This window comes from Chanos chanos, chromosome 15 (genome assembly GCF_902362185.1).
Source record: "Chanos chanos chromosome 15, fChaCha1.1, whole genome shotgun sequence".
Lineage (NCBI taxonomy): Eukaryota > Metazoa > Chordata > Actinopteri > Gonorynchiformes > Chanidae > Chanos > Chanos chanos.
In genome coordinates this window covers 7558595-7628282 of record NC_044509.1, presented here as the reverse complement: position 1 = coordinate 7628282, position 69688 = coordinate 7558595, and the positions used below count along the sequence as shown (strand labels likewise).

The window sequence follows — 69688 nt, the reverse complement described above, 5'->3', positions numbered from 1 at the left end:
ACACCCCAAAATCTGTTCCACCACCCACTTCCACTTAGCATAAGAGTAAACTGTCTTGTCTGAAGAGAAGTTTCAATCTCAAAATGGCTGAAAACAGCTAACAGAAGAGCTGAATATCAATCCATTTCAAACCGGAAATAGAGACTACAAAGAAAATCTGCATTATCAAGTGAACTGATAAATCACATAGAGATCAACAAAAAAATGAAAGAAAGACATAAGCAGATCTTTCAGCACAAGAGGTAATAAGATAACAAAGAACTGACTGTACCACTCGTCAGTACATGGTTGCTGAAGTGAGGAACCTCTGTCATTGTTATAAAGAGAGTAAATCATTTCAAACCATACTCTCTAAGCCCATTCTACAATGCAGTGCATTTAAGTGCATAAGGGTGGATCCAATGGGACCTCTGTCAAAGTCCACCCTGAGGTTTGAGTATATTCTGGTCATTTTCAACTGAGCAAGCAGATATGAAGAAGTGATTCTTTTCCAGGAGGGTACCTTCAAAGACATTCCCAAAGAGCTTGTCTTCCTGGTCTTTTGAATAAGTACTCTCTTTGTTTCTGAGACTATGGGTGTGTCTAAGCTCCTAAAAATCCTCCATCTGAAGACTTCTGTCTTGCCACATTCTTACTGTCATCCACAAATAGATGATCTCATTGAGGATTTTATTTAGACACTGCACGACTCTCGTGACCTCCACTGTTTTTGGTATGTGGGAATTCATACAGTTATGCACAGGAGCTTCACCTTTTGAACTGATGTTCAGCAGAGGACTCTAAGGATTGCGGAGCATCAGAACAGGAACTTGGGGGCAGCAGTCATCACTTCAACATGGCCTTATTGAGCATATCCCAGAGAAGATGGTCTGAATCCATCCATGTTGCAGGAACCATGAGTTGTAGTTGCATGGGTGTAAGGACATTTGCCTCGTGCTGACTGCAAATTTCTTTTTACCTGGCAGGGTCTTTATGTGGTTCATGAGAAGGTAAGGCTGGCTGACCAAAAAATCCACCAATCAGGGAGAAGCAACTGAGAGGAAGTCTAACTCATCACTCTATTCAAGAAATGATCAAACCAGTCCTGAGCCAACTTCCAGAAACAATGAGACATTGGGCAAGCAACTCTATCCACAGCAACAGCAACAGGTGTGGGAATTAGTAAATCAACTTAAAAAGTCATTGCTCAGCCAAGACTGTGTAGAGTCCCAAAAGCCCTCCAGAAAGTGACGGAGGCAAAGGTGGAGTGGATGAAACAACTAGAGGTTATTGAAGATTTGCGCAGCCCCCAATCCAGCCCTATGGTCACTCTCCCAAAACCAGACGGTATCCTCTAGTTAGGTGACAATTTCAGAGAACTCAGTTAGGTGTCTATGTTTGACAGCTACCCCATGGCTCAAGAGGATCAGCTGTCAGAAAGACTAGGCACCTGCCAAAAACCGTAGAAGCCAACAGACAATCACAGGAATGATTTAGGAGTCTGAAGAGCATGGAGCCATTTCCTGTCAAACACTTTTTACAAACATTCGGGAACACACCCTGGCACAAGAACTCAGAGACTGTCTGTGCAGCAGTTCAGGGAGGGCTTCATCTTTGTACCCTGGCACCCCTCTCTGAATCTAAAGTGGTCCTTGTAACCACCACTCCGATTCCTCCTCTGCTTCCATTAATGGATAGAACCACACTACCATGAGACAGACCCTCAATATACCAACCCTCTACCCTTTTCACTCCTTCACCTGTAAAATAAAACAGTCCATGGATGGGTTTTACATGTAAACCTGTTTTTTTCTGTTATGTTACCTAGACTTTCCCCAACACCACACACCAATTTAAATTAATATTATTAATTGAAATTCAGAATATTCAGAGACTCTTTGTAATCAAAACTGTCATAAAGGAAAATGAGTCAAGTACTAATATCCCCAAAGAATGTTTTATGAAAATGCTGACTGATACCTTTACATCCATGACATACTTGTTCACAGTCACTGCAATGCTGCAGTGAGAAAATGAACAACATGGCACCTAGAAAAATTGGCTCCAGTCTTGGTGGTATCTCATTTTACTGTACTGGATAAGAAAAGAGCTGTTCAGCTTCCAGGTGACAACAGTAATCTATCTCTGGATTCTGCAGTTGGTTTAAGGCTATTTACTTCTTTCTTACTTTTCTAAGATTCTGGTGATCTTGCTTATCAAGAAATCAGCTCTGAAAATGTATCCATTTTCCAATGTCATCATGCCTGGAATGCAGCAAGACTTCTGGAGCCCTTTGAAAAGAATGGCAAGGCGATGGGAAAATACGTACTCGAAAAGAATAAGACATCCATAAAATCAACCATTCTGCCTTCACGCAATCCAAAGCGGATCAGAGCACTGTCCGTGTGGATTCATGATGTTTTCTCTGTAAACATATTATTTTAATAGTTTTCTTCCATCTCTAAACAAGAATACATATAAGTAGGATCGCTTGGATGCAGAGAAGAGCTATCTTTTATAAACACATAACTTATTTTATTCAAATGAGCAGTACATTCTGTCAGGATACTATCATTCTGATGAATGTGAACCTCCGTGATTCATACTCAGTTCTAATGTAGAATTTTAATGCGTGGTCTCTTGTGCTTTTTTTTATATGCACAGTAAGTGTACTTTGAATAATGGTAATCTGCCAGAAAACATCAAATATAACATTTAAATAGTATAGACAAAGAGTAGAATACTGCCTGGATAACTGTTTTGCATGGTAATTCAGTCACTACATTCCAACAATTGTTAGTTCTACTGCTGTTTTAAAATTAGGCTACTCAGTGGTACGACACCGTTATGCCTCCTTTTCTTGGAAGTCCTATGAAAGGGACAAAAAAAACTATGTAAAAGTGATCTACAAGCTCCAAAGCCCTGACATTGGCGTTACCATCGATGGCGTCACAATCCCCCTGAAGTTATTTTTAGTGGTTACTCTTTGCGATGTAGATATAGTACGGGATGGGGGACCGCAGCGGATAAATAACACACCTCCTCGTCATAAGTAATCCAGGTGTTTCTTAAAAAAAAAAAAAAACCCGACATATCTTCTCTCAGAATTTTACAGTAAAATCATGTATTTCAACGACAATATCTTTCATTTTTCATATCTACTACATAATGCGAAGACCTGAACTCAACAGGTTACGTTATTCGTAGTGTTGGAAGTTAATGCAGCCCAAATGTTGTCTGCTGTACAGGCCAAAAAGAACAATAAAGGTTAATTTGGTCCGTTTAGTTTTATGTTCCCACAACGACAGGTTTTTAACAATAGAGTGGAGCGAGTTACGAACGAAAGAAGTGCTTTGACCATTTAAAACTGGGAAACCGATATACCATGGATTCTGTGAAATCTATCGAAATATTCTACTTGTTAAAATAATATCCAATCAAATTTTACGTGGTCTTGTGTGAACCCTCTGCTTCTGATAATACTGTAAAACTATTGGGTCTTCGAAATGATTAATATTAAATTAACCGCATAATTGCATAAACTGGTCGAATCACAGTCCTGAACCAATAGGATGGCCTACTCATATAACATTGTCTTTAATATTCATGAGTACCTCCCCACCACGCCATAGAGCGGTCCATCTGTGTTTGTGTTGGCCCTGTCTCATTGGGCGGATAGATCCGTTGTCTTTTGCCTAGCACAAACTCGTCAAGACGTATCAGATAAGGCATTATTTGCGACTGTAAATCATTTCAGCATGTCATCTTTATATAAACCCTTTTCTGTGTCAGACGGACCTTGCAAAGATGCTATTTTGAAACGAGGATGCTTGTCGCAACAGCATCCCACCATTGCGTTGACCTCGATTCCGTCGTCTTGTTTTGGTGTTCGGGCTGGCGGGGTTTCAACGAACTGTTACCCACTTGTTCCCAGTGAAACAAGGAGAAATACTAGAAATTTAGCCGCGGCAGCAATAGGAGGGAGAAAGGTCACTCATCCTGGGAAGGCTATTCTCGCAGGTAAGGTTTAATGAACTTCAGATGACACGTGCGATTTTTGCCTTGAAATCCGAATTTGGTTATTTCCTGTTGGCTGCAGAACTAGGTCATATTAGATATGTAGTGTTAGATAAACTACGCTAACAAATTTGTGTCCCAGTCTCTATTAAGTGTTCGACCCTAAATTTTACCAGAGTGATCTAGAGCTTCTTTGGTTTTTACTACAACGATGCCATCACAGCATCTACTGCAGACCAGCTGTTTCTTTTGAACTAGCTTGCTAGCTAATCAGCTGTAGTTGTCACAGACGTGCCTGAGATGCTCCCACTGTTAACTGGATAACATTAATTGGACCAGTTAGTAAATGCTGCCAACGTTTAGGGCATTTCTCCCTCAAACCCGTTGTAAGCCCAAATGTATTACGTTACATACATAACAAATACGATTGAATTGTAACTATACCACTGACTGTCATTCATTCAATCCCAGACATACTTGACGAGAAACGATACTGCAGTCATGCGATAATGACCTTAGCTTGGTTACAACAGCCATTTTCCTTACGGAATTGCAGTGTTCATCATTTCTGTGACGATCGCCATTTCACAGGTGGCATTGCAGGAGGCATTGAGATCTGCATCACCTTTCCAACGGAATATGTGAAAACACAGCTTCAGCTAGATGAAAGGGCCAACCCTCCTCGATACAGAGGGATAGGTAAACGCCACAAAAAAAAAAAACCCGGAGGGGGGGGGGGGGGCTTTGCATATCAGCTTGAATGGATGACTCGTCTGTTACTGAGTGTATGTTTGCAACGTAATGATTTCTCTGTGTAGGAGACTGTGTGAAGTTGACTGTGCAGGATCATGGGTTGAGGGGACTCTACAGAGGTCTCAGTTCCCTTCTATATGGCTCCATTCCCAAGTCTGCAGTTAGGTAAATGTTCAGTATTATGGATGTCCTTAGTATATTTTCTATTGATTGCGCTTGGCTCAGTGTTTTTCCCCCCCATCTCTGATCTTTAACCCAGGTTTGGCACATTTGAAGTTCTTAGCAACCCAATGCGGGATGTGAATGGTCGCCTTGACAACACCCGCAGCTTGCTGTGCGGGCTAGGAGCAGGAATAGCTGAGGCAGTTCTTGTGGTGTGTCCAATGGAAACTGTCAAGGTTGGTCTGGAATACACCAGTTATTTGTAACCAGTTACAACTTCTCAATATGTCTCGAAACAAGAGGGGATTTATGTGATGAAAGTACTTATGTTAAAAGTTCACTGAAATTTGCCAGAACACTGTTAATGTAACACTATGAGTGTAAGAAAAGTTGAGACCTTGTCTTTTTTTTTTCATTTTCCTCTCAGGTGAAATTTATTCATGACCAGTGTTCACTCCAGCCAAAATACCGAGGCTTCTTTCATGGTGTGCGTGAAATCATTAGAGATCAAGGTAAAGAGTGAATATTCTTATAATTGTCTGAAAGATGTGTGTGCGCCTTCAGAAGGTCCAAAGGCCAACTAACCGAATATTCATTTGCCATCATCTAGCAACTTAAGGTCATATGTTGTACCATTTTAACAGCTTTGGTGAAAATATTGCAGTGATTATTTTTATCACTGTATCCACAGAACATACTAATCATGCCAAGTAATTCAATCTAACGGTTTATCAGGGTACATTCCAATTACTGTGGTAAATAAAACGCGTTACATATGATGAGAGGTCATGAGTTCAGCTTATATACAGTTGGAAACATAGAGGTTTTTTAATGTGTGTCTTGTGACTGTAGGTTTTCGGGGAACATACCAGGGTCTGACAGCAACAGTGCTGAAGCAGGGAACCAATCAGGCCATACGTTTCTACGTCATGAACTTATTGCGAAATTGGTATAAAGGTGAGAAGAGAGTTCTTTTTTTATGTGGATGTATCTGACCCATCTTGGGGATGGGGAGGGGTTCAGGGGTTAAAAAACAATTTTGTTAAAGCTTCCATTTGGGTTTTGGACCATCTGGCTTCAGGTATGACCCCTAGATGTCATATGTCTCCTAGGTGATGACCCTAGAAAGGACATGCACCCATTGGTTACAGCACTGTTTGGGGCGACTGCTGGTGCTGCCAGTGTATTTGGGAACACTCCACTGGATGTGGTTAAGACCAGGATGCAGGTCAGTTCTGTTCTATCGTTTTTTGGGGGGAAAAAAATCAGTGTCACTTGATAATGTTGTACACTATCACTTTTCCATGTTGCGGATGAGACCACTAAAATGACTTGTGCGTCACCTCTCACTTTAAACGAACAGGGACTGGAAGCACACCGTTACAGGAGTACAATGGACTGCGCTTTTCAGATACTGAAGAACGAAGGTCCTCTGGCGTAAGTATCCTCTCACTGCTATTATCCAGTTCATTATCTTATACGTCCCTTTTTCTGTCTTCTGACTGTGTTTACCCACCCTACAGGTTCTATAAGGGCACAGTACCACGGCTTGGGAGAGTGTGTTTGGACGTAGCCATCGTCTTTGTCATCTATGAGGAGGTGGTGAAGCTGCTAAACAATGTGTGGAGGACTGACTAAACAAGGTTAAGTGGACTAAAAGAAGGAGGAAAGAAGGAGAGGAGATTACCCAGACACAGTTGGCCACGTCACTCTAGTAAAGACATTCCAGGTGTAACCCTGACCACTGACTTGGAGGGGAATGGATTAGGCACACCATCTGTGTCTGGGTAGTCAAAACGTCACTGAGAGATAGCGAGGAAAGCACGGTTTTCATTTGTTCACACACACACAGTGTTGCTGATGTTGGTCTTATGTACAGTGAAGTGTAATCAAGCTGCACTTTGCCCTGCACGTCTGTAAAACCATACAAGTGTCTTGTCATTCACCTTGCTCTTACTTACTCGGCAAGTCATTCATCTATACGATAAAAAGTACCTGAACAAAACGCACAGTAATATTCCAACTCGTAGACATTTACCTTACCCCGTTTTTCATTGTTTTTTTCTTTTTTTTTATGAGTTGGAACAAGCGAGATATTAAACGTTTTGATGCTTTTGTAATTTTGTACGATTTGCTGAACTGATTTCAGTGTTTCCTTAACTCTGAGGTTTTGTGATGGTGGATATTAGATGTGACTCGTTTTTTTTTTTCTGACGGTAATATACGTGCACTTTTTTCCCCCTCACTGTATGTTAAACTTGAAATATGTGTTTTGCATTTGATGAAATGCACAAATCACAAATTTTAATGTTAGCTCAGTTACAAAAGGAACCGATCAAAAAGATCATTTGTGGACAATCAAGTGCACCGTGGGAGGCAATATCCTTCCATTTCAGCCAAAATATCCCCGGCATATCAGCACAACATGAATTTATCATTTTAAGGCTGACACCACAGGAGACGGACATCCAAAGAATGCTCTAGATCTTTGGTGTGTAACATCATCTTTTGATAAGAGATCTAAAAATTGTCATAATTGGCTTTGTTTCTTGCCATTTTAACAGGCGCTGACTGTGAGGGATTACCTTACGTTCAAACAACTGATAATGTAAAAGGTTCGTTTGTTTCTGTGTGGCCGACGGATTTAATTCGAGCAAACCTGCGAGTAAATCAATTACATCATCTCTTTAGAAGAGGGAGACAATGATCCTAGCCTGACAAAGCTGTCCATTCAAGCCTTTAATAGCCATCTGCCAACCCCCTTTGACTGACTGAGCTGGCCGTGTCAAGCCTTTAGCTGTTTTCTCACCTTTTTTTTTCCCCCTCCAATGTGAAATGTGTTATCAATGTGACACCTTGCTTTGACAGCGTGAACACTTAAACCTCCTGACCCCTCTGCAGACCCGCTGAATAAAGCACCGGTTTAGATGAGCAAAATAAAAACAGAATGTCCTCGCTTCAAATCTGTCTGAAAGACTGCTAGCATTAGCAGACGCTAACTGGTCTGAGGGTGGCCATTTCATGCTAATAATGCTGCTTGTGTTAGATTCAATGGTTCTATAGAGCTTTTCCTTGGCAACTGTTAATGTGTCCAAACGCTCTGTGCTTCACTGACTGAATAAACTTGATTCACCATCCTGGAATTGTGACCTCGTTGATGCGGGGGTGGCGGACGGGGAGAGGTCAGGGGTCAAGAGACAATCTTGTTAATGCTTCCATTTGGGGTTTGGACCATCTGGCCTCAGGTATGACCGGTGCTTTCGTCATCATATACAAAGCATAGAGAAAACGTCAAATTCTTGACCCAGCCTATTTAAAAGGTGACCACACCTGATCCTTAAAAAGTCATAAAATGAGAAATGTGAAAGACCACAACTAACACCAGACACAGGTTTGTTTTGATTTATGACAAAAAGAACATTGGCTTTATAACGCTTCAAAGGCAATTCTGTACACTCAGGCAGGGGAACTTCTCCGTCTTGGAACAGACAAAGTGAATGCCACCTGAATCGGAGGACGCAGGAATTAAGTAACTGACAATATGTCTGCAGTAGACTGTAAAGGTTAAACCAGGTCAGTTCCGTATCCAAGTTCCACATGCTGTCAGGCCATTTGTTTACTGGGCAGGTTTCATGAACCTCGGCTTATGATTCAAACAAAGGCATCAGACAGTTTGTTGCCCCAGTAACGTCACTAGATTGACAGCATCTCAGACCATTGTCGTTTAACCACTCAGCTAAAGCTGTGCATAGTGGGTAACTGGGGAATTAGGTTAAGGCTCTGAACCCTCACACTGACGTGCTGTCAATCATCCTGACTGGGCTGGCCTATGGTGTACACATGTAATGGACAGCCAAGCATCTGATTGGATGGCAGCTGCAGAGCTGTGGGGCTTGGGGGTTGGTCCGACTACCTCCTCCATCTAAGAGGGAAATACAAATAGAAGAAGAAGATCAGGCAGGTGTTCCCAGCAGGTGGTGTGGCGTGATCTCTAGTGTGAGTGCATGTGTATGCGTATTTGCATGTACGTGAGGGAGAGAGAGAGAGAGAGAGAGAGAGAGAGAGAGAAATGAGAACGTGTGACATGATCACTCACATTCTTAAACATTTGTCCTTTCCACCGCTGGCCACTCTCTGTCCATCAGGACTCCAATCGACTGCAAACACCTGCACAGCAAAAGATCAACCGCTAATCAACACGCGTACACACAGATGAACCGACGCTTTACTGAAACGGGTCGTCGCGATGCGAAAGCCAGGTCCTCATCACCTCCTCCATTCTCCCTCGCCCTTCCTCAACCTCCCTCACCTCATCAGCGTGTCCGGGCAGGTCCACGCTCAGTTTGCCTGTCTTCACGTCCCACACTTTCAGAGTGCTGTCGCTACTTCCGCTCACCAGCAGACGGCTGTCTGCCGACCAGGCCACCTGGTACACGGCCCCTACGTGACCCCGCAGAGAAGTCAAATACCTGCAACGCATCAAGCGACACAGCATCACAGTGTGTAATGTGCACCAGACATGCAGACATAATCTGAGACCAGACATACAGACATAATCTGAGACCAGACATACGGATGTGATATGAGATATGATTCGTTTTTGACTGATTATGGTCCTAAATAATCTTGTGTGCTCCCATCATTGTGCTTCACAGGTGCTACAGGGCTACACGTTATTGCTAAAATTATGTGAGTTTTCTGAGAACCTGATCTTGAACGCTTCCTTACTTTCCGGTCTTGCCGTCCCAGATCTTGATGGACTTGTCGAAAGAGGCGCTGGCCAGCAGTCGCGTGTCGGGCGAGAAGAGCACCTCGTTGACCAGGGCGTGGTGCCCCGTGAGACGTGCCACTGGTTTCTTGTCCTCAGCGGGGTTCCACAGGAAGAGCGTGAAGTCATCGGAACCTGATACCAAACGTTCAGAACCTTGGCCCTGCGGCACGTAACAAAGAAAACTCACAACGGGACCAGTCCTGTCGCAACATGTTTACCTCTCTGAAAACCGATGTTACACTGGAGACTGGTTCTGGAAAGGTGATACCCTGTTTACACAGGGCCATTATATCAGCATTTTATTTTAGTAACGGTTCTTTTCTCAGACGTGCTTAACACTCTATTCATTTAGCGCCGGGTTATTTTTGTGCATTATCTAAATAAGGGGGTGTCTAAACTATGCTGATAGAGAGCATGGACTGCACGTACGTTTGCCTTACGTGTGTGTGTGTGTGTGTGTGTGTTTGTGTCTGCAAAGGGGGGGGGGGGGGGGTTAGAAAAGCAGGCTTAACGGTTGGCATGCAGACTAAAACCCTGTGTGGCAACTACAAATGTTATTGCTAACCGCACCCGGCTGGTTGACGGAGATCCCAATCTGAATACTGGTTTTATTTTGCCTGTCCTGTCATGTTTGCCAAATCTTTCCCCTTTATACCACAGTATGGTCTTGGCAATGTTAACACGACACTAAAGCTGGCATTGGTATTGAGGTCAACATTTTGGTATTGTGACAACAGTATAACAGTTGCAACAACTGTGCATCAATCAACCTTAGACCACTGTAGATAATCTGTGGCAGCACTGATTCGGCCAGAGAACGATTTTGACCCAGAATGTCAACCACGTGCACTTACCCGAACTTTGTTGTAACGCTGTAAAGCTTTCTCTTTAATTTCTTCCACTACAGGAAACAGAAAAAACGTATGCTCGTGATCAGGTCTGCCAGGCAAAGATAATTCATTCATTCATTCATTCAAAGACGCTTATCCTAATTAGGGTCGCGGAGGTTGCTGGAGCCTATCCCAGCGCTCGTTGAGAGAAAGGCGGGGAAATACCCTGGACAGTTGAGAGGGGTCTGACTGCAGAGCCACAGAGCTGCAGTTTCCCGGGCCAGTGGCCGATCGTCTAACCCTAACCCCAACTCTTATCCTTACCATAAAAGATTCAAGCGTCAGCGCATGCGCTGAATGCCACTGGCCTGAAACTGCTGGTATGGAACTGCTGTTTGGCATAAACCTGTGGCTCTGCAGACAGATACTATTGGGACAGTTTACCAATCCATCACAGGGCGGACACACAGATAATGCTTACGAAAGAAAAAACATGGCTAGCTAAAACAGCTGACCGATTACTTCAACACAACAATCTGTCATAATATCACAAATAGAAGATGCTATGAAGAATTCTCTCTCTCACATGAGCCAGTGAGGTCCTGTGCATTGATCGTGGCCGTAGCAGGCTCAAACGCTCCGGTCCTCAGAACGTAATCTGTGCTGAGAGCTAGCGTGTTCACCCAGTGCGCGTGACCCTGGAGTGTTCGACACTGCACCCCCTGAAACCAAAGACACGAGGAGACATGGGGAGTGGAGGAATTAAACTCAAACCAATGGAAGAAAAACAGAAAAAAATCAGAAAAAAACCTCCACACCGAAACACCATTTCGTTTTCAGTGTCAGAGACTGCTAGAATGCTAAACGTTAGCAGGCTGTTAAAACAGACGCAGGTTAGTTGCTCTTACATCTTTGGCACGCCAAACTTTCACTGTCCTGTCTTGGGAGGAGGTGTAGAGGAGGCCGTCTCCTCCCCATTTCACACAGGTCACTGACTGGGTGTGACCCGTCAAAATCTTATCACTACGTCCAAGAACTGTGTCCCAGATTCGCACTGACCCGTCTTTAGATGAACTGGCCAAATAGCGACATTCTGGGTTACTGTGTGAGAGAGAGAGAGAGAGAGAGAGAGAGAGTGAGAGAGAGAGAGAGCAAGTGAGAGAGAGAGAGAGAGAGAGACAGAGAGAGAGAGAGAGTAAGAGAGTGAGAGAGAGAAGGTAAACAGAGTCAGCGTGATGTGAGTGCCAAGATGGTTAATGACTTTCAGAGTCAATGAGGTGTTTGTAGATTTGCTGTATAAATGTGTGGTAACTGAATCACAGTGAGAGAAACACCGCAGGCAACCAAACAGAATACAGATTATAAGTAATATGATAAAAAAAAAAAAAGATTGTTCTGGTTAAATAATTTCACAACTGACTGCACTCACAGATGCAACGGCTCCCAACAAAGCCAAGTTATCCATTTAGTGTGTCCTATTAAAGGTTTTCCCAGTTGCTGGCCTGTAACAGGGTCCCATAGGAAGATCTGTAAGCAGCAGAACACCATCACTGACACACTCAGGAGCTGACAGTAAAAAACTGCACGTTTTTCTTGGAGAACCTGGAATGGAGAATCAGTGGAAACACAGACCTGACTGTTCTTGCACCCTGAGGCTAACTTCTTGCCGTCTGGCGACCAGGCAATGGACAGGACCCAGTGAGTGTGTCCTGGGGGGGGATTATGACAATAAGTCACATCTCTAGTTACAACGACCTCTATGGTTGCTCATGTTAGGAGCTGGAAAAGTATCCAAACCTCTGGATGTGTGGTGGGGAGTCTCGGTCGTCAGGTCCCAAAACCGCACCGTTGTGTCACCAGAGCCACTAGCGAGGTATCTGAGGAAGAACATTATGACAGAGCAGAAAAATGCTTTCAGCCTAAAGGGGACACACACAATTCCATCGAAGTAAGCCTTGTTAAGACAACCAATTTTATTTCAACTACATATTTATCTTAGTGCAAAGCAATGACAGCTCCACTTTGTAAGTCCTGGAATTGAAAGGTTTAAACACTCACTTTCCTGTAGGACTGAAAGCCACAGAGATGACTGCCTCTGTGTGACCCTCTAGAGAGCTTGTGCAGCGAGCCACTGCCCGCACGCGGAACACTGCCTGAGGCTGGTACACCACCGGCAACACCTGCTCCGTCTCCAAACCCAGAGTGTTCACACAGTCACCGATAGACGACACCACCTCTGCATCTTTCACAAAGAACAGCAGAGGTACTGGCTCCTCCTAAAACACAGCGGCAAACACTCATCTGAGCATAAGTGACGAAGAAAAAATATTAATACTAATAAAAAGTCCATACTACTAAGAATTCTTCGGTAAAAATTCAACCTAAATATTAATGGCAGGATTAAGAGAATGAGTAAAAGGTAGGTGAGCTGACGAAGCAGAATCCGGTGTAAGTCAAAGAGACCGAAAACTAATAAAAATCTGTGTGAAAACGATTACAACTGACAAGACAGTGAATACTATTCATGTAAAAGAAATATCTTGGGAAATGAGGGCAACTATATCTTTTGAGACGAGTATAATTTGTCGTCACATGAGGCATCGTTCTTAAATATTCAGTGCCTATGGGAGCATATGCCTGAGTGTTTCTGTTAGCCGGCGCGAATATTATTTTGTCTTGGATTACAATTCCATGCAAGGAATTTTGTGCTAGAAGGCATCATGTCTAAAAAAAAATACTTCGCCTAAGTAAAGAGCTGCTGCCGCTAATACGTCAAACCATAAGCAAATGTTGCTAGCTATATGACAACTTAATTTAAAGTCAGGTTTTCTCGATGCCATTTAAACTGCTGTACCTTCTGTAGCAGTGCATTGCAGACAAGTTGAAGTTTATCCGGGGTGATGTCCAGAGGTACATCAAAGGGGGATCCTAGAGCCTCTCCAGCCTCGTCCTGAAACTGGATCAGCAAGCGCTCCGTATCTCCACTCATTGTGGGGTCCTGAACCACGCAGGAAAAGTCCTTAATTGTTGTGCAGGCAAAGGTAGAAATGACATACAAGGACCAAGGCTTGCCATATGTAGATTAGGCGCAATATATTATTAGTACATTTAGCGACAATTTCGTAAACATCCTTACAAAGAAGAAAATCATGAAAATCTGAAGTGATGATCGATTTGGTCATGTAATGACAGAAAGTGACTGAACTAGTCGCGAAGTTTAACTCAATTTAGCTAGCTAGCTTACTCATCTCTGGTCAAGGAAGCGCTGGACAAACAAGAATTCCTTTATAAATATCAATGAAAGTTTAACTTGCTGCCTTTTTGAACAATAAACGAAAAACGAAACAAAAAAGTACCTTAAATTAATGAAGTTCACAATACCGTTGCACACGTGTGTTAGACTGGACAGACAAACTACGTATTGGAAGCGTCACTTTCATGCGCCAAGTGCATAAAGTAGGGAACTATAGTGCCATCTTGTGGTCCTGAATTGAGCTGTTTTCTTATCATACCGCATTTCTTAAATTTCGTCACTGAGTGAGTTCACAAACAATAGCCCTTATATATGAGCAGTATACGCTTTTCGTTCTTGCAAAATCAGTGATGGGACAGTGTATTTATAAAGACTTAGCGCTAACGGTTTCTCATAAATAATGTGACTAAGCCGCGGTCTTAAAGTATGAGTGGACTGACGTATTGCCCTGTTTGACTGAATTGTGCAAGTTCGTTTTTCATTTGATTAATTTAAATTTATTCATTCACTTTTATTCGCAAATAAAATTTTGTCCAACAGTAAATATTGGCAAACATAAGCAAAATTTTAGTTACACGAAATGAGTGAAGTGTCTCGTTTGTTATCCTATGTATTACTAAAACGTATGGCATGGTAACATACATTTATTGTCACTTCAGTTTTGACATATAGCGCAACTGAGTGAGTTCGACGTTACCTTAAAAACTCCATCAAACGTTCATCTTTAAATGAATATCAGCATAATTTAATTGAAACAAATATGTTTACCTATCATTCATGCATTTGATAAGACAAAGAACATATATTGCTCTTTATTGTTTTTTTATGACATGAGAGAGTACAGTGAAATCAACCACAAATTTACAGATCCTCCTCACTTAAAATATACATCTAAACAAAAACAGTGCTGAAAGTATACATTCAAACAATGTGAATAAATAGGGTATACTCCCAAGAGATTAGGATACACTAGTGGAGATTGTCTCGCATTTGAATGTGTCTTCTGGGGAAGATATTATAACCATAAAGTGAGTTTATAGACCTGAACTTAAAACTACATCATTAAACGCAATGAGCAAGTGAATGAGTAGCGTGTATTTTTTTTTTTTTTTTTTTTACAGCATATTGAACGACTTAAGGAGATAAAGATGACGGATTGCCCTTCTCCTTAGACGAGGCATACAAACTGTCAACAACAGCACGATACAGAATATAATGTATCGCTACATACGAACACACACTTAAACGTCCATCCGCTTTCAATGCTGTATGTAAACAAGCAGGCACGCAGAACTCATAAAAGAGCATATACAGCAATATTTGGATATAGAGAATTCTGTATGAGTTTGACGATCCTAAACACCATAAACAGCCAGGACACAAAAATATAAGAACCATATTAATATAAGACTAGACCGTTTAAAAGAGTGGCAAAAAGAGTTGCTATTTAACAATCATTAAAATCGATAAATGTCTTTCATTTTCTTAAAATTGTTCCGTTATACTATATATGTTTGATTGACTGATTTCAATCTTTCAAGTGTTTTAATAATAAAATAAACATCTGATTTAAATCGAATTGCTCTGACATCAGTAAACAGAGTTACACACACCCACCCCCCCCAAGCCATTTTCCTTTTTTTCTCTCTAAGCATCAGCTTCAAGTCCATTATTTTTTTTTCCCAGACTGTTATGATCCTCCAGTGGAACTTGCTTTTCCCATTTTCATTTAGTCACTCTCCAGTTCATGTCTCTGCATACAGTCAAGCTCATTCAGCCTCAGATGTGTTTCTATGCCAACAGGACAGAGCAAAGCTTTACTGCCCCCTGGTGGCCATGTTTGAGACAGAACCAAGTTTTACTGCCACCTAGTGGCCATGCTTGAGATGTGTAGATGAGCTATGGAGGTGCTGGGTGATTTTTGATGTCTTCTGTGTGTATTTATGTGAGTGTGTGGCCTTATGTGTGTGCATATGTATGTGTGTGTGTCTGCGTGTGTAGCTAGGTGCATAGATATGCATGAACCTCTAACGCTATTAGAGACAGACTGGAAAAAGTGAAAAAGAGTTTACAGTTCAGAGCTAACAGAGATTACAGTTTAAAATTCTGAGCAAGAAGAAGGCACCATGTTGACAGAGAGTGGTCACTTTTCACTGCCCCAACCCTTCCCCACACCCCATGAGAGTGTGGTCTATCTGTGGATGGGTTCAAGGCTGTGCAGCAGGTGTTTGGCAGGCCTTTACTTGGCCATTTCTGTTCCATTCATGTTTTCAGGCACCAGCCCCTCCATTACGGCGCGCTTAGACTCAAAGATCTGTAACAGACGAACATTCATTAATTACGACACGAACGGATTAGCTGTTTAGAACGTCATCGTAGAAAAGATCTGATAATCCAGCTAATGGAGCTGTTAACCCACTTAAAGTGAGGCATTTAAATCTGACGATGGCATTGTATGCGGAAAAAAACGTTAGTACATTTGTACATGGCGATAACCCTGACTGACACTCACCTGGAAGGGTGAACTAAAACCAACGATGCTCTGCATGTTACAGCTGTAGTAACCTAGTACATACTCCCCTGCCAGCAGCGGAAGATTGTCTTTTTTCATGCTCACCTGTCGAAATCAGCAAAGTGAGACAGTCATACACACCACAGCTGCAGTGATGTTGCAATAAAAAGGTGAGCCCAGTTCTGATTCCTCATCCCCTGATTTACTCAGTTGCTTCACTTCCCCAGTCACCCTCTCCCTCTGTCTCTCTCACATGCATTACAAGTACATGTCCCACTGTCTCTCTCACATGCATTACAAGTACCTGTCCCACTGTCTCTCTCACATGCATTACAAGTACCTGAACGACTTCGTCATTGGTGGCAACTTCATCGTCTTTAACCCAGGCAAATGTAACATAGTCTGAAGGACTCTTGAAACCAGTCTGTAGAAGACAAGACACAGGGTTTCAAATCTCATACGATAACACAAGTCAAATCAGAGCCGACATTTTTTTTTCAGTCCTTTCTATTTTGATATTTCCATCATCTCTCTCTCTCTCTCTCTCTCTCTCTCTCTCTCTCTTTGGGCTTGACCTTGTAAAGGCCGATCCAGTCCCAGGTGCTGGACTCGAACGCTTCGAGAATGGTGTAGGTAAGCATGGCATCCTCGTCAGCGCTCCACTGGCCCTCAGCAGATAAACTGACCAGTGGATTCTCCACCTTCTTCCTCAGCTACAGGGAGTTGGGGAAGAAAACAAACTATTTTACAGCTTTCTTCTGTGCTGGACGTTTATTGACATAAAGTCAATAGTCATTTCTAGATGTCCTCTTACCTCCAGGGTGAATGTGCCGATGACTGGCTTATGGTCGCTGACTCCGTAGGCTGCATCACAGGTGTATGTGTCTTGTATCACCTTAATTGGAAACTCTTCATCATCAATCGATGATGCTGTTGACCCGCTCTCATCCTCTTCATTGGACAACTTGGGCTTTACTCTCCAAAGAATACGGTCAGTCCAGGCAGGCTTCCTCTTTTTACCGCTGACAAATCAGTAACAGAGTAAGAGAATTAATGTCATATTCACTGGCTGTCATTTCCTGCAGAGTGTCCCCAAACCGTTGAGTAATTTAAGAACCATGAGCAGCTACTGCCACGGTTCTCTTTTCTTCAGCTCATCCACAGAAAATAATCTCTTTTTCATCCGTTTAGCTTTCTCTTACCCATACCACCAAGTGATATGTTGCACTCACAGACAGTAACATTAACCTCCAACATCATCATGACTGCTGAGTTTCGTTTAATTACCACATAAGGTCTGCACAAGCTTGTTCACATGCATGTTTGTATGTCAAGATTCAACGGACATGCGAATTCATTGTTAGGTTTTTTTCCATTAGTGACCTCAGTTTTCAGTTAAAAACGGTGTGACAAAACACATAACACAGCACGAAACATGCCATTCATTTAACTAGAGAACGACTACAGTCTAAACATGTGTAAAATTAGAAACAGAACACGCAGTCGTGTGAAGCGGTGAACCACATGCACATGGTGGAAGAGGTGTGGATTACATACATCAGGTAAGTTTGTGATGTGTGGACCGGCGGACACATGTGAGGTAAGGGGAGAGAGTGGATGGGAATGCAATCTCCTTTCAAAACAGCAAGTTTCTCTTCATGCAGATGTCCTCTGATTACATCTAGAACCATTTTCATTTTCTGCACATGCTCTAATTCATCTCATACAAAAGACAGCTAGCACACACATAAAAAAAAATAGTTTCTATATTTTGGCAATCTTTTATATGGTGGATGTTGCTAAGCACAACCAGAGAACTTCAAAGACACAACCATGAAATTTGACTTATGCAGATATTGTAATGATGAATAACACTCCGTCCCGTGGGGATAATCCCCACGTATACTAAAAATGTATTTTCTCCACGCCAAAAAGGCGTGTGTGGACCCATCGGCTGGGGAAAGAATCAGACATCCAAACCCAGGCGTAGACACCCACCTTTCGGGAGACACCTCTCTGTACCAGCCACCAAAGAGGACACAGAGGATAAACCAGGACAGAGAGGTGAGTAAGAGGAGCAGAGTGGTGCTACATCTCTGCAGAGGCCTGGGTCTGTACATGGTAAAGGGCAGCGCCAGTGAACTCTTTCTGGGAGAGACACATATAAACGTCACAGGCTTTGGGCTAGGGCTTTACTCTCGCAGGCTGCTACTCTAATCTGAGAAATATATAAAAAAAAAAAGTCTAAAACAGGAATAAAAAAGGACTAAAACACTCTAGTTTCTGTTTCGTTGCTCTCCCTTAAAAAAATTCCCATGCAACAAATGTTTCACCTACTTTTTTTCTCTTTTTTTGACTCTCAAGTAACCAAATGATCTTTTAATAAAACTGAACCGAAAACATAACATTCATTAAAGATCACAGTCCTGAATATTCCAATAAGCCAGTATGGAATGACAAAATATAAACCCGTTAACGAAGGCCCGTGGCCATCGCACACATGAAGAACAGCCCTCGGACAAAAACAGAGGCATCTGCTCGGCTGTGTAACTGTAATCAGGGATCTATGCGCCTGCTGTTCTGTATAGAGAAGCATGGAGATCTCAAACATCTCAGAAGTAAGAGACCTCTCTCCACATCTCATTCATGCTGTAAAGAAGTTTCTAGAGAGAGAGGATATGGTGGTGGGATGTATGGGGATGTTATAGGGGTACGCTCTGAGAGTGAAGGTGAAGGATGAGGTGCAGAAGGGCAGAAGAAAAACATGCAACAAGACTAATATGACTTATCAGGTCTCACTTCAAGCCAAACCATGTCTTCTGTGGGCTGTGAGGTGAAGAGTGGAGAGAACATTGGTGAGACCCCCATGACTTGGAGAAGATTTCAAATGATATAGTCTTTCACAAACACAGGAATTCAAATGTAACTTGTCTCTGAAATGTGGGATATGGAGTTTTGAAATCTGAAATATGAAATTTGGGGGGTTGAAATATGAAATATAGAATATGGGGTTTTGAAATATGGAATATGGGGTTTTAAAATAAGAGATCTGGAATATGAGGTTTTGAAATGCGAAATATGGAATAAAGGGTTTTGAGATATGAAATATGGGCTTTTGAGGTATATAATAAGGAACATGGGGATCTGGAATGTGCCATATGAAATTATGGAGTATAGTGTTCTGACATACAAAATGTGCATTATAGGTGATATGAAAATATGAAATACGGGGTTTTGAGATGTGAAATATGGAATGTGGAATATGAAATACGGGGTTTTGAGATATGAAATATGGAATGTGGAATATGGAATACGGGATTTTGAGATATGAAATATGGAATGTGGAATATGGGGTTTTGAGATATGAAATAGGGAATGTGGAATATGGGGTTTTGAGTGGGAGAGAGCTTTACCTTGTGTCATAAGTCTCAGAGAAACGATCAAATTTGTACGTAGGTTTGAAGCTCAGTGGTCCCTCCTCAAACTGCTGTAGGATGGGCTCCGTCTTCTTCAGCATGGTCAACTAACAGACAGACCAGTAACACACATACAGAATGTGTGAGAGAAAAAAGAGCCTGCACCAGAACTGTTCAATACAATAAGGAAGCTTGGGACCACACACGTAATACAACCTGTATCAGGATTTTAAAACATATATACATTTCTGTGTTTATGGGCTTGTTTGTTTGTCTTTGTGTGTTTGTTTGTGTTTGTCTATGCGTATTTGTGTGTGTGTGCATGCATGTGTGTGTGTGTGTGTGTGTGTGTGTGTGTTGTGGTACAAATTTTATTTAATACTTGGAAAGCAACAAAACTGACTCACTGCTGTTTAGTCTATTGTCAGGGAACAACATACGTACACATCAACAGTGTGGTTGTTTTCCAAAAAAGTCAGAGGCAGAGAGTTTTACACGCGCTTTTCCACGTACACATGTTTCACTTCTGTATTCCTATCTGCTCAGCACATAGTTTGAACTTCAGTATTAGGATGGAAGGAGTCTGCCCTCAGACTCTTATGGTTCTATTAAAACTCTGCACAGCCCGTGTTGTATAGTCAAAACTGATGTGTGTGTGGTATTCTGTCCCTTTCTACTCTGCCCATGTGACTTTGTTGTGATGTTGCACAAGGTTACATGGAGGTCAACAGCAAAGCATGAAACAATGAATGATTAAAATTGATGTGCTCGTATGTGTCTGTGTGTGTGTATGTGTGTGTGTGTGCGTGTGTGTCAATATGTGTGAGTGTGTGACTAACCTGATCCTTTCCCCACAGAAGGTTAAAGCGACCACTGTTGATCGATGAGCGCAGGAAGTGCATGCCATGGTCTTCAATACGGAAGTTTAGATCACCGAACCAGAACACCACCCTCAGGGAGAATTACACAAGCCCAGATGGCATGTTACTGTGGGCTTGTTTACACTTAAACATGTATTGTGTATAATTCACTGGTAACAACAGAGAGGGAAGGCAAACATACTTGTGGTCCAGCACCCGTGGCGTGTTGTAGATGTCAAAGTCTTGCGTATCCAGGATATACTCGAACTCATCCATGCGCTGCAGAGCATAATTCATATGTGCAGCCAGGTGACAGTTAAGGAAGCAAATCATGTGACCGTAGAATGAGAAACGCACTGATATTCCTCCTTTATTTCCCTGAAGAACCAAAAAGAGAAAAAAACCAATCCCCATTATTCGACCTTCATTCACGGGAGCAGTTGTAAATTCTCATGAATCGTAATTGTTCATTTGTTTTTGCCATACCCAGAAACCAAAAATGCCGGTGCGGGTGTAGGTGGTCTGTATGTCTCTAATGAAGGGGAGGTGAACCTGCTTGGCAAAGAGAATTAACAGGAGACCCTGCATCCTCACAGAGGTCACCTGGAGGGCACACAGATACACATGGAAGCTTAGTTAATCTGTCATTTTATGAAAAACAGGAACATCACAGTCCATTAGGTTATAATAAGCCTTGCCTAAGCTAGTATAGCATATTGAACAATCACATGTATGATGATGTTTGTGCTATTTTTGGAGTCGTGAGGCTTTTAAAAATGTGAACTTAAAAATCCCGGCTAGATATTCTGGGAATAAAAAGGGAAAAGGATGAGCGTAGATGGAAGCAAATCCTGTCGACATTACATAAATATTTTCATGAGAGACAAAGAGGCCAGTGTTCTGAGTGTTCTCCAGCAATCCCCTCACAGAGTTCACAAAAGGCTTTAATGAGGCAGCCAGCTGAGACCTGCCATTGTGTTCCCTGCCCTGCATAACTGGTTAAAAACTTCATAAGCATACTCATAGACTCTCTCTCTCTCCCTCTGTCTCTCTCTCTCTCACACACACACACACACACACACACTGCAGGCATTCCCAGACACACAGTACACATAGTCTATTATTTCCCCTGCACCTTGATGTATCCTCTGGGTCCCAGCGTGTTCATGAGGAGGTGACTCCAGGAATCGTCTGCCATCAGGTCAGAGATGAACTTCACAGGAGTGGCATTTACCTCCTGAAGACTGTGCCCCCCACCCCCCCCCCCCCAAAAAAAGCCATAAACAAATGCATTATTTCACTGACATAAACACACAAGACACATGGCAAGCTCTGTCTCATAAAATGCATTTATTCACTTCATTTTGAAACTGTATCGGTGAATATTGTCTTGTGTAAATTATTTTATTTAGATTACTCAGACGTCTCACCCAATCACATAGAGGTCAGTGGCAGGTTGGGAATCTAACTGCAGGAGAGACTTGACATCAGCCGGAGGCTCTGCCGTGGCAACGTTCCATGTGACCATGTGCAGTCTGGGGTGAAGAGGAAAAAGACGGAAAATACAAATATCTAGTTATCTAGTCCCAACACTGAGACGGTAGATCATGCACATATTATACTAAACAAGAAAACCAGTTACAAGATGGCTAAATCTACAAACACAACTGGACAGCACACATTCATCCAGTAAAACAGACTGCTTGATTCCCCAGAAGATGCATGGATTTAAAGCTACTGTTCCATATAATCATATAAAGAACCACTCAGACAAACAAAAGAAGAATGCCAAACAACTGATTTCGCAAGCAATTTTGTAAAATATGTTTACTAGTGAGGGACATCATTTGATCTGAAGGAAACATAATGATGTTTCCAACTGGTTAATGTGTTACATATTGACCTAGATCTCAGCTGTCTGAAGGAGGGCCAGTTACAGGCTTATCTCAGTTACCTCTTGTATGATCTTTTACAGCTAAGACGTATGTCCTGTACATCAGTTACTGTTTTTCCACTTTTGTTAAAAACAGAATCCAGAAGGAGAAGTTGAGGAGCAACAGAGAAATATTCACGCAATCTCTGACAACTGTAGTCTACAATCTGAGCCTACAATTAGAAATAAACTAATCAGTTAAACTAAATTTTCCATTTCCGACTGCATCATTCCACATACAGAAACTAACGTATCTACAGTATATTCATTTTAACCTGGCAGGTCAAAAGAGACAACGTGTAAAGCTAGGCAGAATTAGGAACATGAGAGTAGGAAAAGGATGCAGGACACATTAACGTTACAAGGACCCCAGAGGACGTCGGCTACACCTGAAGAAATCTCGGCAAACGTAGCGACCGCAAAGATGGAAAGCTTCGTCCAGCGTACGGGACACCTCTTCGTTGGCCTCGTCGTCCGAGCTGAGGTCCTCCACGCAGGTGAGCAGCTGAGACAGGCGCTGCCGAAGGAGCAGCCTACACGAGGTGGACTGAGACGCGGAGCTAGACGTGCTATCTGAACGCGCGCGAGAACTGGTAAACCAATCTGCCATCTCACAAAGAACTATTGAAATTACGGTGTATGGACGAGTAGAGGAAGGATAATCTGCTTTAGTGAGTTCCTTAAATTTGATCCGCGTTTCAGCTGATGTTTCTGATTAGCTTGCGATCGGACCGGAGTTTCTCATCGGTCCATCAGTCTTTGTTAGAAGGTAAGGGATTAATTAAAGACGAGACCCAAGAGAATCGGTCACTGAGATTAAAAAAAAACATGTAACTGAGATCCTAAATTCGGAACTTCTAGATAACGCCTCTTTACTCTGCTGGACCGGTTTCACCCCTTTCCATCTGTGGTCCTTACTGATCCTCCAGAAATCTTGCTGAGTTTCTTCAGAACTTCCCAAAAATCTCAAGAAGCCTTAGGAAGACAGTACAGTTTTTCCTTTTGTCTTCTCAGTAGATCAAGCCAAAATTCAGAAAAAAATCTTTTAAGGCAACTTCCTTTCCTATAAGCACACCTTTGAATAACCAGGCCTGCAGTCCCTACTGATGGGCAAAATGAATGGGTCTGGGCTCTCGGCAGAGTTTTGGGTAATGTAGAAGTAGAGAATATGGGATTAGGGACTGTAATCTGGAGCAAATGTGAGCCACATGATGGGGTAAGGAATAGAATAAGAGCCAATGGGAGGCAGCCATAGCCCTGTATCACTGTACGCATTGTTTACAGAAGTTGGGCAATGCAGAATGGCATAAACTCATAATCCAACCTCAGCAATGTGAATATTTAACTCATTCCACAAGAACAAAGGCTTTGGTAAAGAGGGCATTCACATTGATCTGGTGGTTCATATTATCAGAGATATGGAGCAAAGGTTAAGTATGAAATTCTGCAGGGATGGAGTCAAGACTTTGTAAATCCCTTACTTTCAGCATGATAAACAACATCAGCGAACGAGGTTATCCTTCAATTTAGAGATGAAATTCAAACATCCAATAAAAAACAATCAGATAATTAGGTTCATAAAACTCTTAATTTGGAAATGTATACAGGATTACAAGTCATAATAAATTGCTCTCTCTTACAAATTAATGTCCAGAGACTGACTGGATCCAAGTCTAACGGCGCTCTGAAGATATAGACATTTTTTATCTGTAATGAGCTCTTGTGTGGTCAGACAGTTACACTCTTTTCATTCACCAGGATCACGTGCCAGAACACACTGATGTAACAAAAGAGAGCATGTCAGTCAATCGGGCTGTAATAGATTCGTTTCTCTGTTAGTGAGCATCATGCGTGGGGCTGAATTCAGAAATTACTGTTAATCCCCAGAATAATGCATCTAAAGCAAATTTGACCACAGCTGAAGGAAAAACGAAGCGTTTGGGAGACTGAGCATGTTTTCCTGGTCCGTTAATCTCAGTCTTCTCTACGAAAAGGTCCTACTCACTGAGAACTCCCACAGGCGTGTTATAACAACAGGAAAATGAGATTCATTTGGCGGCTTTTGATTTTCTCATCAAGTTTCTGGGCCGCAACAGCGGTTTACAAGTTCACAACGTGTTGAAGGTCGTCCAATTGCGTCTGACCTTGATTTGTTCAGAAGAGTTGGTGGTCTATTAAAAGCAACTGTTTCACAGGTCAAAAAGTGAGAAAAACATGCTCAAAAGTAAGCTAATCCCAAATTATGCCTTACCCGTTCGCTAAGCAACACTGTCACATGCTAAATCTTAAAGGATATTTTCTCACTTTCTCAGGGAAAGAGAGATAGAAGGAGAAAAAAAGAGTGAGGAGGGGGGGGGGGGTGTAGATACAAAGAGACCAAAAGAGAGAGAGAAAGAGCACGAGAGAGAAAGAGAGAGATAGAGAGAGAGGGAGGTGCTTAGGAGGAGGAGGCAAAGACATCTTAAAGATATTTCTTGTAAACAAAGTACTTAGGAACTGTACTGTTATTACCAAAATTATTAAAAGGTTTAAAAACAGTGGTTACCGACACGTCATTGTCCACTTCTTTTTGAGAGTGTCCAAACGCATTAGCGAGGCAATATTTCAAACAATCAGACCAGGCCTTGAGTTTTTAACGTCTGTTCAATCTGGTCTGATCCGTCCTATTTACCAAAGTGCATATGGCATCTCTAAGCATCTTAAGAGGGTTAGGTAACAAGTCGCCCACCTTCTCCACTCTCTCTCAACCTCCCTCTCAAAAAACACAATGTGTGTGTGTGTGTGTGCGGCCCATTCGTCCTCTGCTTACACTGCCTCTTTCACAGTCTTCTCTCCAGTCTTCCAACATTTAGTGTCTATTGGAATCCAGCTGCCTCCTTTGCTCTTGTTTGCTCTTTTTCTATCTCTTTCAACCTCATTGCGTCTCTCCGGGTCATTGTCAATAACGACGTGTTAGTGAGGGTGTAATTGCGGTGATGACGTAGGTTAAGACTGTGTGAAATTATATTGGGTGTGTGGGGTATATATTGGGCATGTTATTTATTACCTGAAAGGCTGCTGGCGCCCCCTGGCTCTGAGACTCCCTGCACTCATCCTCACACCTGAAAACATACACACAAATGAAATATACCATCATGCATTCACTACCACAAACAAACAGGCAAACAAACAAACAAACAAACAAATGAACTGAAAAATACTATATTCATGAATCATGAGCTAAAGGTTAATGGTAGTGTGTATGTTCATGCTACACAGAGACAAAATCTGTCTATATTTCAATGGAAATTATTAATATTCTATTGCACTAAAAACAATTAGTTTATCCTAAGCCTCAAACAAGCAATTCAGATGCCCTTAGGTTAAACAAATAGTAAGGATGAGAAGCAGCTGATTCAGAATCACGATAAACGCATGGATACATTGGTAGAATTAAATCCAATGTTAAATTCATAATATTATGAAGGGATAGTCAGCTTAACACATAAAGCACAAGTATTTAAAGGTATTCACTCACAGGCACACGTGCAAACACACGCGTGCGGTAAAGAGGAGAGAGAGAGACAGACAGAGAGACACAGAGAGAGAGAGAGAGAGAGAGAGAGAGAGAGAGAGAGAGAGAGAGAGAAGCAATTTCTAAAACAATTCACTAATCATGAGTAATCCTGGCTCGTAGACGCTGAAAGCTTTTTAACATAATGACAGAATGGGATGAATCATCATTTCAGGCCTCAGGAAGCACCAGCTGAATTTAAAATGTGCAGGGAATGGTTGCCATAGAAACTGTTGATTCGCAAAACTACACAAATATGTGCCTGGAGGTCTTAATTACGGATAAATACAACACATGCATCGGGTTTTTTGGCCATTGTTTAGTATGTGTCTGTAACATCCACTTTACAAATGTTACAAATTGACAATATTCAGTTGAGCTATTTATTGTCGACCGGGAGGAACTTCGCCCTGATGCATCAGTAATCTTTGTAGATCTCTCAGACATCATTCATATGCCGTGCAGCAAAAATCTACGGAGCGGCAGCTTCTCTCTCTCTCTCTCTCTGGGTGTGAGTGTGACAGTGTGTGTGTGTGTGTGAGAGAGAGAGACAATACATTGAACTTGACTGAAAACATTGTAAGTCCCTTGAAGAATCTGGCTGAACTTTTTCAGGCTATTTCTCACAGTTTATTTCTCAAAGTCCAAATCTACAGTGAACGCTGTGCAATGCTTCATTGCACAGCGAAATGAAAACTAAATCATAATATTTGCAATGTTCTCTGATATTACAAAGATGACCTTTCAAACATGGATAAATGCATAAAAACTTTTATGCGTGAAATAAAAACATCAGAGACAATCAGTTCTTACACTGTAGCAATGCATTATCAACAAAGTGCTCGACCCCGCTCCATTGTTTTAATTTGTTTTGAAGACAAAATTATAGGCTGTTTTTAACCTGTCAACGCATTGAGAATCGTGCATAAGCCTAGAACACAACCTCTTACAAAATCTTGTTATAAAAGTTTCAAAGTTACAGAAACAGTTATCACACTAAGGAAATTCCAATTACGCATGACTGAACCGGCAAAATAGCGCGCATTTAAACAACAAAAAAAAAATTACCTGATAAACTCGGAAGCGCTGCTTCTGATTTAAGCCGACTGAAAATGACACTGCTCTTGAAAAGTGAAAAGTGAAAGCTTGAGTTTGTATTTACTCTACTTCATACATCGCGTCCGTACTTCCTCTCAACTCTGCCAATCCGGAGTTACTCCTGCGTCTTAAAGCGGCAGCGCAGCGGATCATTTTTTTTACAGTACCTTATTTGTTTGTCAATCTGACAGCTAAAACGTCTTATCAGTGCAATGAATGACATAGCTGTTTCTACGTATTTGTTTTATGCGCCACTCTCCTGCATTAGTTGACTCTACAATAGTTTCTTTGTTATATCAAGTACGGATTTATGTTCATGATTTACTTGTTCAGTACCAAAGTTTCCACTTGCAGTTATTAGATGTGTCCAGAAGTAAAACATATTACAGGCTCTTTTGTATGTTTCCTTCTTCTAGATATCTAGCTCTAAAACTAGTGTTTGTCAGAAGCAAGAACTAAAACCCATACAAAGATTTTACAATTATGTGCCTTGTGTTAATCTTATACTATGGGATTGTGCCCTCGAGAGCTTGAATGGCACATAATCCCAGTCTCTCTTTGCCCTGTTCACTGAGACGTAATTCACCACAGGAGCTGAGGCATCACACAATCAATGTAAGTGAAAGGTATTTGAGAGTAACGTTTGAATGTAAAATAACTGCCGATGATAAAATTAAATGACTGCTACATGGCCATACAGACACAGGCACACACACACACACACACACACACACACAAACACACACACACACACAAACACACACACACACACACACACACACACACACACACACACACACACACACAATCACATACACATAAGCACACACACACACACACACACACACACACACACAAACACATGCTGTCACAGCCCCTTGCTTGAAATAGATTTAATCCATTTTTGTAAGATTTTTGGCTCCACTCTGTTCACCGCTCATCTTATAAAACAGAATGAGTCACTTCACTACTGTCCCAGAACCCATGAGTCACGGTTCACAATATTTATCGACCTTTTGTAAAACGTTTAAATGACGTACCCCTCCTCCCGTTTTTTTTTTTTACCAGAGGCCCCATAAGCAGGGTTTATGCTAATCTTCCTTCTGCTGTTCAAATCCAGATAAGGCTCTGCAGTTTTCACTGAGGGGAAGGATTAGACCCCAACTAGAACACAGAATGACCCCCTTCTTCTCTCTCCACCAGTCCTCACCTCTGAACCCTCCCTGATTGAGTAAGAGATTTGGGCCTGTGTGAGTAAGGGACTGGGTTAGGTAACAGCACAACCCGGAAGAAGGGGCGGGGGTGGGGTGGGGTGGGGGGGGGGGGGGGGGGGGGGGGTGTCAAGCTGTTTGTGACACTGCCGAAGGGACAGCGGCGGGAGCTTTGGGGACGTTCAGGGGAAAATGCTCAGGTATAGACTCTTAGCGTGATCGCGCGCAAGCGGTGGCCAACGTCACACTACAGTACCATTTCTCTAAGTGATGACGTGTGTGTGCAAAACAGAAAAGAAAACGAGTTGCGTCTCGATGTTGTGAGAACCAAGGGCTCCCGGTGAGACAGCCGCTTAAGGAAAGAAGTTTAAACTAGGACTGTTTCAAGTTGTTATAATTCAGTTTAAACAGATGCAATCATTTTAATGAAGAAACCTGTCCCACATTCCTGCACTGGTTTGATATGGGTCCAGACATTTTTACAATATTACAATGAAATCGAGGACTCATTGGAACCTGGATTTAGAAATATTAAAACTTGAGGTGTGACCATACGGTGATATTCAAAAGATATAAAATTCTTTCATAAAGAATGAAACCTCAGGAAATAACAAATTAAAAAAAAAGAGGTGAATTGGTATAACATTTCATCTCAGACATTAGAAAATTAAATTCCACTCAGAACATCAGTAATAACTGACCTATAGTGATAATCAATGAATGAGCAACATACACAGTTATGACTATGGACCACATCTTCACATCTTATGTGTGTTTAGCTATTACACCATGGGAGACACAGACAGTAACAAAAACTCAGATGAAATACTAAAACAAAACAAAACAAAAAAATAAAAATTAAAAAAAAACAAACATTCACCATGATGGAAACATTTTAAGATTATGTGTCTTCTGTCTTTTTTCAAACTCATTTATTACACTTTCACATCTCCAACATAGCTTTATTGGAAGATAAGATGGCAAAAGGCACAAATTCACAGAAAATAAACCAATACAAAAAAAAACAAAAAACAAAAAACAAACACAAACAGATGACAGGGACATGACAGCAAGTGAGGCCAAACTAAACGAACCATTAGCGGTTCTAGAATAACTGGTTCGCAACCCTGATGACAAACCGTGGAATCTAGCAACGTATCTAAAAGATGGTCTCTTGGAGCTGTCAATCATCATCATAAGTTTTTCAAGTGCTCGAGTGATTTTGATTTCCCTTCTTATTTTTCAGGACCGTAGTCAGTTCAAATTCAGTACAAATTCAGTAGATGGAGCAAATGACCTCCTTTGATTAAATCTCTTTCACTTTAGTCAAACTTTCAGTAGAGGCTGCGTTCCAGTGTTAGTTTGAATTTAATAGTGAGAGAAATCGGAGCAGCTAAGAGACTGAGGATACAGGTACGACAACACTCAGAAGAAAAAATATATTTCAAGGCCGTCCTGCCGAGGAGAGCGGGGACCAGAAAAAACCAAAACAAAACAAAACAAAAAAAAGAGTCAGGGTTAGTAGCGTGGGCGTCTGCCGGGTTTGCATAAATCTCCTTTAAAACAAAAACACAAAATACAACATTTTCCGAAAGCTTATTTCTGCATGACGCGTACTGGAATGATGAGTAATTTAAGAAACACAATATTTTTTTATTTATTATTATTATTATTTTTTTTTTTGACATCATAGGCAGAATGACATCTGATACCTGTTTCACACTCAACAGAGTAAACGTATGTCTCAACAGAATCAATGCTGTCACATCAAAGAGCAGTAATTACTGTCACTATTTCAGTTACAATGCTACGAAAGCCAGAGGACTCAAACGCACAGTTTGGGAATTTTAATGCAACCCCAAGTTCCCCATAGATACAGAAAATGAAAAAAAAAAAAATAGACATTATGTTTAAGATAAGGGATATATGCTAATAATTTGGCAGGATAGTTCGACCTATGATTATATATATATATATATATATGTGTGTTCATCTACATATATTTATATATTATGTACAAATCAATACATACATCCATACATCTTCATGATGAGCTCCTCAGAGCAGAGGCATTCTTTAAGTATTGCTAATGGAATTTTACAGTGTTGAGAGAAATGATGCTGAAGCTTTGTACTAGACACGTCGGACCGATCACACAACTATCTCACCATAGATCCCAAAGCACTGATTAACAAACAAGTCTGGAGTAAAAACCTTAATCTTTGCTTCATATTCAACGTCCCGCACGAAGCACCGATACTAAGACCTCAAACACACATTCATACATGCGTCATGTTATCAAGAAAACCCTATCCCAGTCTAGAAAAAAAAAACTTTTGCTAACTAAACTGTATCTCCTTTGCAGTCTGAACTGTGGGCACAACTAGAACCGGTTCCTGGTTAGATCAATTCTACTTTGAGATGGTTAAGACCACAAAGTGCTGAGACCCAAACTTCATGTACTAGAAAGAGGGAGAGAAAGGGAGGAGGGGAGATGGAGAGAAAGATACGAGAGAGGCGGGAACATGATGAACAGAGGTGGAATTATTGCTAACATCTGGATAAAAGTCACTTTATCCGTAACAAGTACGAAAACCGGTAAGAAGAGAAGAGGTTATCGTCTAATGCAACATCAACCCGAGGTTCTACCTCACAAAACCAGATCCAGACCAAAGAGCTCTGGATACAGACAAAAATAGTCCTTTTGTACATGCGACCAATAGAAACACACCCCTCGAGCACTACAACCAGCAGCAAAATCATGAAATAAAAACAACAACAACCGTTTTTGTGTCTGGTTTTTTTTTTCTTAGCAATCTAGGAATATACACTGATAATGTTTTTTTTTTTTTTGATGACCAGTTTAAGACTTTTGATTAAAAAGATTTAGGCTATCACCAAAAGGGCCAGTAACGGAACACGAGAGAAGCACACGGTCCATGTCACAGATTTTAATAATCTCACTGAGATATGAGCAAAGACACCAGGATGGTCACCCCCCCCCCCCCCCCCCCAGCCCCAAAGACATGTCCATGGTCCAAGAGGTTTCACCGCAATCATTAAGAAAAAACATGTAGGGAAAGTGAAGTTACAAAAAAAAAAAAACAAACAAAAATCCACACAAAATGAGAGAATGACAAACAGTAGCTTATACATACAGACAAAACAAATTTGTCAAAAGAAAACAAAAACCTACACTGTCAACACAGGTTACAAAAAACACAGACAGTCAAACAAGAAAATAGGCTTACTGACTCAATATATATGTATATATATATATATATATTTTTTTTTTTATTACATTGAGGATGTTTCTGTAACCCTGCAGCAGAATGGTGTCTTGAGATCCATGACAACATAGTGGACTGACCCCGCCTCTGGAGTCCTGCAGCCAATCAAAATGAAGGCCACACCTTAAGTAAATTCTGTGAACTGTTGATAATATCTGGAAAGGTGTAAAGTGTTCTAAGGATGGATCTAATGGGGCACGGAGAGTCCACACTTTACAGTTCATTAGTCTGAGAGTAAAATGCGGCGGCAAATCTAAGGAGAGAAATTGGCTAGGGGTGATCCTTAGGTCTAGTCAGCTGTTTTGTTTGGTTTTTTTTCTAAACCATTCAACAGGACAAAAAAAATATAAATAAATAAAACAAACAAACAAAAAAGAAACAGTCATTACAAGATCAAAACTCAACACTGAGGAGAATCAGCTTGGTCCGCAAAAAACAGACATCAAGAAAATTTAAGAAACAATCATAATATTTTAAAAACCCTGTTTTTGTATATATTTTACTCTTCTCATAAATCTCGTATAGATGTGTGTGTGTGTGCATATATATATATACACACACACATATATATATGCATATATATATATATATATATATATATATCTGCTCTTTTACATAGAAATAATCTTTAAACACACTGCTGATGTGTATCTTACTTTTAACATTTTTTTTTGACAATTTAAATGAACAACATGGTTGCTATGGGCGACACAACTGATTTAACTGTAGTTACAGGTTGCAGGAGCTTTGGGCTCATTTAAATACGTATATCTTTGTCATCTATGTAGAATTCCCCATTTCACCCATTATCTGACTGTAGAGAGGGGTGAGGGCAGCTTATGGAGGACTGTGCTGGACAGGAAGTTGGACAGACGGTAGATTTGGACCAAGTTTACAGAGACGTTTTGCCAATTCATCTGAAGAGGGCAATGCCGCTGGTGTCTAGTAGTACAGATCTGGTGAAAGAGAAAAAGAGAGAAATGTAGAAAGGAGGGAGGGGAGAGGAAGGTGAGAGACAGAGAGAGAGAGAGAGAGAGAGAGAGAGAGATGCATCAGGGAGAAAGACAAAAGAAAGACAAAATGGGGGAAGAGACAGAGGTGAAAAAAATAAGAGAACAACACTTTATTTGTTTAACCGGCGCTAAGTTTATGAATCTGTTAGTTCCGTCATTACCAGCGTGAGCTGTATTATTCACAGTCCACTGGGAGCCTCCTCCTCAGTCCTCCAGAGCCACCATTCCCTTCACTGGGTCCTTCACTCTCATCTGAGACAGGGAGAGAGAGAGAGCGAGAGAGAGAGAGAGAGAGAGAGAGAGAGAGAGTGAGGGTGAGAGAGAGAGAGAGAGACAGAGTGGGGGGGGGGTGTTGGGGGGGGGGCGGTCTGTGCAAAAATACACACTAGCCTTACTGGAAAACAAAGGCTTGAATGCCCTTGTTCTTGCTCTGTTGCCCCTTTTGTCCTGAGCCATAGTGCCTCATTAAAAACTGTGTTCAATTATTCATCCGCTATGTTGCAGGTTAACTGTTACTGCGTGCTGAAACCTGCCGCCTCGAGACACACCTTTAAAGATTTACATAGACGGAGGGGGGGGGGGGGGGGGGGGGCACTTCAGTAATGTCCTACTACACTTAAGTAACGACTCTTTGTGACATCTACTGGAAATGACCTAAACCCATCTCTCATAATGTACCATGGTCACAGTTTACTCGCTCTCTCTCGCTCTCTCTCTCTCTCTCTCTCTCTCTCTCTCCGGTCTTCTCTATTAATCTCTGACCTCATCCAGCTCCCTCCTGGTCTCTTCCTCCATTCGACGGATGTCCTCCATCGTCAGGTCGATCCATTTGTCGATCCAACAGAAGAGTTGCCGATGGAAATTGGTGAATAAACGCTTCTCTTGCTGATGAAAGGAGAAGAGATGGACGGATGAAAGAGGGCGAGGAGACAGCACGTGGCTGAGTCAAGCATGTGTCCAAAAGATTTCCACATTATGTGATAAAAATAGTAATAAAAAAAAAAAAAAAGTTGATCTTTCTTAAGCCTCCGCTACCAATGATTTCCAGTAAGAGCAAATTGTTTCTTAGAAATATCTTTACGTGTGTGTGTGTTAGTGTGTGTGTGTGTGTGTGTGTGTGAGACAAAATCTCATTGCTGTTGGATTTTGCCTTTGACAAAACAAAAAGCTTGGTGATGCAATGCTAGCACAAGTCCACTAGGGTTCATACAAGGCCAGTTACAGCCTCTCTGTGACTGTTGGATCATGTGCTGGCAAGCACACACTGTCCATGCTAATTGAGAGTCAAATTCACACACTAGGGAAAGGTTTGGAACTGGGTCATGAATACAGTCTCAAATCAGGAATATAAGGATAGAGTCCCCCAAGCCACACAGGCTTACATGACCTCATAGACAAATACATAAACATAAAACATGGTATACAGAGAAACATGCAGGCATATAAACACACTCCCTTACCTTCTGGATGAAGTTTTCCACCTTATTCTGCAAACCCCACCACTTAAACTTGACAGTGACCAGTTTGTATGCACACATATGGGGGCAGTCTGTCTTTTTGGGGAGGTCTTTCTGCAAACGTGAACATATCACATTCTTAAAAACCCTTCAACAAAACCTTTCACGCGTCAAAAAAAGAAAATTTGCACACGCTGTAATCAGACCATACCTCTTTACCAGCCCCCCTTTTTCCCCCCGGTTAATGTCCAGACCACCCCTGACCTTACAAATCTAACCCTCATGTAAAATCGGGGGAATCGGCTAAGGTGATAAAAAGGTACTTGGTATCTCTAAACTGACTTAAGATGCGCTGTTTACTCCTCAGACCATACCTACATAGACACCTGACCTTCAGTTATCATCACTGATTGAGACGGAGAGCGAGAGAGAGAGAGAGAGAGAGACACTAGCTGACTCAGCCGTCTCAAGAGCACAACCAGTCGCGTTTCCGCGGACCCCCAGCCACTGTCAGCAAGTTCAGCGCAGCTGGCGTTAAAACTGTTAACCCTTGATACAGGAACCCGCTCTGCACTTTCAGACAGTATCTTAACCAGGTGCACCCCTCGGGAGCATCGATAAACAGAATTGAAATAATCAGTATATTTTAAGCTTTGTCTGATAGACAGACGTTACAGCAGTGAAGTATAAACAAATAAATAAACATGGACTATAAATAACAATAGTAAATACATAATGATACACAATGATGATAAAAATCCTGAAGTGGTCTTTCAGTCAGTAAGAAATTGTTGCACGGGATGACTGATAATACAAACGTCAGGCTGTTTACCTTCCAGTCTGGCCCCAGCGGTCCCCGCCCGGTTTTCACAGATTTGAACTTCGTAGGGTCTTCCTCTGGTTTATAATCCTGAGGGAGGTGTTAATCTGCATGAGGAGGTGTGTACTCTCTAGACAGTATGTGTTCTTTTGATTAATAAGCCTCAAGTATTAGCTCAAAAAAAAAAAAGAAGAAAATCTGGAGAAAACACACTCCAAAGCTAATTTCTGGAAGAGATCAGTTAATACGAGAACTGGGAGCAGCATTCAGTAAGTCAAAAGAGGCGTTTAAGGGTAATGTGATGACAGATAAAAAATCACCTTTGGTTCGACCTGATGTCTGTCAGCTATGTCAATGTACACTACATCCACTTTCTTCCAGGTCTCTGGATCCAGACCGTGAACCTGTGAGTGTGTAAACAGAGAAGGATGTGAAAGGTGACGGTAAAGTCTTTCTTTCCGGTAAAGTCTCTTTTAAACAGAGGAGGATGTGAAAGGTGACGGTAAAGTCTTTCTTTCCCCTGGGCCATTTTATCTAAAGAGCACCTGTTTGTTCTGTAGCATAAACATCATTGGCACATGACAAATGTCCTCCTTTAACGTAGATGTTGTGTCGTTTTGGACCTGGCTTTGTCTGAAAGTGACTGCGGTATTAAATTTTTCATGTCACCGAGTGCTCGGCAGTCAAATGTTTTTGTTTATCGCGGTTTAAAAAACAAAATCTAATGCTTGGAAGAGGATATAAACACATGTTGGACAACCAGGTGGAATTTTAACAAAGAGTACATATGCTAGCCATTCAAGCTAATAAATGAATGAATGAATGAACGATTATTTTCTGTTACGTGGCATTTCATTAGCAGTAGGCATGACTAGGTGAAAATGCATACACCACCCACAACCATGATTACTCACATTCTCAAGTTGTCCCATGTCAGGTTTATGCCATGTCTCTATCTTGATCAAGAAATTCTCTTTCATGTACTCATTCTACAGAAACAGACAAATCAATCAGTCGGTCAAATGTTTCAATAATCCAGCCATAATCTGACACACACGCTAATCTTTCCCTCACTGATACACTGCCGTGTATCCGGTTTCCCTAAAGGTACAGTTACATTCTCTGTTTTCAGTCAAATGCTTTGTCTGTGTGTGTGTGTGTGTGTGTGTGCGTGTGTGCATGTAAGTGTATGCGCGTATGTGTGTGTCTGTGTGTGTTGGTGTGAGAGAGAGAGCGAGTCTGCATGTTTGTGTCTATTCTTGGTACACACACACACACACATATATGATGACTATATAACTAAATAAGTGAATGTATTAGTATTTTGTGTGTGTGTGTGTGTGTGCGTGCGTGTGTCTGTGTGTGGGTAGTCAGGGTGAATATGAAGGCTGTACTTACAGTTATGACTGTGGAGGAGAGAGCAGACAAGTAAAAAGGAGAAAAGACAGTTACGACATTAGGTTATGCTCAATTTACACTTAACTGTGCCAGACAACTTAGTGACGCATCATTTTTATCTAAAATCATTACAAAAACAACCACTAAAACTAAAGACCCATAAAACTCTAGTGTGGCTTCACAGCCAATAGGGTGTGAAAGACGCGAAGTCTCTCTCAGCGTGCATGTGCATCGTGAGGATGTGTATAATATGCGCATAATGCAGTTATATAAATGCACATAAAGTGTGCGATTATATTCCATTAGTGTAATCTCACTACCCTGAGCTCTTCTATGGTGTAACTCCACTCGCCCTTTGTTGGAACTGTCGGTAAATTATTTAACACCTTCCAACAGAGAGAGGGGGAGGGGCAGACAGGTAGACAGAGAGACGGAGCGAGAGAAGTGTGTGTGTGTGTGTGTGTGTGTGTGTAGGCAGATAGGGGGTACAGACAGTGTATTGAAATGTCTAACCTGTGCGGCAGTAGGGGTAGGCATTCCAAGCTTTCTCATGGATGTTCAGGGCTGACGCTGGAGCCAACATTCGTACAAAAGACGGCACTTTACTGAAAACGAAACGGCAAATTCTTCATTAAATACATTACAGAGCAGGACGAGGAAAATCCAGAAGAGGGGAGAAGAATTTGCGCCGTGCGGCCAAACATCAGAATCACCGAAAAAAATGCGGAAAAAATCTAAATAAACACGTGAACATTGGTTATCAGCCAGCGGCGTGTGTGTGTGTGTGTGTGTGCAGGTGTGGAATGCATGTATGTGTGTGCATGGTAAAAGCGTTACCTCTGCAGGTGGTAGATTTTGTGCGTGTACTGGCCCTTCTCTCCATCCTTCTCATACGGCTCATTCTTCAGCACCTCCACCCCCTCCCCACCTCCTGTCTCATTCTTACTGGCCTCAGCTACAGAGTACAGCTGGCCCACTTGGTACTGAGAGAGAGAGAGAGAGAGAGAGAGAGAGAGAGAGGGAGAGAGAGAGACAGCATAGTATGAGATGCAGTGCCAAATCTCATATATATTCAGTCACAGTAATGGTTTTAAAGATCTGAACTATTGCACTGGTAAGATTATAAGACAGTTGTAGTTCCCTGGCCACACTGACTCAAACAAGCTCATGACAATCTATATATCTTCTTTTATCCTCTCTTCAGCATCAGGACTTTTCATCCCAGCCTTTCTCCACCTCTCTCTCTCTCTCTCTCTCTCTCTTTTTCTTCCCTCTTTTCTCCTCCCCCCATCCTTCTGTTGTTATAAACTGTGTAAACAATGACTGGACAGAGAACAATGGCCCCTTTCATGTCTTAATCACCTCTAATCCAGTGGAGAATGTACGAAGAATGCAAGAGAACATACACACACACACACACAGACACACACACCCGTGTGTACACGTGTGTACAACTCCCAAACATATTCAGCACACACAACAAGTATGTGTACACTTAGCCTCCAAACCCATGGTCTCTCAAATATGTCTTCACAAGATACGAAACTCTCTGCATATTCGTAAAAATCACTCATACACACACACACACACACACACACACACACACACACACACAATCTAGCCAAAGTTAAGAGATTTAGTCACAAGGGGAGAAAGGGAAAAATACTGGAAAATATTCAAGTATGTTGGCACAATTATTTATCTGAAATCAAGCCAAGCCAACCTTGCCTGCGCTTAAGGCCCCGGCTGGCCCTGCTGACTCGTGTGAAATAAGGAAAATGTGCAGTGGGTGTAGTTTGAGAATGAGTATGGAAAACAGTGTTGAATACTGTAATTAACAGTCTGGATGATTTCTCAGGCCTCCAGTTACAGTTTTCAGACTGTAACACTGTCAAACTCTGATTCAACACGTCCATCTCCAGAATGAACCGCAACCTACACCACAACCGTCCCACACACCTAAACCACACACACACACACACACACACACGCCGAGTATCTTACCACCAAACTAAGAGTAAACCCCGAGGTTCTGTTTCAGAAAAAAAATTAATCTTTTTCCATTTAGTGCTACAACAAAAATATTTAAGCGTCTTTTCTCTCAGTGAGTGATTGTTTTATACAGGGGTGCTGATGCATCCTCTTTATAAATGTTGGATTCCGATCTCCACTTGGCCATAAGATCTATAACTGATTCATGTTTTAATGCATTTGCTGTTTGTACAAGGTAGCTGGACTGACTTCTCTACATGTCCGAAGAGTGAACCGCTGGTGTGTGTTTCTTTACAAGGTCATCTTGTGAGAATTCCCTACATATCTGTGTGCTCCTAATTCATTCTTTGACCAATCAATGATTACGATAACGGTAAAAACTATGCACACGGCTTCCTCAACCTGTGCTGTGCTTCCGTTAAGGAAAAAACTTTAAATTTTCTGTATCCCTATCTTGGGATAATTTCCAAGGTCATCATGAACACTGGCCTTTTTTACATAGATGGGACATTTTTTTTAAAAAAAGGATACTGAATACTTGAACAGTGAATGTGAATGACTCGCTGCCTACGGCACTGAATCGTGTAAGATTTCTAATAGTCCTACTGCTTTTTAAATAATAAAAAAGAGCGACGTCATCTCCAGAACTCCTTTGCAAAAGAGATTTTAAATCTCCGTGGAATTATTCTTGCTAAATAAAGGCTAATAAATAAAGAAAAAGCCATAATGAGCACAGGTTAGCATGACTCTTTGCTAAAATGAGACACTATGAAAGAGCTGACATGGATTTAGCGTTAGCACTGTGCTCTTCTGTTTTAAGAGTCTCTACTTAGAGAGACAAGGTGTCTCATATGTCTACAGACCTCATTAAGAAGACGCATCAATATAGTACTTAGCTGTGAAACATAATTTATTTTCATAGTAATGTGGTGAAATTTATCTGTTGCACGAGACTGTATTGCTAATTTTCAATAAAAAGAATCCTTGCTATTATGAAGTGTTTTATTTTTACTTTATTTAATTTAATTGTTGCGTGTGTGTGTGTGTGTGTGTGTGCATGCGTTTGCGAGTTTTTCTTGTCTTTTCTAGTCTTAAACATCACATCATGTCTTATCATTAATCCTCTTCATCCATTTAACTTCAATCCATTTGCAAAATCTTCTCCTTGTGACTTTTTTTTCCCCCCTGCTGTATATTTTTCATTAATTCTCTCCCCAGACACTCCTCACCTGGTTTGTGTCTCTCACACTCCCCTCCCTCTCTACTCACACCACTCCTCCACTGCCTATCACTGTGCTAGCATCTTTTAAAGTGGAATAGTACACTCTGACTGAGAATGTATTGTATCTCTTTGTGTGTTTGTGTGTGTGTGTGTGTGTATGTGAGAAAGAGAGAGAGAGAGAGAGAGAGAGAGCACTTGTGCCCCTTATGTGCCTGTCAGCAGTTTGTATCTGCAGGATGAGTGTACAGTTGTATGTGAGTGTGAGAGTGCAGCGCATGTGTGTGTGTGTGTTTGTGTGAGAGAGAGAGAGAGAGAGAGAGAGAGAGAGAGAGAGAGAGAGAGAGAGAGCAAGCGAGAAAAACGGAGAAAGGGAGTAGTGCAGACTCAACTATTTTTAGCAGTCTCAACCATAGAGAAAGAGAGGGGGGTATAACAGGAAGACTCCTCCATCTTCTTTATTTTTAGAGACACGTCAAGGATCTTGTGACAAGGGTATGAAGAGATGAGGAGGGGAGAGGAGAGGAGAGGAGAGGAGAGGAGACAAGACAAGACGAGAGAGTACAGTGAGAATATCAGTTCAGGAACAGCTTAAATAAAGGAGAGAGAGAAAAAAAAGGGAGAGGGGGAGAGAGAGAGAGAGAGAGAGAGAGAGGAAGAAAGAGATGAAAATTGAAGACCGATGAAGAGAAAACAGGGACAAGACGTAGAAAAAATATTGCGACATGCTTAAAAGCCATAGGTGAACAAAGACTGAAAGAAAAAAAAAAAGATCCTTCTTGGCAGAGGAGAGAAATATCTGATTCTCCTTTGTCAATCACTGTTGTACGGTTTTCTATGAGGAATAGCTGGATGACCCTGGTTGTCACGTATGTTCCGCCTGGGGTTGGTCTAAGAGGAGACCGAGCAGCGCTGCCAGACAGACCCTCCTCACACACAGCCCAGGAGACACCATGCCCTCACTCACTCCCCGCCGGCCAATCAGCATCCGGCAGCAGCATGCGTCAGCGTGCAGCACACTACGAAACTCCCGTCCTGCATCACGCATCAACCCACTCTCTCTGCAGGCTACCCCCCCCCCCCTTCCCTCCCACACACGCATACACACACACATACACACACACACACACACACACACACACACACACGCACACGCACACGCGCACACGCACACGCATTATAAACACCCTGGGACCTTGCCCTTTCTTTACTTTTTGCTAAGCATTACCATCAGAGCGCAAGACAGCAACAGAGGAGAATGTATGCAGTCACGGAGAACAGGAGAGATATACAGGGAGTGAGGAGGAGAGATGGAGAGCGAGAGAGAGAGAGAGAGAGAGAGAGAGGGAGGGAGGGAGGGAGGGAAAGCGAAGGGACAAAGCATGGAGAACGGCCATTGCTGACACTCTTTTCCTTCCCTGTAGATATGACCACACACAGACTGTTCAGAATCTTGAACCTTTATACTGGACGCTGTCTGCTGGAGCACCGGCTCACTGACAAACCCACTCAGTTCACAGACATATCGACAGGCTAATAGACTGCAAGACAGAGAGAGCAGACCACGCTAACTACAGCCTCAGTGACTGTCAGACCGCTCACTGGCTTATTGGATGGATGTGGGACTCACTGACTGTCTGTGTTAATGGAAGACTCTACGCATGACCCAGAATGCACTTAAGAGTTTTTTCTCTTTTCTTTTTTTTTTTCTACTGCTAAGTGAAGTAGCTGTTGAAGAGGTGGGTGGAGGGAGGGGGGTGTTTTTACATGTGTGTGTGTGTTTGAGTGGGGCAAGGGGGAGGGGGGGGGTTACATTAGGACAGGAGCATTAAAAAAAAAAAAAAAAAACAGGTCTACCCTACAGCGAAGCAGGGCTCTTTCAACTCATTATTCCTCTGGTGTATGAATGGAGCGTATACATAGCCTTTTAGCTTCCTGAAATAAAACACCAGTCAAATCAAACGCATCTAAAAGGTTCACGAGAAGAGACCAGAGACTGGTGACACAAAGTGGGGTTTAAGGGAAGAGCTGCTGTCTGCCTGTTTGCCAGCTTAAGGTTAGAAAAGTTAACGAAAGGAATCAAGGAGACAAATATGAAGTGGCAACGCTTTTAAAATCTTGACAACAGGAATTGACCTTGAACCGAGGAAATGAAACGTATTTAAAACAAGACATTTGTCGCTGGACACAAACCAGATGGCTTTAAAAACCCGCCTGATTCATTTAATTACTTCAGTCTAATTGAAATTAATTCAGTTGCCAAACTGTCAACAGCTTGGAAATTCGAAAAACTCCATCGAAGCAGCCCCGTGCGAACTGGATCAATCTGGAGCAGTTGAAATACCTTTCTCCCGTGCCGGTTTACGGACTTATAGGAGGACCCCCCCTGTCCTAGCATCAGCCCCTGGGTTAAGCCTCTTAATCCCGCGCGGGGAGGGGGACACTTCTCCTCCTGGCCTGATCTCCTTGTCTCAGGGAGCACACGGAGGGTCAAACAGACGTGAACCTCCTGCTTGGCAGCTCCCTAGGAGTCACCGGCACAAAGGCTGAGAGACGTGTACATGCTGTTCTTTGGGAGACAGAGATCTGGGAGGTCTCTGGGAGGGACACTGTATGGGTATTGGGTACGAGACAAACTGTGCCCAAAATGTTCCAAAGCGAAGAGGCGCCAAATGAACGAATTTAAGCTTCTGAGAAAAGACAGAGAAGTGTAAACGTGTGTGTGTGTGTGTGATTATGTACGCTGACAGTGAGTAAGAAAGAGAGAGAGAGAGAGAGAGAGAGAGAGAGAGAGAGAGAAGGGAGAGGTAAACGAGAGAGAGAAGGGGTATCCGGTAGTTCATTAGATATTCAGGTCTAGGTGACCGCTGAATGAAATGACAAACCAGGGCATCATGGGAAACGGAGAGACAGTATGGTACATGGCAGAGGGTGGACAAAGGGCTGGAGAAGGAGGGGAAGAAGGAGGGAAGGAGTTAGTGAGACACACAGACCTCTCTATATGTGCGTCCACACACACACACACACACAGACCAGACATACTCAGAGAGAGAGAGAAACAGAGAGACAGAAAGAGAGAGAGAGAGAGAGAGAGAGAAAAATGCTGACTAGACTGTAACCATGGCAGTAATGGTACACTTTGAGAATCATATTACATTAATCTTTATCAATATACGTGAAAAAGAAACATGAAAGGGTTTCTGTAGCTCACATAATCAATGATCACCAAAATGGTAAGAGTTTTCCCTTGGCTGAGGCAAATAATTAGATTTTGTTTTGCTGATCTGTGGAAGTGGGTGTAATATTAGTGGATCTGTAATATCGTGTTGGTGTTATGTATGGTTTCACTGCAAATTCATTCTGAGTCACCCAGATTCACACAATGCACCACACATTGACAGACATCACACAGACCTTAACAACATACAGCACACAGCGAACCTCACAGTCACATTAAGAGCAAGCACGCACAAAAGCACCCACACACAAAGACTCTGTCTCTCTGTCTCTCTCTCAGTCTCTGTCTCTCTCTCTCTCTGTCCCTCTCTCTCTCTCTTTGTGTGTGTACTAGTATCATAAATTACTATAAACCGTCAGCATTTAATACAAAACCGGGTGTCTGCAACAAGGAGCATTATTCAGAGCCAACCCCCCCCCCCCCTTGAATTTAACATAAACCTAAACCGACAAGAAACATTAAGATCAGACACATTCGATCAGTACTTACCTCTTCCACTGAAATGGGGAGAATCACTCGACTGAAAAGAAGAGAGAAAGAAAGGCAGACATTAGCGACAACGCGACAAGTACACCCAAAATCGCCAGGTGACTGTGGGCAAGATGGTTTCGGGCGGCGTACTTTCGGAGAGGAACAGCACTTTGGTCGTGAGGTAGAGGACAGACTGTGCCTACAGGTACCATTTTGAACATTGTATCCCCTGACTCACTAAAGTCCCTTCTGCTCGCAAAGTCACAGATTCTCATGCTCATTCATAAGATTTCACGTGACGTCCGAGTAAGAGCAGAGAAAGAGAGAGGCCGCGGGGGTCACGTATAGATTTAAGGGTGATAAACCACTCAGTGGGAGATTCAGAAAGGTTTATAATGCAACAGGCTCAAGGATAAATAGAAGCTAAGCTAAATATATAAATACGGTACCACGTTTTAACAATATTTGATATAAGTCAATTATCATGATCTTTGTGCATTAACTTAAACATGTCAAACTTGCAATGTTATACATTTTCCTTTAAGGTTAATGTGAAATGATATTTTGGTGTTCTTGTGTTATATTCTTAAATGGTCTTGATTGATTTAGTGCAGTTTAACAAAAAACAATGTTCAAAAGTTATTTTACAGAGATCACAGACTAAAAAGCCTTTGAGATTCCCAAAGCCAGAGGTGTAGGAGGGAAAGGCAACTATGCTAATCCTCAAATAAATCAGACAAAATATTCAAGGATTTTCATTTCCAGACAAGTTCCAGGTAACCACCGTTAGAACAAGGTAAGAAGAATACAAATTTGGATAAGAAACAAAACAGCCTTTGTTTTTGGTCTCTCTCTACATAAATGCTTTATATACATATTTACATTCCTACATAGACATTATATATTTGTGTGAGGAGAAGTCTTGATTCATTGCTACTACTCTTTGCATGAGTGTTGTAGCTGTGTGTTGTTCTGCATGGCAGCTGGTTGGGTAATTCATACTCTGAAGCCTGCATATTTCATTAATAGTCTTTAGGGAGTAAGACGACACCAATGTCTCCCAACATTCTCCCCATCAGTCGTCCCCTTTATCACTCCTCCGAACATTTGGGCTATGTGGGTCGTTTAGCGCACCTTGGCCGGCCAGAAAAGGGTCGAATTTGTGATGTGTTGACACGAAACACAACCGAACAATGCACAAAATACGTAAGAAGAATTCCCTACTATATGTGAGAGACTGTAGAAATCTGTGAGACTGTAGGCTGATGTGAGTGATATTCTGTGATTAGGAAACTGTTCATGTTTGGAGCCACTATGGCTTTCTGAGTAACTCTGCCTTGTCCTTCAGTGTAGTGGACAGCACTGTGGATCCAATGTCTCACCGCACATTCATGACACCTAGACGTGGTCCTACATTATGAATGTTTTTGCCAGAATTGTTTCAATGACAGTGCGGCCTAAGTTCCACTCTGAAGAGTCTGGAGCGGTTCTGAGAAAAGCTCTGGTTCAAATCGACTCGTTCCGGCGTGTGATCTAAAATCAAAATTAAAACTACTTCCTGTATATCTGTATGCAGTCATTTGCAGTAATAATTTGTGACTTATAACTGCAGGAAAATGCAGGGGACATTTGTGTTAGGTTTTCACAAATATTGCCAGCATTTCGTCCCCCCATTTAACTAAACTCATCCACATAGGTAATGAAGGGATCCAAAAATCCATCTGTCTGAAGACTTAAGGAGAATCAATGAACAGGCAAGACGACTGGAGATGTCAGGTCAAATCAGGAGGTCAGCACATTGCAAAACACATAACATTTCAAATCAGACTACTCAATGGACGAGGTATGCTTTAGAGCATGTTTGTATGTGTTATAATCATAGACGTGGTATATGTATTTATATGTGTTTATATGTGGTAAATTTATGACTGACCAATAAAAAAATGCCCTGGGCAAACGCTAACCATGGTGCTAGATTTACATGGGCTTTTGCTCATGCTTTTAGGTTTGCTAATTCAGACCTTAAGATGGAATTTTTAACAGTACTTTTAGCAGCGTGTATATTTAGATCTTATCGAAACACACTAATTCATTGAATGTTCACCTTTGATACAACCTTTCTGCTAACAGATATTTAAAAAAAAACATTATTTCATCAACAATATATTGTGATTAACTGTGCCTGTTGTTTTGAGAGTCAGTGTAAATCATATTTTTTGTCGAGACATTCACAAATTTTACTTCGCACTATTAGATTTGCGTTAGATTGGCATTTATTGTCAGCACAATCCCAGAGGCCATCTTTCACTGTGCAGCCTCAGGTTCCTTGGACAGCACAATTCCGGTTCCATAGAGAACAGTCCAGTGTCGCTTCACAGCGAAGCACCTCTTTGATCACCCTCAGGGTACAACACAATTTTGAGCGTTTAAAAAGGCCTGGACGTCTAAGTGTTGTGACAAAAACCTCTTGATAAGGGGAGAGCCCAGAGTCGTTTGTTTTCTACGACCTTACATAGAAACTGACACAAAAACAGAACAACCACCGACCACTCAGAATCGCTATTGTTGGTATGAATATGACGGTGGTAATACGCCAGAATTACGTCTATGTGTAGCGAACGAAGCAAGGAATGAATTAGAGTCGCCGCATCTGAGTCATCAAAGCGCCGGGAGATGTGTGAGTGCGCATTCTGGAGTGAGAAGTCCTTGTCAGTATTCCAGTAGTAATAAAGGATGATAATGTCTTTTAAGTGCCCGTACTGAGCTGGCACCGGTGAAGGGCTTCACTGCCCGGATATTCTGGAACGAATATTACATAAGATAGGCTACACTGGCGGTATTTCGGTATATCTCGAATTCTGTGCATTCTTGATTTATTTCACGTTTATATCGTTTTAGGCCGATTTTAATCGGAGACCAAGATACGCGGCCTAATTCAAAGTCTTATTTGATATCCACACAGAAATAACCTATTCTATTCACATCTTGAAAAAGCCTTTCGACAGGAGAAATCAGACATCAGACATCGGCATTTAAATTATCAAGTTATGTACGGCATCTACCGCATCGTTTTGGTCAAAGGTAACTCATGTAATATCTCAGATTACACACGCTCCACGACCGAGTCCAGCTAAAGAAATGCATGTGCTACCTGGTTTATATTTCAATATCTGAGCATAAAACACGTTCATTGCTGAACCATGGCAAAACGTTTTGAGTGAGCGCCATTCGGCAGAAACGATGTGCACTAAATTCGGTCGGTTTCACCTTCACAGCGGCGCAGCAATATCACCGACAAGTCGTTACCGCTGGAATGGATGTTGGCACGCAAAAAACCCACCTCTGCTTACCTACAGCGTAGGCTGTGGTTACGGATTAAAACAAGAAGCAATAATAAAAGCATAATTTACAAAATATGACAAAACATTGAAATCCATTACTGATATATAGTTTTTATCGAGGATTTTGTCCTGTCACAATAAAAGACAATAAATTTATCACTATTGTTAAAATTTCCATTTGTTAAGTGAACAAATGAAAATATGACTCGCACAGCAAGAGTGAACATCAAAATCAAGTTGACAACGTCGGCACGGACTCAAGTTGACAATGTCGGCACTGTGTAATTCTACTCTTGCTGCTTTGGTGCTGGTCGCAATTACAGTAGAGGAAAACCACCTAGACTACAAAGCAAGAGGATGCTCTTAATCGCTTAAGGTTTTTTTTTTAAAAAAAATACACTTACAATTCTTTAATCAGCATTTTCTCGGTGCTGTGTGTGTTGTCAAGACAATATCGTTGCCCAGGTTGGATCCAAATCGGCGCGAACCCTACGTCAGTCTCTTCCACCGTCTCTCCCACCTCGCCCGCCTCTATGTCATTCTAGCTAGCTCCTGTTTTTCTATTTTCCACAAATTCACTTCCTGAACAGGGCCGAGGGGGGCGCGGCGTAATCGCGGTAACCACAACCCCGATACCATGACATAGGCAGGGTGACGTCAAAAGACGAGCTTGATCGTTACTAAAAAAAAAAAAAATTAAAAAAAAGAAAAATCAACTAACGTCTGAAAACGGGGACAACCATTTTAGGTCTTTAGTGGTCTTCCCCGTGATGTCATCACCGTCTCGTACTTTTGTTCAAGTCCTCCATCCATGATACCTTAAGTTCACTACGCATCACCACAAGGTCGCGTCTCCAGCGCCAGGCTGTTGGAAATTATGTAACTTTAAACGAAGGCTGTCTAAAAATAGGACATCTGTATCCATCGCTCTCTATCCGCTTATTATCTCTTGTAGTTACTGTGTGATGTCGCATACTCTCCCTCTCTGTCCATGCCAAGAGTCGTGAGGCTCTCTGTTCTCTGCAGCTCATTCCCACAGTTTTGTCCCATAATCCACTTCAAAGCAACAGATCAAAGACAGCTGCCCCGCATTGTTTTTGTGCAGTCAGTGGTCACCACATTGCTCCACTTTGCCGTTCGCTGTGCCTGAGAGTGTTGACATTCTCAAGGATTTAGACACTGATGACCGAAAACATCTAACAGAATTTTGTTTTGATCATCTCTAAACATTGCCCTAAAAAGAACAGTTTTCACAAGCTTGACTGAACAAAAAAAAAAAAAAAAAAGAAAAAGAAAGAAAGAAGGAAAGAAAGAAAGAAAGAAAGAAAGAAAAAAAAAAGAACTTGTAAATTGGAAATATCTTGAACTGTTAAGCCACAAATGGATTCATGTTTCTTGCTTATACTTTGTTTATCATTGCGCATATGTGATCACTGCCTGTTTTTTCTCTGCAGTTCAATCCTACAATGACCCAATCCTAATCATTTCTGCATTAAAAGATTAATTGTATTAAAATAAAATGTTCTTTATTTGATTCATACAACAGGTATGTACTGTATACTTATATTTGTATTCATTTTTGGGGGTGGTATGTAGAATATTATTGTCTCATGGACTTTATACAAATATCTCAGACATGATAGGAAAAAAGAACTGACAAATACATGATGAAAATAATAACCAAAGTCATGGTCTTTGTCATATGATTATTTATTATGCTATATCAGCATTAATGCCTCAGCAACACATGTCTGGAACAAAACAACATTATTGCTGTATTCCAGTAAAAGAATAAACTACCAGTGTAGTAAAAGCCTTCAAAACTGAAGTTTAACAAACACTGTAAGATTACAAAGACTTAAACAAAATAAATACAGAAAGAGAAACACATCTCTTTAAACTGCGAAACACGTAAAAGGTTATTTCTCTTCTCTCCAGATATCACAACCAATGCTAACAAAGCTTTCCCCGGTTATCACCATCCTCATCACAGAGATGTTTTCAGAGATGTTTAAAAAAAAATGCAAGTTTTCTAATAACTCTGAATATTACCACCGTGAAGGATTAAGGGAACCTCAATCCGATGCCTAGAATAGAAAGTGTCTCTTGTTATAATAAAAGTATAAACAGTAGGGGAGGGGGGGGGGGGATTCAAGGAGACTTTTAAGACACTAAGGTGGCAAAGTGCTGCAGTTCTCATGAAACACTTCAGCTTCAAAAATACCAAAATCAGTATTCAGTCACAAACCGCAAATCGTAATCAGCTCAGTAAAGCCACTTTTATGCGTGAACGTTCTGTGCATATCATTTAAATATAAAAATAAATACAAATTCACGGATATAAAAGTGGCTTTACCTTATGTGTGCCAAAGGAGGACTCTTAAATTATTCATTAAATTTTACATATCAGCACCAATGCTCTGCTTTTTACAGTATTTGACTGAATTTGATGTAAAAATTCAACAGTTCATACGTGATTCATACAAAAGATCACTGAGAGGTATAAAAGAGCGGCCTTGACGAAAAACAAAAAACAAAAACAGTATATATAGGGGCATGTGTGTGTTCATGTTTTGTCACGCTGTCTTTGCTGGTTACAGTATTTTCTCGTTTCTATGTCACCACCAGGGGGCGACAATATATATATATATATATATATATATGTGTGTGTGTGTGTGTATGTATATATATATATATATATATATATATATATATATATTTATGACCGTATCCATTTAAAATCGTCAGGTTCCAACGTACATACATTCTACCTACACCTGACTGCAGCGAACAGAAAAACGGTCAGTTTGTCACACTGGACTTCAGATTTTGTATGTTACTCTCCTTGACTGGGGCATCTTTAGTTGTCACAGTAGTCACACTTGTCCAAGAGCTCAAAAGTGTCACCCTGTATGACGTTACACATAGTGAGGCCTCAAAAGGTCAGAAAACTTTAAAAAATAAAAAAGTTTAAAGCATAAAAAGTCTCTGAGTACCTGTTAATTAAGGCATAAATTAAACTATGCTTTCCCTCCAACTTCCAGACAGGCTGACTGATTTGTTTGTGACAGTAAGACTTCAAAGTGGGAAAAGGTCTGAGAGACCAGATGGAATATTATCTGTGTTTAATATTACTTTCTGAGCTATAAATACCTTCCTGTGGTAAAACTGTGAGAGAGTTTAAATGTAATTCAATTGAATGGGCCTTTAAACTGGGTTCATCAAACCATTTCGTAATTTCAGGAAAAAAAAAACAAAACAAAAAGCTTGGTCCCAAACATTCTACATGTCATTATCATATACGTAAAGAACGTTTGAAGAACTGAGGAGAACATCCCCTTGGTGATGGAGTGGGACGCTGATTCCTTTTACCTGTCTGTTCTGTGTCTTTCTGTTTACAGCATTCTCTAAAGACACTATTTAAGGTCTAAGAGTAGTGTCAGTTTCCATGGCAACTCATCAGTTCAACAAACCTCTGAAAAAGAGGCAAAAATGTTTATATATATATGTTTTGTGTGTGTGTGTGTGTGTGTGTGTTTCTGCTTGTGTGAGTAAAGCTGAAGTGAAAGTTGTTGTGACACATTTCTTTCTATCTCTTAACAACGTCTCTCAGTCTCCACCGCGGTATCGCTTTAGACGAAGGCTTCAGGCTTGTCGGTTCCATTGATTTTCAGGTAGATCTTTGAGTCATTATCCCGTTCCTTCCTCTTGCGTTGTAGCTGTCTACGGAAACAGATCAGGTACAAGGGCAACAGGAAACCCAGCATACTGAGTGCCAGCAGACCCACGTTCACCTGCGATCACAGACACACACACACAGAGAATAGCGTGACTCAGTATTCAGGGCAAATTTATTACAAAACGTTAACATGTGTGTATATGCCTGTGTGTGTGTGTGTGTGTAAGTATACAGGAGTGTCCATTCATACCCAGAGTGGGTCTCCCTTCAATGGTCCCATCATAGCCATGAACAGAGGCTGCTGCAGCAGAGCGAACAGGGCACTGACCAGAGACTGCATACCCGTCAGACTGCCAAACTGAGAGGATGGGTACCTGTATACACACGACCCCCAACACAGCATCATCACAAACTGACCAATAGCAAACCACCATTCGTTACAACCCCCCATTATGAGTCACCGTCCGTTACATCCCCCCATTATGAGTCGTGATTAAAAGCACAGGAGTGATAATGACTATGAACTTACACAGCTGCGTAAAGCCCTCCAACGGCTGAATGAATGAACCCTCGAACTATGGTGTGAAGAACAAAAGAGAGCATCTGAAGGGAGAGACAGAGAAAGAAACTATTCAGCAGTTGTTTTTGGAGATAATTTAGAAGGTCAAATCAATTACAAAGTACCCAGTCAGCTCCAATATGTCTTGCAAATTACTGGAACATCCTATTCAGAAATGTTTTAATGCACTGCTTTTGTATTGTTTCTTAGAATAAAGGGAGTCCGAGCCACTTTCAGTTTGTTATGTCCTTTTTGTCCCCGACGCAATACAAAGAGCTGCAGAAAACATAGTGTAATAAATGTAATTTTGAACTCATTATATGTCTTTGAATTTGTGTAGCAATAGCGGTGTCCAATTAGAAGAAAGTCGGCTACACAGATAGATACTCACTAAGACACATACAGAGTTGAGTGGATTTTTTTTTTTTTTTTGTTCATGCTTTGTGAATCTCTGTGTCAAGCAAATTGCTTTTTAAAACCCTCGGGCCTGTCCACTTTTTTGTTTGCAATCTGCCAGCAATCACTTGCAATCCATCAGGTGTAATGTTTCAAAATTGAAGTTTCAAATATAGACCACTAGAGGGCGATTCTGCACAGCTAATCAGGCTTTCGTGTATTGGGGAATCAGCAGGTCAGATTGGCAGCGGCTTGGGACGGCGAGGTTAGTGACACCTGCACGCACCTGTAGAGGTAGGTTGGGGATAAGGCAGGTGACACCAAAGCCAACCAGCAGGATGTTGGTGAAAACGAAAGCCCTGGTAGCATTGGTCACTTTCTGGATCTGTTTGTCTCTGCGTTTAGGCTGGGGCTGGTCTCTGGCGAGCAGAAACAGTCGGGTTAAGATCGACAAAAAACAACATCATCTCTCTCTGTGTGGCATCTCACAGTTAGAAGCCATGGCTGTCTATTTCTGAAAACGGTGTTAAAACCGTCCTGATGTTTTGGTCAATATGTTGCGGTATATTGAGAAATCGATGCGATACTAATTCGGCCCTCTCGTCGTGTTAATAAACAGACTCACTTGTTGGTCTCTTTCTCGTCGGACTCCCCATCATCACAATCCTTCAGTTTCCAGTCCATGATCTGACCAATGACTGGCGTTGTCATAAGGCACAACAGCTGCATCACACCAAATATGGAAGAGTACAGACTGACTGTGGGTAGCAGAGAGAGAGAAAGAGAGAGAGAGAGAGTTATTTAACAGTCTAATGTATAACATGCCAAGTTAGTTAGTAACTACTCTAGTTATTAACTATTAACTAGATTTGCTGCCATCACTCTAAGGCCTTGTTCTTTTTTTTATGCCAGGGGCGCTGGGGAGACGCACAGGGGAACGGCGGTTGAGTTATGCGTGAGCGGCCGCGAGTGCGTCCTGTACTAATCAAGGTTAAACATGCTATATTAGCAACTAAAAGGACAAAGTCCTGTTCATGCTAATACTACCACACGCCACACAGATTCTTACCCATTTCCCTCCTCTCAACTGCATGCACAGTTAGAGGAAGAGAGGATAAAAACAGGAAAGGAGACAGATAAGACAAACAAGAGAGAGAGAAAGAGAGGACAAACTTTAAATGTACAAACTGTATCAATTTTACAATTTGAACAAACTCAAGGCCAGAGAGAATACTCCAAAAATGACTGTCGTTTTATAAACTTGTATCATGTCTTAAATAGATAAACACACGAGAACACAAGAAGTATCTATAAATTTGGACAAACACTCATTCAGTCTCTCTCAGACACGTACACAAATATCCACTCTCCCACACACACACACACGCACGCGCCCGCACTTGCACATGCACACAGACACACACACATAAACGCACACACACACACACTCGTGCACGCACACACACACACACACCTGTGTTAAGATCTCCTCCGCTGAGAGACTCCAGTATGTTGTTCATGGCCCCCATATAAAAGATAAGGCGTAGCTGGGTGATGCACATGGTGACCAGACTCAGGATAAAGAGAGGGCTGGAAATACTCTGCAAGAAGGTCTGAGCTGGAAAACACACCAAGGAGAAAAAAAAATGTTTACTTCCAGAACCGCTACTCACTTACCACATTATCCAAAAAGTCACATTACCCACCCGTTAACTCTGTGAGTGGTATCAGTTTGGAACCGTGGCCACAAAGTTGTATAAACACTATCAAAACTCATTAGGCCAACGTTGTGTAAATGTTACTTGGATGTTGCCTCTTACTTTCTTCCTTGGTCTTGCACTGTACTTCCAGGTCCATGGTCGATAAGCAGAGTTTATGACCCTCCTTGGTGGCCAGTTCTTTCTGCTTGAGAGAGTTCCCTACACTCAGGCGCTTGCCCACTGTGGTCACCTGCTTGTAAAACTGCTTCCCTGTGATCTTGTGGTCGAAACCGAGCCAGCTGAACTTGATCTTCACACTAGGCAAAGAAAACAAGGAGGGGGGTGGGGTGGGGGGTCAGAATGTGAGTCAGCATTCAGAACAACTCCGGTGAGCGTTACTCTGGCTTTTTAAGTACCATTTAAAAATGGTTGCATAAGTGAGTTTAAAGTGTGTACACGTGTTTGAGTTTGTTGGTGTGATTGAGTTTGTGTGTGTGTGTGTGTGTGTGTGCGTGCATGAAAGAGAGAGGCAGAGAAAGAGAGAGAGAGAGAGAGAGAGAGGGAGAGAGAGAGAGAGAGACTTGTTTTGTTATGGGACCAGCCACAGGGCATTCTAGAAACTCTGGTGTAAACATTCTTTTTCTTCTCAGAAAGGCATTTGTACATGGCCAGAATGTACACAGTGATATCTTACAGCAGATTTTAGGCATTGCCTTTCAAAGGACACGTATCTGACACCTGGTTTCACTAGATTTACATGTATGGGAAATGGATTAATCCACAAAAGAATTTCCGATCGGTTATGTTCTTTCTGCTTTATGCATTAATCCCCCGTGTCCTTTTCATGAGATAAATGAAGTGGAACATATTTTCTTCACTGTGCTTGCTTGTGTTCACGCGGTACATAAGCTCTGTGTGTGTGTGTGTGTGTGTGTGTGTGTTTCTTACGTGTAGTCCATGTCCTCGGGTCCAGGGAAAGGTTCCAGCGGCCAGTTGAAGAAGCAGTTGAGGAAGACGAGCCCGGCACAACCAGCCCAGACCAGCAGGATGGTGATGAAGGTTATACCCAGATCATAGATCACCTGAGAGAACAGTCATCAACGTCATAAAACACTGCTCTGTTCTAACATACAGTTTAAAAAAAAACAAACCCCCGATGAACTGAATCTGTCTTATTATACAACAGCCATCGAGTAATCTTCTAAAAGCATTCAGAATGAGTTAGAGATTAGGATATATGCATTGTGATGAGTGTTTGGGAAGGTTTCTGTACCTTGACACCGGGGAAGGTAACAGCTGAGGAAGCATATGAGCCAATCATAAGGGCAATAAACGTGGAACGGAGGTCACCAAACATGTTCGGCAGCTAGACGGACAAACGAAAGAAAAAACATCAGTGAGACCCTCTTAGCTTAAGATTTTTTTTCTTTTTTTTTTCTTTTTTTGTCTTCGGTCTGATTTGGAACCACCGTGGACTTTTTCCCTCTTTCTTTTCTTTTCTTTTCTTTTTTTTTTTGTAACAGTGTGTTGAGTGACTGTGGCTGGTAGTGACCAGAAAGTTTGGGAAAAAAGATTAGAGCACTCAGGACACAGAGAGACCCCAAAAAAAAAAAAAAAACATGACAGGCAATTAAAAAAAAAAAAAAAGAACAGCAAAAACAACTCAGTTCAAGGGCACAGACTGTAAGAGAGTGTCGTTGGAGCATGCAAACAAAACGCATTCTTCGGGGGGGGGGGGGGAAGGGGGGGGTTGAAGGGGTGGTTTCTGTCTATCAAACTAAGGTCGGCCGTTTATCGCCGAAGGTTTTCTGTGAGAAAGTCTCTCTGACTAACTGTTTTTCTCTCTCTCCTTCTCTCCCTTCTTCCCCTTCTTCTCGTTGACACGGCGAATAAAAAAACAGGAATGTTACAAATAAAAACAGGAGCGATCTATCTCGGACCCATAAAAGACCAATAATTCTGTCCTGCATTCATCACTGTTCTAATTGGGCTTTAGACAGAGAGGAGTGGCCCACTGTAATCATGGCTTTTCAGTCCACAACTGGTTGAGCAATAACAAGTGTGTCATTACATAAGCGTGGATCTCTGAATGTGTGTATTAATGAGTCTCAAATGAATACGAACAAAGACTTCAGTTCTGTGCACTACATAACCCTGATGTGTCGATGAAAACAGCTTTATGTTAGCTTGCTAACTCACGTTAGCTTGTTGACATACCAGAGGCATTGAGAGCGGGTGAGGTACGGGTCTCGTCTTGTACAGAGCAGGAAAAAAATGGGGTCACAGGTCACTGGTGGACCAATACACGGCTTTAAAAAAAAAATCATTTTGCGTTCTGAATAAACGGAATTTCTTGTTGGTGCTGACTTCAGAGGTGAAGTATCTAAGTTCAAGGTTACAGAACTCCTCAGACGAGCGTTTAAAGAGCCATGTCTGCAGGCTATTCTCACTGGGTCAGCGTTTCAGCTATTACACCATCATGTTCCAACTGTTCCCTCCATCAAAGCCATGAAACAACTCAGCAGGAAAAAAAGAGAAATGAGAGCTGGAGATGAGCCTAATGATTAACCTGCAGTGAGTGGCCATATGGGGAGAGAATGAGAGAGAAAAGAGAGAGAGAGAGAGAGAGAGAGAAACAGAGGGACAGAGACAGAGACAGAGAGAAAGGGAAAGAGAAAGAGAAAGAGAGAGACAGAGAGAGAGAGAGAGTGTGAGAGAGAGAGAGAGAGAGAGAGAGAGAGAGAGAGGTGTCCGAATCCCATGTGACAAAAGTAAAAAAATGTAGAGAGGAAATGGAAAGGAGAAGAGAGACAACGTGACGCATGTGAAGTAAAAAGGCCAGCTAACACCCTACTGACTGTTACAGGAATGAATAAGAATGGTTTTGGAGTTTTTCAGAGAATTTCTGAGAATTTGTAGTTAATCACAGTCTCTCTCTGTCTGTGTCTCTCTCTCTCTCTCTCTCTGTATGTGTTTGTTGTGCGTGCGTGTGTGTGTGCCCGCGTGCGGGTGTCTGTGTGTGTGTGTGTGTGTGTATCCGTATGCCACTCAGAGAGTCTGCTCTTTCTTTATTGCGCCCTGTTGAGATAAACAAGTTCCAGGGAGGGAACTCTCTAGCAAAAAATAATGACTCCCCCTCTCTCTTTCATTCTCTCCTCTCTCTCCTATTCTTCCCGTTCTCCCTTTCTCTTGAGCCCGGAGTGTCGTCCCCTTGTCTGTCGGGACACAAAGTGCCTAGAGAACGGCCAAAACGAGCTGAGGATGGAGGAGGTGGGGCAGAGTGCCAAAGGCCCAGGGCAGCGAGGGCAGAGAGGAGAGCCCGGGCAGCCGGGCAGAGGACGGGCATAGAAAGAACACTTGTGTGTGCTGAGAGGGAGGAAAAATGCAGGAGAAGAGAACTGACGAATAATGACGTTAACAAGGCCAGTGACTATTGAGACAAGCTGGAAGAAAGCAGAGGGCTTTGTAAATGATGTATATTGTCGAATGAATACAGAGTTGGGGAGCAGCGGACGCGGGCAAATGATTTAGCCGTGAGGAAATATAGTTGTACAGATGTGAGTACACAGAGCATGTAGGCATGTATGTGTGTATGAACACACACACACACACACACACACACTCACCGTAAGTGAGGTGAAGGTCATACACATTCCTCCAAAGCCGTTAAACGTCAGTGCGATGAAGATGAGCACAGACAGTTCTGTAAAGAACACACAAGCACACACATTCACACATGCCCTGCATGATACCATATCTCATATGTTTATAGATATGTCCATAATGTGCTACACAAGACTAAATAAATAAAATATATCAATACACACACACACACACTCTCTCTCTCTCTTTCTTTCACTCTCTCTCTCCATCTTTCACTTGCTCACAGGTAACCAACATGTATAAAAGCTACAAGGCTATACAAGCTATTGAGCAAGACTGAATAGATTCGTACCATTTGGGTTATATGCTCCGTAAGCAATCAGGATACAGGAGAAGGAAAAGCAAGCACTGCAACCAAACACAGAACAGTCAGAATCCTCTTTGTTTTCAGACCAGCACTTAACAAAGTCCCAGACCAGCACTTAATTCTAATCCCATGTCTCACCCACATACCGTACCTAAATGTTCTGTCTGGGTTTAAGAGAGACTGACCTGCCGAGAAGCCGGAGTTTCCGGGGGCCGTACTTGTCCATGACGATACCCAGGGGAAGGGTGATGGCGCTGAGCAGGAAGGAGCCCACGGTGAAGGCCAAGTTCAGCATCTCGTCCTGTTCCTTACATATGAGCCATCCGTTCATGCGGTTGTGGTCTTCGGCCCGGACCAGTGGGACCACCTCCACGCCGTCCTGCGACCCAAACTCGTCAAAGTAGTCCGCCTCGGTCGGATGGACTTCCGGTGAGGAGAGGTTCAGCGTGGAGCTATTGGCTGCATGAGAAAGAGAGAAAGAGAGAAAGAGAGAGAGAGAGATGTAAGTCAAGAGAAACTGCCTAAGAAGAAAAAAAAAACCCACTAATCAGCATGTCAAACCTTTACAACATCACATGATTTAAAATCGGTTAGTCAATGACTATTAGTAGACTTTTCCCCTTCTCTTGACTTTTTCCCTTCCTCAGATGCTTTCGTGCATGTTTTTTTTTTTCTGCTGACATGAATGAAACCCACCAGAACGTAGCGGGGCAGCTAAGTGGGAAAAGTAGTAAGGTCACGCAAGGACAGCAGAATTTAATTCAGGGAAGGGGTGGGGGGGGGTGGGGTGGGGGTGCTGGAAAACAAGAATGATTGAGTCACGTGATGTTTTTACAACATCGAGTCGCTGCAATCTTAGAACCCCAGTGCCAAGGCAAGACCAGCGTGTTCACGGCACCTGGACACACAACTGCCGCACGTGGTGCTACCCCAAGTCTCTAAAGTGACCTCTACTGAACTCTAACAAACACTCAGCACGCGCACACACACACACACACACACACAGACACATGCACATGCCCATGCACCTTGGCCTTGACCACAGGAGACACACATAGAAGGAAAGACAGAAACCTGACTTATTGAAATGACAAAAGTTTCTGACATACAGTTGATTGTAGATGGAAGTAAAATAAATCAAAGGATCATTTGGGGAACTCCACAGCACAGAAATATGTGACATTTACGTCACTTCAATTCAGTTCCGCTGACCAGAACATCAGCTGTTTAAACCTGCTGACCCAAGAGAGACAGGCGTCAGAACAAATGGTCGATTTTATGGATATGTGATATGGCTTGATTGAGAGATAGTATAGATTGTCGTAAATTGGACCTTTGGCCTGTAACAGTGGGGAATCTGCCTGACAGGAGTGTAATAAAAGAGTCTAGATAAGGACATGAGAGAGAAAGAACTAAATGGCTTTATCGCTATCATCCAGCGCGAGAACAAAGTTTATGAATGAACTTTTGGACTGTTACGTAAGCCAAATTTCATGTGGATTTTCCTCATTTCTCTGTTCCTAATAACGCCGTATGGACACTGACTCCAGCTGACGCAGGGTTCTTCCTCGGGAAAGATCTCTGATGTGTCAGCACATTGGCTACCTGCGCTCTGATTAGCCCCGCGAACGTGACCTGGTACAGAACAGGTTTTCTTGTGTGGAGCTGAGAGATAAGAAAGAAATGTTGGGTGACTTCTCATTTGATCAGATAGGGCGCTGGTTCTTATATTTATCAATGCCAGTACCCTGTAGCTAACTGTATGACAGTAAAATTAATTATCTGATAAACAACAATAGTAATGAGAACAGTTAGCTACAATAACCGCTAGTTAAAATAACAAAGGTAAAATAACAATTACTAATGCTTTACAAAGGAAAGGCATGGAGGGAGGGCATGGTGTAAAGGAGAGAGAGAGAGAGAGAGAGAGAGAGAGAGATGAGCTCCTTGTGCATATTCACACTGCCCTCCAAACAACAACTTGTCATCTTGCTGCTAAGTGCTGGCTGATGTGTTGGTTGGAGGCTTACGGACAAGTGAGTGTGTCATCTGCTGAATCATGCCAGAGACGGCAGGATGGAGGATGTTCCATCACCTCACACATCCTAACATGTGCCTGTCGACACGGGGCCGACGGCGGAGGGGCCACGAGTCGTGCCCCCCTGCAGAATTCTCATTGACGCCTTTTGCACCCAGACGCTAAGAGTCTCTTAGAAAACCACGCTCCTCCCATGACACGTCGAGGGGCTTTTTTTGGGAGATCTGGGACAGTACGGGGGGGTGCGGAGCAGTCCGCCCTGACCTCATTCTGGTTCCGTACCGTCCTGCGGATTCTCGTTTGGTTCGTGTTACACATACAAGGGAACGCTTCAGAGCTGAGTCACAGACCAGGTTCTAAAACCTCTCATGGATATGTCAACTCAGGCTCTGCCTACACAGGACTGATTAAAAAAAAAAAAAAAAAGTTTGGCAAAGAGCTAACACTATCAGCAGACACACCTCAGGAGATAACACACGGATCTTCTCAGCACAAAAAAAAAAAAAAAAAAAAAAAATCAGGTCGACTGTATAGAGGGAGGATATAAAGATGATGGAGAGATAGACAGATAGAGAACAGAAGAGAAAAGAAAACGTTATCTCTGTCAGTATGGCACAATGTACTTTTGGGTAATCTCTGCTCATTCCCGTCGTATGTTACCACCTTCTGACAAAGTTCATGTTAAAATTCTGCTGACGTGCAGTTGCTGATGCTAGAGCGACCCTACACTTTGGTGACTGTGTCTCTTTTCATTTCAGCTTATTACAGGAGACAGTGACTTAAACACGTGAGTAGTTCCCTTTTTTTTAACATTTCTACCCCCCCCCCCCCCCCCCCCCCCCAAAAAAAATCCTGTTCAGTACAAGCAATACAATAAAATAATATAATTTATTGGGCATTGCCGTAGTGATACGGAGAGGCATAAATCTATTAAATGGGATAAATGTGAAGAAAAGTGATGTGAAAGCAGGGCAGGGTGAAGCGGAGAGAACAGAAGAGAGGAGGAGGGTAGTGCAACTGCTGAGGCTGCCCTTTTCCTTAGCAGGGGGAGTATGTTTGCCGGATTTGATAAAGCGTGAGGAACAGACGACGAGTGAGACCATCGCACGCGTACGCAGACGCACACGCAAACACACACACACACACACACACACTCCCTTTACAGACTGCTCATGCAGTGTAAGCATAAAGTCTGTGCGCCATCTGACTGTCTGTTTGTCTACCTAGTTCGTCATTCGGAAAGCTCTGTGCAGTTAACTTACACCATCTCAGACCTCGTCCTGTCTGCTTTCAGCTTTATCTTTCACAGTGATCTCAAAACCTTCAACTTTCTCTTCTGCTTTTTTTGTGGACCTGCTGTTTGTTTCTATGGCTCTGATGGCCCTATTACATCACAGCGACCTGATTAATCGAGCGGTAACAGTCCTCAGTTTCTACTGACGTGAACACTTTTAAATAACACAGTAACTAAATGAAGAGATTCGGGCATTCAGGACCACTGATAGAGCGTTATAAACGGTGGTTTTCACTCTTATCTGTCAGGACAATGAGCCTCCTTCGATTTCCATTCATCAACATGGGGGGAAAAAAAAGGCCCTCACATTCTTTCTTTTATTTGCTTCGCTGGGTCTCGGTGTCTCAGTCATTTATATTCAAACTCTTCCGTTTGGACACATACAAAGGGTCTAATCAGGTACAGATAGAATAAACTCAGCCCTTTGTGGTTCCCACTGAGTCACTCTATGAATCAATAGTTCAGTCAATTAATCTATCATGGTATAATCAATGAGTCTGAGCCTGTCTGAGGGTAAGTTGTTAGGCAACTGCCCATTAAATGGTTCTTAAATAGCTGTTAAGCCATGAGTAAGCGATGGTGCATGTTCTTTAAGATATTAGGTGTCGCTCTGCAGTTTAACGACCCGTCCCCCGCAGGAGTCTCGATTCATACACAAGGGCCGTCCTGACGTCTGGTTCCTATGAATGAGGCTTTGATTAAACAGTGATTTAATGAGATCAGGGCATGAGACCGCGCTTACGGGGGTCCGCTGGGAGGATGTGTCATTCCTGCTCTGTACTCGGACACCGCACAAAGGCCCATTGCTGCGCTTTTGCTCTTGGGTGCCTCTGGTTACACCGCATTAAAAACGTTTGTCCAAGGTAACGCACAATGACCGTCAAAGATGTTTTTCAAGTCCAAGATAATGGTTGTCCAAGGCCAAATAATATACGTCCCGAAAACAGTCTCTCTCCTCAAAGTTCACACACACACACACACACACACAAAGCCTGTTTAATTTACATGTGTCCGTGCAAGTGACCTAAGGGCGGAACTCTTACCGTTTTCCATGCAGAGGTAGGAATAGAAGCCCTCAGACTTGAGCATGATGAGCAGAGATCCCCAGCCCAGCAGGACGGCGGAGAAAAGCAGATTCTCGATGATGGCTGTTACCGCCATCCACCAGCGGCGAGCGAATGCAGTGGCCAGAGTGGGAGCCATGGTGAGGGAGAGAACAGGGGGGAGAAGCTTAAAGCCTGGGAGGAAAGAGGGCTGTGGAGTTCAGAGAGATGTGTAGTAGATGGATCCTCACAAGATCCTTGAGTCTGGGAAGAAGAAGAGAGAGAGAGAGAGAGAGAGAGAGAGGTAGAGTTTTGGTCACAATTTCCATAGGAAATACAACAGATATCTTTTATGTCTCAATACAAACAGGGTCATTGAATCAGGGTTATGATGTTCAGAAGTCGTTTTGCTTTTCTAGCAAATCTTGACAGTATGAGTAAGAGGGCAGAGTTATAAAGCTCTACAGTAAGATGCACACAGTCACAACATAACTAACTTTCCTCTGCTTGGTTGGCTCATTTGCATGGACACCACTGAAACTGAGTGACCAGTGGAAAGTGGAAGGTGGAGGGGACTTAAACCACCAGATAACCAGTTTTTTCCAGATAATAGATTCATGCATTTTTTAGACCCTGGTTACCACAGAACATTTTAACAACTAATGACAGAAGGACATCTAGCACAAAAGGAGTTGAACTGGTCTTTGTGAAAGGCAGAGGGCACATTAAAATAAGCGCATTTCAAGGGACAGGGGTGAATGACTAATTTACAAGCCAAAAATATTCAAATACACTGAGTTAACACTACAGTGAGACAACAGATAACTTTTTTACAACTTTGGATTTACGCTTTTATTACCAAGAAAGCCAACACACACACACAAAAAACACTTTCTGAACAATTTAACAATTCAGCCTAAACTTGTAAACCTTTCACCTGGTAAGCAGACAGCTGATGGGAAAATTCTAACAATTGTATGTATGAGGTAACCCACAACCCAGGTCAATCACCTTAATGTTACATCTAATATCCAGAATGCCTGCAGATGTAATTATTATGAAAATTGCTTATCTGCTTCTATTCTCACCTTTTTAATCCCAGCTGAAATCATGCAAGTGTCTCTGAGATCAAACGGCCATTCAGACATCAAAAAACCCATATTCTGTCATTTTCTTTAGAGAAAGGCTATCTCTGCAGTTGTAAGTAACAAATGCTCCAGACACTGAACAGTGTCTTCATTTAACAATGAAATTTCCATCAAGTTGTAACAATGAGTGCAGAGTGTGTGTGTGTGTGTGTCTGTGTGTGTCAACGTGTGTTTTTGTGTATTCTACTACAGACAATTCACATACCTGTGTCACTGACGGCGAAGCCCCCAGGCACTCAAATCCTCCACCTCAGAAGTTGGTGAGTGATGGTGAGACGTGTCTCCCCTCGCAGCACTCGGTCGCACACTGTGAAGGACCCTCCCTGTCCTGACGCTCCTTTTTTATAGGGAAACGGAGCTGTGCAAAACAGCAGCGCGTTTCTATTGGCTTTCTGTTGCGGCTGAATAGGTCACATCCAATCAACTAAGAGCTCTATCTAAGATTAATATTCAGAGGCTGATCACAGGTAATCAGTTGAATGCGGCGACGAAGCTCGCCATGTACTCTTTAGTGGACCTTTGGTCAAGTTATAATGGTGAGGTCAGTTAAGAATTTTGAAAAATTATAACTGAGACATTAAGATCGAAAATTTCTTATAACTATGAAAAACACATGGATGTGACTTAAACTGGCATACTGGGCAATCCATTTATTAGACATAGATGTTCTGAAGAAGCTCCGTGATTATGCACTGAACACTTCATTAACACTTATGCATTGACTATTTTGACGATTACGATTTGAAATGTTGGGGAGGAACTCACTGGTATCTTTTACTGTCCCTCATTTATTAACCCATGGCTGTTTTCTTTACATCTATATTTACTCAAATAAAATTTTACCTGCATATAAATCATTCATTTTTAAGCTTTACCTAATGTCCTATTTCTTCTCAGTTTCACAAGCTTACAGGAGGTCTCATCTAGGTTATAAACACCGTGTCACTGAAAATTGCAAAATCCGCGATGCAAGAAAAACAAAAACAAGAAAACGCCTTGCGTCACAATTCAAAAGTCAAAAACAATTCTAATCACCGGTCTGATCCTCTGCGTTTGCAGAAAAGTGGCTGCGTGCGTGAACCTGACTAAACTCAGTCGACACTGAGCGCTCGCTCAACAAGTATCCATGAGTCGGCAGAAAGTTTTATTAGTCTTTCGAGGAGCAATAAAAAGGCCGGTTTTCGGAATTGCAAAATGGTCACTTTAGTGACAAGATATGTCGAATTGTAATTGAGGTCATTTTTCTGGAGCGGCAGCTCGACCGCACATGACGGAGCAACGGTGTTACTATTTGGAATGTTCTGTCAAGGTGGTGCGGAACTTAACGCTATAGATATGGATAATAATTCCAAGCAGCCTACGTCTCAGGACAAACACGAATGGATCTTAACTTATTTGAATATTCTTTCCACTGTAGGCCTACTTCTTTAATAAAGTCTTTGTCATTACCGTCGATGGTACAACATATATAACCGATCAGTTTCCGCAATTCGATTAGACCATCCGAAAAGTAACGTTCAGGTCCAATTTACTCAGCAGTGTAACCAAATTTTTTATTTGCTCTGTTTAGATTTCAGATTAAAGTTACCGATAGCTCAGTCATCCACGGCATTGTCTTGGTTCCCTTACATTGTCCCAGCCTATTTCCACAGAACATCACCAATGATTTAGTAATCGATTTTACAGTTTTTAGAGAGATGCCACTGAATCTCAATTGTCTTAATCAACTTGCTTAACAGCTGACAGAAACTAACGTAATTGCTGTTATTCTCATGTTTTGTTTGGTAATGTGGCATTTGAAGAATGTGATCAATGTTCTTCATTCAGGTCAAAAGTATGTTTGATCATGTGATTCAATCGATGATCTTTAAGGACAACAAAAGAGATAGTTAAGAGAGGAAGAAAGACAGACGAAGTCTTCGTCTGAGTTGCAGATGGCCTGTTGGCCATACTGACAAACTCCGTTGCACTGATACTGTTTTAACGACCAAAATCCCCACAGGAAAACAGATTATACACCAAAGCCTCCATGATGAACTGCGTAGTTATTTCGTCGAGTATTTGACGTTCGCCTTGGGAAACGAGGATTGCACGCCAAAGGCATGGTGGACAAAAACAACGGGCGGATTGTCTGCCACGTTTACTTCCTTACTTAAGTGCCGATTAGCCATAATTTGTTTACACCCTCAAGTCTCTCCACCTTATCAAGTCTCTCCACATTGTTATTGTTGCCAATTTTTGCATTCATTTATGTGTTTTTAAAAATTTCGCCCATATGCTTGTCAATTTTTCCACGTCATTAAAATTACGAAACTTGAAGATGGCAGAAAGTTCAATGCATATGAATGTATAGAGTGTCAACACACAAACAACACTTCGGAAATGTAATTTTGTCTTTTTAGGTATGAGAGTGAAACAGACATAGCAAATCGTTGCCTACTGGAACAGGCCGTTTATTAATATTTATTTGATGCAAATGAAGTAAATAGTGTTGAACCGACAGTGATGATTTTAGTTAATATTACAACTTCTTGCTCAAATATGGAGAATTGTTGATTGGATGCAACTTTTATGTACATTAGGCAAAAGCACCAGTTGCTACAATGCCGTTACACAGTAGTGTAGCATCATCTCAAAACGAACTCCTACACTTTAAAACATGAGAAATAATCAATACATTTCTAATTCAGGATTTTCATTTTTTTTTTAATTTTCGTTTAAAAGACCGAAGGACGTAAAAATACAATGATTCGCACATCAACACAAACATAATCAAAAACACGAACATAATCTCACGCAATACTTTAATTATGTGCAGTCCTTGTGCAACAGATTGAAAAAATATGATTAAAATGCTTTAGACTTAATTACTTAATTATCTGTAATCAAATATAAGCCTAAACAGGCTGGCTGTAGAGCAGAACAGTGAGGAGAACAGCCTAGTGCAGTGCAGATCCCAACAGTGTCAGAGACAAGGGGACGGCCAGGATGTCCAAAATGCCCACGTCTTGCATCAGAGCGGACACAGCTATGAAAGGAGCACAGGGGTCAAATCAGTGCCAGTGAGATTAATCTCCCTTTATGTAGTAATGGATTCCGAGAATAAACATAATTTGTCTTTTCTCACCATTTGAAGCAATGCCGACTGGAAAAAAAAACAATAAACAAGAATCAGTGGTGTGTCATAGTGGCTAGGGAATGTTGATACGAACACTGATGTGAGCTTTATTACGTAATTATTAACTCTTTTAGCCTATTTACAAAAATGTTGTTTCCATGGTTACTCAATCAGTCTTTCGACCAATTCAAATTTTACCAGAAGGCCTGTGGCTGAGGTTCTGAACTGCCATTGTAAATGCGCTGTGACTGTGATCACAATTGCTTCTTTTCACTGTGTCAGAGAAGTGTCAGATCAATATCTACCACACTTCCTGTCCATATTCGATGTCCTGGTCATGTAATCACCTGAACGTGACTTGATGGTGAAGGTGGTTTCCATGCCTGCGTGGATGTGATCAGCTATGTGACAGTGCAAGAGCCATGTTCCCTCTTTCTCAGCCACCATTTCCACAGTCTGAAAAGTCCCAGGGAAGAGGTCAAAGACATCAGCCCGGTGTTCCAGGTCCATCTGTTACGTCGTGCGCCAAAAGGACAGGAAGAAGTCAGAGAAAAAGATTAAAATGGAAACGCAGTCCACTTCCTTTCATTGTTACTCTGTTTGTTACTCTGAGGCTCTCCGAATGAGAGTGTGACCCTGGGGTACCTTATAAGTGAAAGTCTGTGCGTGGAGGTGAACAGTGTGCACATCCACCTCGTTACCCATGCCCAGGAGGTAAAAGTTCACCTTCTCCCCCTCCACCATCTCCAGGCCATGCAGGTTACCGTACAGTCTCCCGTTGATACCTGTCCAAATGAAAGAGGGAAGCAAGGGTCATTTTAAGACCTTTTACAGGCATGTAGTGAATATGGCAACACTTTAGCAGCGTGGAAGTATATTTTTCAACACGTTTTTAAACGTAATTAACGTACTGTCCTCTCACCAGCCACATATGCCCCGACAGCACCCCCTAGTGGTACATGGCAAATCTCTTGCCAAGGGGCCACAACCCGGCAAGGTTTTCTTATTGTAACAAATTTACAAATAATGTTCATGGTCTCCTGCTGTCTAGATGTGTTTAAGCGGTGCTGGAGCAAAAGCGTGTATGTTTTGTAGTCTTCCAAAACAAAAGGTGCACCTGCTTTGGATCATTTGCATTTTTCAGTGTCCACATTGTTGGGCAGGTTACCCTCTCACCATGCATTCGGTTGCTCTCCAGAAATTCATTATCCCTCCGAAGAGTGTCAGAGTCCATTAGGTAAGTTTGAATGTTGTCCTCCAAGTACCAGGACTCATTCTCGTCAAACACCAAGAAAAGAAGAGCAAATTCCCGATCCACATCTAATCTCTGTCTGGCCTTATCAAGAACACCATTCCGGCATATCACTATGGGTCCAATCAGTCCACTGGCTACGTCCTAGGGCAAAACAAAAAGAGTTGGCGGCCTTTCAGCGTGTGTAAACAAGTTAACTCAATGTTAGTTAACAACAACAACCGTGTAACAGTAAGAGACTGAATATCCTCCAGTGATCAAAAGAAAAGTGACAACAATCCAGGTGGAGCAACAATAACGCACCTTAACATAGTCAACATCTGAGTAGTAGGCAAACGAGATGCAGTTTGGATCTGAGAGGCCTGGGCCAGATCTTTCTGGAACATTCCACTTGTACTGGGTCACATTTCCTTTCATAAAGGATTTTACAAACACTTCATTTGAATAAATATCTTAAATATCTTGAATTTTAAAAGATGAGTATGTGGAAATATGTGTTTGCAATTAGCTTTCAGTTTAATGGCCTAGTGAAAACAAACTCTATCACTGGTCTTATTTACCCGGCATAACAGGTACTGGATGGGAGCCAGTGGTCTCCACCCCATGGGCATACATAGAGTAGGCACGACTAGCTTTGTTCATGAACGTAATCAGGATTGTCTCTCCAACCTCTGCCCGGATTATCGGTCCTACAGAACACAAACGTAAACAAGATAAGTTTCACCCAGTTCCAGGGGATAATACTGGAGCTTTCTGTGAATAAATCAGCTTTATGAGGTAGAGCTTTGTTCTGCCCCTTTATTTGAAAAAAAACAGGACTGTACCAAGTATTTCTAGATGCTTCTCTTTGGTTGACCTCTCTCTCTCGATCCTAAAAGTAGCATCAGTGTACTGCCTGTACACCGCTTTCTTGTAGCGAGACCCAACCCTCTTTTTCCCTTTCCCAACAAATACGCTGCCCGGACTAGGAAACATTAACAAACGTTAATAAAAGAACAACGTGACAATGTTAGTACAGATATCAATATGCTTAACTTTATACAAACCTTTCCATGGTTGGGGAGAGTGTTATGCAATACATCCATAATTGATCAAAATTGTGGGAACATATTGTTTAGAGCTACAAACACGTATGGGAAAAAGACCAAACCAGTGAGAAGTTCCACCTGTTCTCCTCAGTCGTGTTATATTTCTCCAGCTCCCAGCTGCGATCGGGGGAGTAGTCCCACTCCAGCTCCTCAGCACTGATGAAGTACTCCACCACTGAGGAGGCTGTGTGTGAATTATTCGGAGCCTTGCACCTCCTCACAGTGTACTGCTGCCTCATTCCTCCAACGTAGTGGTCACTTACTCTGCAGCTCACCTCAAACACACCTGCAAAAACACAGAGATCTCAGGAGTTTCAGATCAGACAGTAAAACCTGGCCACGAAACATAAAAATTGGTAAAGCTGAAGTGTTTCAAATGAAAAAAGAAAAAAAAAACTGTGAATCTTGGTGATAAACATCAGAAAATAGTTAAATATATAATGTATTTAAGATATGACAAAATAAAGTGTGAAATCGACGCTACACTGACTAAATTTTCATTGCATTCACTATGCGATATTGTCTTTGTTGATGGTAAGACCCACACTGTGGTAAATAGAGAATATATTTTTATTGGACATGTTTTCATTCAACTATACATCATGCATCTTCAGCGTGATCAGCATAATAAGGCAAGAACAAGATGCTTTTCTAATGTGTGGTTCTGTTTACTTGTGACCGCGACTTTGGATAGGGAGTGTGCATGATAGCTGCATTCCAAACCTGCTGTGTCTGGTTGCATGGATATGGTTGTCGAGGTGTGTGGGAACAGGCTGAGCGTGTCCCGTGTTGTGCCCTTGGTTCGGAAGGTGTTGCCCTGGAAGTGAACCCCATGCATGTCTACCTCGGTGCCAAGTCCCAGGATGTGCCACCTTACCAGGTCCCCTACACACATCTCAAGGCCTGGGAGGTTTCCATACATGTACCCATTCACAGCTACGTCACACACAAGTAACAGAAACAAAGTGTGAAAAGTGCACGCACGTAAAAAAACTGTCAAAATAAAGTTCTAACTCAGTTCTAACTGCTATTTACCCACAATACAAGCATTTGTTGTATAAATTAGGTGTATTCATTCTCCAGTTAGCTGGGATGAAGTTAACTATAAAACGGGTGAAGTCTGGTCAAGTGCATACCATGCATTTTATTGCTCTCCATAAAGTCCTCATTCTCTGGGTCGGATTCATTTGACCCAAAAGTCTGAATGTTCTCATCCAAGTACCAACTGAGGTTCTCATCAGTGACAGAAAAGAGTAACACAAACTCCTTGACCACACCCTCCTGGAAGACAGCACAAGCAAAACCCATTCAAACCTATGGAATTATATTATTCCTTACAAAACACTGCTTAAGTTAGCAGACCATCCAATGGTTTGCTGTGCTGTTTGCTCGTTTACCTGTGGAGACTGATTTAAGTTACGGTCTCCGCCTGATATTTGTGCTCCTTATAATTTTAAGCTGTTATGTGATCCTACCCCTAACCCTGAAACTGCAAAGTACAATATGGTAACAAAGAGGGCATATACAACACATGGCACCTGAGTATTATTGGAATCCAGTGCACTTCTTTTGCAGACCAGTAGAGGGCCAATGAGTCCAGAGTTTGTGTCTCTGACTGGATCAGTGGCTGAGAAGTACAGGTAGGAGATACAGGGTGGATCGCTAGGGGATGGGCCGTCCTTCACCAACCACCTGTAGGTGAATTTGTCTCCTGGCTGTACCTGAGAACCATTACTCAATGTACCTGAAGGACAAAATGGATTCTGTCTGCCAGTTCTAAATGAATCTGCACTGCAGTGACATTGCATCGATTCGG

General features: G+C 42.0%; 6 protein-coding genes across 7 annotated transcripts in view; 1 reads left to right on the top strand and 5 right to left on the bottom strand.

Moving 5' to 3' along the window:
* The first annotated feature begins 3737 nt into the window (after positions 1-3737).
* Positions 3738-7403, top strand: slc25a1a (solute carrier family 25 member 1a). Of its 2 annotated transcripts, XM_030792713.1 has the most exons (10): positions 3738-3853; positions 3914-3999; positions 4588-4695; positions 4815-4914; positions 5009-5147; positions 5339-5423; positions 5764-5868; positions 6024-6139; positions 6275-6348; positions 6435-7403. In XM_030792713.1, exons 1-10 carry the CDS (start codon positions 3738-3740, stop codon positions 6547-6549), a joined length of 1044 nt encoding a protein of 347 aa, XP_030648573.1. In that variant the 3' UTR covers positions 6550-7403. The 2 variants fall into 2 exon arrangements, with proteins under 2 accessions (XP_030648573.1, XP_030648571.1); XM_030792711.1 differs by having other exon boundaries at positions 3738-3999.
* An 896-nt stretch (positions 7404-8299) lies between these two features.
* On the bottom strand, positions 8300-13914 carry nle1 (notchless homolog 1 (Drosophila)). The gene is made up of 13 exons (XM_030792697.1): positions 13869-13914; positions 13367-13510; positions 12571-12788; positions 12310-12389; positions 12145-12221; positions 11942-12039; positions 11421-11613; positions 11099-11234; positions 10537-10583; positions 9640-9842; positions 9221-9380; positions 9008-9078; positions 8300-8833 (listed from the first exon to the last, which is right to left on the bottom strand). The coding sequence occupies exons 2-13, from the start codon at positions 13499-13501 to the stop codon at positions 8821-8823; spliced, it is 1431 nt and encodes a 476-aa protein (XP_030648557.1). The 5' UTR covers positions 13502-13510; positions 13869-13914; the 3' UTR covers positions 8300-8820.
* A 2090-nt stretch (positions 13915-16004) lies between these two features.
* inpp5kb (inositol polyphosphate-5-phosphatase Kb) lies at positions 16005-27290 on the bottom strand. Its single transcript, XM_030792989.1, has 15 exons — positions 27214-27290; positions 25533-25587; positions 22876-23165; positions 21984-22088; positions 21689-21797; positions 21040-21156; positions 20756-20931; positions 20533-20644; positions 19691-19800; positions 19077-19103; positions 17092-17299; positions 16853-16990; positions 16618-16701; positions 16278-16382; positions 16005-16079 (listed from the first exon to the last, which is right to left on the bottom strand). The coding sequence occupies exons 1-15, from the start codon at positions 27288-27290 to the stop codon at positions 16005-16007; spliced, it is 1788 nt and encodes a 595-aa protein (XP_030648849.1).
* Positions 27291-32855: 5565 nt separating this feature from the next.
* On the bottom strand, positions 32856-47008 carry pitpnab (phosphatidylinositol transfer protein, alpha b). The gene is made up of 11 exons (XM_030792682.1): positions 46992-47008; positions 43265-43295; positions 37164-37309; positions 36840-36931; positions 36327-36334; positions 35843-35917; positions 35249-35332; positions 34941-35018; positions 34112-34222; positions 33414-33536; positions 32856-32903 (listed from the first exon to the last, which is right to left on the bottom strand). Exons 1-11 carry the CDS (start codon positions 47006-47008, stop codon positions 32856-32858), a joined length of 813 nt encoding a protein of 270 aa, XP_030648542.1.
* A 2301-nt stretch (positions 47009-49309) lies between these two features.
* slc43a2b (solute carrier family 43 member 2b) lies at positions 49310-62710 on the bottom strand. Its single transcript, XM_030792747.1, has 14 exons — positions 62620-62710; positions 61267-61530; positions 57077-57350; positions 56877-56932; positions 56548-56624; positions 54195-54287; positions 53870-54003; positions 53042-53238; positions 52696-52839; positions 51847-51979; positions 51508-51640; positions 50796-50869; positions 50517-50640; positions 49310-50381 (listed from the first exon to the last, which is right to left on the bottom strand). The coding sequence occupies exons 2-14, from the start codon at positions 61424-61426 to the stop codon at positions 50220-50222; spliced, it is 1761 nt and encodes a 586-aa protein (XP_030648607.1). The 5' UTR covers positions 61427-61530; positions 62620-62710; the 3' UTR covers positions 49310-50219.
* A 2471-nt stretch (positions 62711-65181) lies between these two features.
* Positions 65182-69688, bottom strand: part of hephl1b (hephaestin-like 1b) — a 9610-nt gene continuing 5103 nt past the window's right edge. Inside the window, exons 9-20 of the mRNA XM_030792987.1 lie at positions 69411-69616; positions 69009-69153; positions 68596-68808; positions 67951-68158; positions 67609-67748; positions 67345-67473; positions 67088-67194; positions 66709-66928; positions 66178-66317; positions 65880-66042; positions 65542-65559; positions 65182-65442 (exon numbers count right to left, since the gene is read on the bottom strand). Coding sequence (XP_030648847.1) covers positions 65354-65442; positions 65542-65559; positions 65880-66042; positions 66178-66317; positions 66709-66928; positions 67088-67194; positions 67345-67473; positions 67609-67748; positions 67951-68158; positions 68596-68808; positions 69009-69153; positions 69411-69616 — 1778 coding nt within the window. The 3' untranslated portion in view covers positions 65182-65353. The remainder of the gene's footprint in view (positions 65443-65541; positions 65560-65879; positions 66043-66177; positions 66318-66708; positions 66929-67087; positions 67195-67344; positions 67474-67608; positions 67749-67950; positions 68159-68595; positions 68809-69008; positions 69154-69410; positions 69617-69688) is intronic.

Excerpts from the sequence above, each read along its gene's own strand:
- slc25a1a (XM_030792711.1), top strand. The coding sequence starts at position 3,738 with ATGTCATCTTTATATAAACCCTTTTCTGTGTCAGACGGACCTTGCAAA. Across the intron at positions 4,000-4,587 it reads TGGGAAGGCTATTCTCGCAG|GTGGCATTGCAGGAGGCATT; the intron begins GTAAGGTTTAAT and ends GCCATTTCACAG. Across the intron at positions 4,915-5,008 it reads ATTCCCAAGTCTGCAGTTAG|GTTTGGCACATTTGAAGTTC; the intron begins GTAAATGTTCAG and ends TCTTTAACCCAG.
- nle1 (XM_030792697.1), bottom strand. The coding sequence starts at position 13,501 with ATGAGTGGAGATACGGAGCGCTTGCTGATCCAGTTTCAGGACGAGGCT. Across the intron at positions 10,584-11,098 it reads ACAGGACCTCACTGGCTCAT|TGGAAGAAATTAAAGAGAAA; the intron begins GTGAGAGAGAGA and ends TGTTTCCTGTAG. Across the intron at positions 9,381-9,639 it reads TGGGACGGCAAGACCGGAAA|GTATTTGACTTCTCTGCGGG; the intron begins GTAAGGAAGCGT and ends GATGCGTTGCAG.
- inpp5kb (XM_030792989.1), bottom strand. The coding sequence starts at position 27,290 with ATGATCCGCTGCGCTGCCGCTTTAAGACGCAGGAGTAACTCCGGATTG. Across the intron at positions 22,089-22,875 it reads GTTTGCCGAGATTTCTTCAG|ACTGCACATGGTCACATGGA; the intron begins GTGTAGCCGACG and ends TCTTCACCCCAG. Across the intron at positions 19,104-19,690 it reads TCTGAGACTTATGACACAAG|CCCACAGAAGACATGGTTTG; the intron begins GTAAAGCTCTCT and ends TTCACCTCACAG.
- pitpnab (XM_030792682.1), bottom strand. Across the intron at positions 35,333-35,842 it reads ACATGGGACAACTTGAGAAT|GTTCACGGTCTGGATCCAGA; the intron begins GTGAGTAATCAT and ends ACACACTCACAG. Across the intron at positions 33,537-34,111 it reads TGGAAAACTTCATCCAGAAG|CAAGAGAAGCGTTTATTCAC; the intron begins GTAAGGGAGTGT and ends TCCTTTCATCAG.
- slc43a2b (XM_030792747.1), bottom strand. The coding sequence starts at position 61,426 with ATGGCTCCCACTCTGGCCACTGCATTCGCTCGCCGCTGGTGGATGGCG. Across the intron at positions 56,933-57,076 it reads AAACTCCGGCTTCTCGGCAG|TGCTTGCTTTTCCTTCTCCT; the intron begins GTCAGTCTCTCT and ends GTTTGGTTGCAG. Across the intron at positions 51,641-51,846 it reads GACGAGAAAGAGACCAACAA|AGACCAGCCCCAGCCTAAAC; the intron begins GTGAGTCTGTTT and ends TCTGCTCGCCAG.